This window comes from Macrobrachium rosenbergii, chromosome 43 (assembly GCF_040412425.1).
Source record: "Macrobrachium rosenbergii isolate ZJJX-2024 chromosome 43, ASM4041242v1, whole genome shotgun sequence".
Classification (NCBI taxonomy): Eukaryota; Metazoa; Arthropoda; class Malacostraca; order Decapoda; family Palaemonidae; genus Macrobrachium; species Macrobrachium rosenbergii.
This window is the reverse complement of record NC_089783.1, coordinates 44,487,155-44,539,124: the sequence shown is the minus strand read 5'-3', so window position 1 is coordinate 44,539,124 and position 51,970 is coordinate 44,487,155. Positions and strand designations below refer to the sequence as shown.

At 36.5% G+C, this 51,970-nt stretch overlaps 1 long non-coding RNA gene across 1 annotated transcript; it reads left to right on the top strand.

Moving 5' to 3' along the window:
- The first annotated feature begins 6,614 nt into the window (after positions 1-6,614).
- LOC136828843 (uncharacterized) lies at positions 6,615-45,353 on the top strand. Its single transcript, XR_010850239.1, has 4 exons — positions 6,615-6,745; positions 12,529-12,724; positions 28,838-28,956; positions 43,462-45,353. It is a non-coding gene; the product is annotated as an uncharacterized lncRNA (long non-coding RNA).
- Positions 45,354-51,970: the final 6,617 nt, after the last annotated feature.

Sequence of the window (51,970 nt, the reverse complement as noted above, 5' to 3'; positions counted from 1 at the left end):
ATATATATGTATATTATATAAAACCGGTTCTATGTACTGAACATATATATGTATATTGTTATTAACTGTTTTATTCTTGATAGTGTAAACAGCATGAAACCAAATCCGTTTCCTATATCCTGGATGAACTGTGGGTCTGTTCTTTCATCTACTCCCTCCCCACCCCCCCCTCCCTTATTCATTAACGATCCTCTCAGCCATTGTCTGTTATTCACTCCCGGATGCCTCTTTATAATAGTTCATTTTATCACATCTGTGGCACGGCTTCTACCTATTTTTTCCTGTGTAGTGTCATAATTTTTTTTTCAGGGATTGAAATCATACATATTCTTGTTTGGTATGCTGTAGTATATTTTACGTATTTGGTGGGTATCTTCTTTCTCCTTTTCATATAACTGTGGGTATGTTTGAGGTGATCTCGCCATCTTGAGGTATATATTAATTTTGTTGCAGTTCTTTTGGACTGAAAGAATTCCTATTCTTCCCAGGCAACCACATGTCACCAAGTCCACCTGCACATCTGTACATGAAAACTGGCAGTTTATTTAAACCCTTATAACTCGAAAACGAATTATGGTAAAGTATCGCAATTTTGACGTGATAGCGAAACAACTACTGTTGGGTTGCGAGAAAAAATCACTAGACCCTTATTTTACTTTTTCATGATCATTAATTATCATTTCACGGCTTAAGTTATGAAGTTCTCTCCTTGTTTTAGCTCCCCTTCATTCTTTGGTATTTCCTCCAGTCCAGAGACGAGTCTGTCACACCATTCAGTGACTATTTTTCCCTTGTCTTTTCTCCCCATCTTATATTTTTGACCAGTGGGAACGATCTAAACGAAAATAGTATTGCTTTTTCCGTGATCTCAAGGTTTAAGCGCCACAGTATTTCCTTGCACTATGAGAATATCCCATTATTTTCTCTCGAGGGAACCAAGTTGTGAGAACTCGGAGTGGGAAGATCATTCATAGATCTTGGTCACTTTCTGTCAGTTTTTCAAACTTGCGAAAAAATGCTTTAGAACTAAGTATGAAAACAAAAACATGTATGCGTAAATGTAAATAAGTACTAGAGTACCGTAATGTTTTATTGTCAAATGGCGAGTGATTTATGAAGTGATTTAGCATTATACCCATTATAGGCAAGAACCCCGCTGATAATAGTACTAAGTTCCGGAAGACAGTGTGAAATATTGGCTGTGAGTAATGAGCTTTTGAAGTCTAAAGCATGTTTATAGCCGAGGTTTAATCTCCTCTTATTTCAGACCTTTTTATTTTACTTGGTTTATATCCACAATTATCTCACATATGAATCGGGCATAAATGTAAGGAAGAGAGACAAATGTACGATAACTTGCGCTTTTTTGTGTGATAAGGCATACCTCAAAACAGATACGTCGAACAGATTTCATTCTAATTTAAGGTATGGACGTTACAAATAATAATTTAATGGACCATATTCTACTGAACTTGGTGAAAATGTTTATTGTAAAATGCTGAATGGCGCTAGAATCATCAAGCGACCAGGTGCCTTAGGAAAGAAAAAAAAAAAGAGGTAAAAATACGAAAAGCTGAAAGCGCGGAAAGAATTCAAGATGCCAAAACCGTAACCGAAGAGGACGTAGCTCCTCAAGTATGTAAGTATTTGAGGTGAGGGAATCCGCTTATGCAACAACATCACGGGCATTGGGAGGAAAAGAAAAGATGCTCTCTGTTATACCAGACAGTTGATGTTCACTTTTTCTATAAGTGGACCGAGTGAAGTCTGTTATGATTTTGACTCCAAGGAGCAAAAATGTTTGGTCGCACCGTTAAAGAAGTCAGTTGTTAGGAAGATTGTTGTCGTGACGGCTTGTGAAACGAGCACCTGGAGTCATTTATCTAAAGAGAGAGAGAGAGAGAGAGAGAGAGAGAGAGAGAGAAATTTAACAGAAAAAACGAAAGTAATTCCTAAAGAAATGAACGTGAGGAAGATAGCAAGAAAACTGCTTCAGCATACTACCATACAACAAAGAAGAAGCATTCACCCAAATTAGTAAAGCAATGCTTATGTTAAAATCAGAGATCAGTGCTTGTGCGCCTTCCTTCTTACTTTATGGTTTTTATTTCCACTATATAGGCCTAAGTGGCATCACAGAGGGAAAAATATGGAGGCCTTGAATACGGAAAAAATCTTACTTTCATTCACACCCATATAATTAGAAAGGAGCTATAGTCAATTGTTTATCTTAAAAGAATAGATGACAGTAGAATTCTTAAGAAAATATTGCGTGAGGAACACAAAGAGGCAAAATAAAATTTGAGGACCTCTGGCGCTACCCCAACTTTGGAGGTACATAGAGGAGAGACGTGTTTCACGGCGTGAGGGTGCGCGTGCGCAAACACATGCCATCAACAATTAGGGAACATGGTAGTAGAATCCCTTAAGAAAAAAAAAAAGATTGAGAAATTTGAAAACGTATCGGACACAGAAACCGGAAGTTAATTTACGTCAGTAATCAAGTTGGGGGATGGGAATGTTAATCAAAGTCTGAGATATCTGAATGAAAAGAAAAAATCGAAGAAAATAAGACGGTGTTCCTAAGGAGAGCTGATGAAAATCCCGCCGGATTCATTTCGCCAAGAGAGAACAGGGAAAAGAGCAGCGTGAATATACGCATATTTGTGGAAAAGGAGATGATAACCTGGAATTGCCTGCATTTGAAATTATATGCGTTTTGCTTTGCATTTACCGAGGAATGAATGCAATCCGGAGAATTTCTTGTATATAAAATGAGTTACAAAAAATGTATAAGGAATGTCACAAAACTTTATTTTCTTTTCTTCGGTAGACTTAAATTTTGTTTTGTTGTTGATGCATTCTTGTTAAACTAGTGATATTTATCCGATTTCGATGTACAGAAATGTAGCATTAGCATAATCATAAACGCACGTACATTTTTACATACATACAGGATATTGAGGGTCCCTTCTCGCATTATATTGTTCTTGCTGTTTATCCAGCCTTCTGTAGGTTTTTCCTCTCACCAACGTATCTTTCTCCATTCTTCCCACATGTCTAAAGCATTTCAAAATACCCTGGTCTTTCCTTTCACCTATACTAACTTTTTCACCCCTTCGGCGTATCACCTCATTTCTCATCTTTCAGTACTCCTTATACCCCATATATTACTCAAACAGGTCATCTTTAACGTTTCAACGCTTCTTTTGTTTTTTCTTACATATGTATTCATCAACTAAACTTCACTTCCGTAAAGGAGAGTTAGTTCAGCCATCCCTTTATACATACCTAGACACCCCAAGCTCTGTACAATCTTTTGTACTCATCCTGATACTTCCCTTGCTTACCAATTCCACCTCTTTTCTTTCCACCATTATATTTACTAAAACATTCAATATAGTGCTTCATCTTCCACCATTCCTACAAACATTTATTTAAATTTACTTTATTTACCTTCATAACCTTAAGCATATTAACATTTATTTTCAACACTTCCAAACTTTTTCACTAGTCTCCATAGTTTCCCTTCACAATCCTCAGTCGACGCTGTGTCATCTGCAAACATCAGCCATTCCACACTTTTTTATCCCACATTTTTGCACCTTTGCCAATTTCCCTGATTTCTCTGACTTCTCCCATCACTCCATCTATAAAAAATATTTAAAAGCTGTATAGATGCATAACACATCCATGTTTCAGCCCGATTTTTATGCCAAAAAAGCCCCCCTCCTCCCCCAAAATTCTAACATTTTAAAAGCTCTTCGATGCTCTCAACAACATAAACTGTCTACCATACTGTATATCCCAACATTCACGTTCTCCACGTTCATTCTCTCTGCTTTCTTTTTCTGCCACATACAGTTTTTTCCCTCTGCTTCAAACTTCTCATAGAACTGTTTCAAAACAAAATTTTGAGTCCCTTTCCTTTTTCATACTATAAACCAAGACTGATCTACCCCTATCAGATCTTTTGTTATCTGTTTACAGTGTGTGTGTGTGTGTGTGTGTGTGTGTGTGTGTGTGTGTCAATCAGAGCCAAATATAAGCCAGGATCAAATTTATCAGTCTCCTAATTTCCAACCTTGTGTGTGTGTGTGTGTGTGTGAGGACACACACACACAAGGTTGGAAATTAGGAGACTGATAAATTTTGATCCTGACTTATATTTGGCTTTGATTGATTGTTAACTACTTTTGAGTTTATCTTATATTACAGGTACATCCAGGTCACCCTTGGGCTAGGAGTATAGCCAGTAAGCCTCTGCTACTACGAAGCAGCTCCACTGTCTTGTGGAAGACTGTTTAGTCAAAGCCTGAGATACTTCACCTTGAAAGAAAATGAGCAGCAGTAAATGTGTTAGAAAGGCAAAAGAGACAAGATTTGTCCTTGCAGGAGCAAAATTTTACCTATCCTTCTGTTGTTTAGACTCATTCTGCCACTTAAGAAAATGTTTGCACCCAACGGACGACTGGATAGCCATGGGTCCATGTCATCTGGTCTCCATACACACACACACACACACACATATATATATATGTGTGTGTATATGTGTATATGTATACATTTATTTATTTATTTATTTATTTATTTATTTATTTATTTATTTTATTTATTTATTTATTTAGAGAGAGAGAGAGTTGAAGTGTAGTGAAGCCATTCGCATTTAACGTCTTACATAATAGTCATGCACCTACTCTCTCAAGGAAAAACTCAAAGCGAAAGGGGTAAACATCAAAGCTCGGTTTTATGCACGTATTCTTTGAGAGATGATTCCAAGGTAAAGGAATGGTGGGGCCATCCGAATAAGAGGGCGGAACATTTGTGACTTGATCTATTCCTCCTGGTCAACCTGAATAAAATGAGATAAATTATGCAGAGGTCCTGATTTATATTCTGTGCATGACGTCATGTCTTACCCATCTACTCATCTTGCAAGCTGGTATCTTCAATCTTGCAGGCAGCAAGTGCTTTGACAAGTTTTCAGGATTCATTACGTGATAGCCATGGAGATATAATGCAATTTATGGTTGATTTAACTTGAGACAATGCTGGTTGGAAAAAAATTAATTCCCACCATTTCCTTAATTATGTCGGAAGTGGGTGCACACAAGCTGAAGAAGTTATATCAACTTCAAAAGCGCAAGAGTGTGTTTGGATAATTTCTAACCCACCAATTCTACAAGAAACCTCTGGCCGAGTTACTTGACTACTGCCCTACAAACACAAGGAAGCTGCAAGAAGATGCCGTACTGAACCGAGAGCTACAGTCACTGCAAAAAACTCTGAACACCCCCTTTAAACGAATACAAACCAGAGCAATTTTATAAAGACGGAAAACAGTAGGCAGAGTTTTTATTTTATTACCTTTTATTCAATATTTTGACATTTCTCCTTTATTTTTAAGGATTATCGTGCACAAAAGTCCGTTCCCCTAGCCATCCAGAGAGTGAACACGAATCCGGTGACTATGAGACGCTGAAGCAGTTGAACAAGTAACTAATGGATGACCCAGCAGATGTCACACCGTAAGGACATACGGGAACAGGAAGGAGGAGTGGGAAGCAGGTATTTTTCTTGCACAGAGTAAAGTTCCTATGTTCTAAGATTGTTAAAAAGTGATCGTAAAGTTTTTGTTGTCGACGATACGGGGTTTTTTCTTGCACAGAAGTCAGTAAAGTTGCTATTTCTAGATTATATCTTTCAACCATAAACACTAACGCTGAAATGCTTTTATTGACCTTGTGGACTGTCATGTCTGTTGTCGTCAACATGCTAATTCAAAACTGACTAACGATCACATATTTTTCTTAACGATACAAGAATCACTTTCTTAACGATATTAGAATAGGGAGACTTTACTCTGTGCTCAAGAAAAATAATACCTGCATCCCATTCCTTCTTGTTCCCATATGCCCTTGCGGTGCAACATCTGTTGGTTCTTCCATTAGTTACTTGTTCAACTGCTTCGGTGTTTCAGTCACTGAATTCGCGTTCACTCTCTGGGTGGCTAAGGGAATGGACTTTTGTCCATTCCCTTTTGTGCACGATAGTACTTAAAAATAAAGGAGAAATGTAACGATATTGAATAAAATTTAATCAAACAAAAACTGTGCCTATTATTTTTCGTTACTATTTTTTCATTTAAAGGGGGTGTTCGGAGTTTTTGCGGTGACTGTACATCCGTATGATAGTGCTAATGTTTGTTCAGGTATCTGCAACATTTTCTCTCTTTAGTTGGATTTACCTGTTGCATATAGCATTTGGAAAAGGTAAATGAATCTTAGGATTGTAAGGATACTTATCAATATTAAAGAGCATAAGTGAAATCTCATTCATTCGACTCCCAATACAAGAAAACCCTGTGCGACGCGAGAGAGAAGGAAATTTACTTGAAAGATATTTCAAGTATATGACAGTGTCCATTGTATTTGCTTATAATAAAGAAAGGGAAAATGACAGGCACCATATGAGGAAGAGTTTTTTTGGCCAATGTAGGCCTAATGGTTCACCTAAATATTGTAAAGCCAAGTAAGACAGTCTGTTTTCTAAGTTACTTTAATTGTGGCTTCCATTTCCAATATTGTATTTGTATTTTGCTGGTAACTGCATGGTGAAATCAACGTAAAAGTAATTACTACAATGCGCAGTGGTACGAACTGAAAAGGCTTAGGCGACAACTCGCCTCCTTGTATTCCATCATGGTTCGCCATCTCAGCCTGTAGTGTCTGGTGCGTTCATTACTGTGAGTATTTTTTATCCAATCCATGATGTAGGGTTAAGTTGAGGATTGTATGCATTATTGAAAGATTTATGTATGGACAACTTAGAATCAATTAGATTATTGTTTCCTTTCAGAACAAGCTGAGGCTAATTTTGTTAATAAACATGGGCAAGCTATACTTAACCAAATTCATTTCTAATAAGCATGAATCATCCACGTTACCTCCGAAGCTTTAAAACGTGCTGACATTAAGCCAGCTCAGGCTTTTAATATCAAGTTGTGATATTAATATGAAATAACACAACGATAGGTTTATGATGATGTCATTGTCTTATTATTATGATGAATATAAATATTTTGTGAAATATGAGTTTTGTTATTGTTTTGTTTGTGATGTTGAAAAAATTTGAGGGGGCAAGATTGTCTTTTAAAGTTGCATATTTTCTCTGGTAGTCATTTGATATGATTCAAATGAATTCACTGCATCTCCATTGCAAAAGCCTAATTAGGTACCCCTACCCACTCTTACCAAACTATAGCCTAATGATTGATCTGAATGGTTTTGTTTAGGCAGCAAGTACAGAAAGGATTAAACACATCATCCTAACCTAACCGTATTAGATGTTTACAATTTACCTGTTCACTCAGCATTGGGTGAAATGTGGTTATGCCATAGTTTTTTATATGATTTTGAGGAATTTTATATTAATTTCAGCTGTAATGCTAGTTTAACCCACTGCATCCACCCCCATGTCTAATGATTTTGGGGAACTGCAGTGGAAAACTAGGAATTTTTGGCTGTGGGAAAAAGAAAACAGGAGTAAAAACCTGCAATATATAATAGAAACTTTCCAAACCTAACCCAACTTGAGAATCTGGGCCTTACCCGGCTGCTGAATACTCCCTTCCCCCCCTTTAACCTGACCTAAAGATATGGTATGTCACTGGGATTTCCCGTCTTGACTAAATGTGGGGGTTGCAATCATTTGACAAATCATTTAGAGTTCTGGTCGGTTGCAAAATCGTGTTTGTACCAGCCCCAATCATGAAATTAATGGTAAATACCATAAACATAACGGTAAATATTAAATTACATTGTTTTGGAGAATTGACAAAACTGATCATTTACAAAAAGTAAATATTATTCCTCAGAATTACAAAAACTTACAAAAGTTACGTAAGTTGTTTCCACAGGATTACAAACCATGGTCTTTCGGACAGGCATATTCCTCACCGTAAGCTGGAAACATCATTTAAGCTTGATAATAAAGTGATAATTGGTGGTAAGCAGGCAGCTGGAGAGTCCCCATCTACTCACCCGTTGTAAGCCAGCACCTTTTTTTTTTTTTCATTCTTTTGGCCTTTGTTGAGTGAAGACATTTTGTCAACTGCCAAGGTGAAGCTTCTTACGTGTTTTTCTGTATATGTCTGATGTCATGATTTGTTTATGTATGGATGTAAACAAAACAATGAACAATAAGGTGTGCAAGACAGGTGCAAATGTGTGGCCCCTTTATGCCCTCCTTGTTTGAGGATCCTCAGTAGTTTGTTCTTCCCCTGAGTAGTACTCTGTCTGGTCTTTGCAGTTAAAAGGTTTGGAAAAAGTAGAGGAAGGCCAAAGGTTCTTCGCTGGTACCTTTTGTGGGGTGAGGGGAATATGCTGCTCTTGACACCTGTGAACCTTCTAGACTGCTCCCTCTTCCTACCTCTGTACCCCGGGCATGATCCAAGGGCTACACAGGTGGAAGTAGTTGACCAGTATGTGGACTTTGACAATGATAATGCATGTGTTCTTAGCTCTCCCTAGGTTAGACCTTGGTGTGCTTTGTGGCTTGTCACTACCTAACCCTGCCTTTCAGTCACTCTAGGTATGGATGACTTGGAGTACTTGAAGAAAATGTGGCTTTCCCTTGGTATCCCTGGAAAACATTCTTTCCATTAGTATGAGTAACACAAGAAGGAGGTTTCCAGGAACACCATTTCTCTCAGGATTCCCAAGGTGATCAACTGGGCCTATTACTCCTGTAAGTTGAAAGCCAGACTCCCTTCTTGCTCTCAAGCTCTTGAAGTCAGGGATGGGTCCATCTCTCATTTTTAGTAAGAAGTTTTTGGTTTGTTCTTATGTTAAAACAAACCTTCACCCTTTATGTAGCAGTACAGTATCTGGAAGCTTGAACTCAAAATCAATATAGCTCAGATGTGCAGCTCTTGACTCTCTCTACTTTGGTTGAGAAACTTAGATGTGTTTTGTTCTTCCTTTTTATTTTCTTGATAGTTTTTTACCTGATGGAGAAAAAACATGAGCAATGCTGTTGCAAGCATGGTCATTCATGTCAGCAGTTCACATCATTTGTAACGGTAGACCCACATAATAACTGTGCTTCTTGTAGAGGGAATACCAGCACTAAGGTTTCTCCTTGTAGGGATTGTTCAGTATGGGATGCTCCTCACTGGATTAGGCTTAGCAAGAGAAGGCAGAAGGACATGAAGCATTTGCCTGCACAGTCAGGAGGGAATATACCCTTGAACCCTTCAAGTTCCTTTCTACCACTGTCTTTGACTCCTATTCCACTGTCAAGTAGTACTACCCCTTCTAGGAGGGATAGTATTAAGTCTATTAGACCTGCCCACATCTCTGTTGTTTGAGGATGAGGCAACTGCTGAAGGAGGTGCTCCTTCAGCTGACTTACCCTCCATTTAGTTGTTTAAAATATTCATAAAAATTAAAGGAGAATTTACACTGGTGGATCAAAATCACAAGATGGAGTGGGTATTGTAGTACTGTAGTATGTGAGGAAGAGTCATATATTGCTAAACAACAGGCTCGTCCTCAATTTTACCTACTTTAGCAACTGTCATAGTCAATGCTTTGTAAGTAGTGGCCAAGAAAAAATCTAAATCCCCTGGTATTTGAAGTGCTTTGAGAAATGTTGTGGAAATATTGAAATGCTTGACCCTTGTAACTAAGTTCAATGACTGCTTAAACTTACACTGAGAATACTCAAATATCAAAGGCTCTGGTATACCTATGAAAAATATAAATTACTTTAAAGAATTTTGTTTCCTAGATATACAAACCATAATCACACTTTGTCTCTGATTATCATCATCATCATCTCAGATTAATTCCTATTGGGGTCACTGTTTTTAATAAGTTTTCTGCTCCTGTTTCCATCTGGAATGGCTCATTTCATAATTGGTTTTGGCAGAAGTTATACAGACACATCTCCCTTCCTGACAACAACCCATTTATCCAGACTTGGGATTGGCACTGGGTTGTGCTGGCTTGGCAACCCTTTTCCCAGTGGCTAGGTTTCCAGTTAACTACCTAGTTATCAAGTTTCAGCAACCAATTCCAGCTCACGTTGAGGAACACTCGTACATAAAAGGCTTTGGTTCATAAACCTAGAAAAAACACAAATGACTAAAAAATTTTTGGTTTGCATTAAGTCAGAAATGTGTGCATTTATGAATGTACAGTGTGTTAGCAAAATTAATCATTTATAGTTAACAATATGGTACTGCAGGTATTGCAGTTTTTCACAGCAACTGAAGAGCTGTGATAGTCTTAAAAAAATGAAAAAGAAAACTCTTATTGTATGAAAACTTTATTGAATTTCCCTTAAACTAGAAATACTATCAAGCTACAATACATTCTGCATTAAATCACTGCATAGCTCTGACAGCTTTAGCTATCAGTATCATTCAAGTAGGGTAACATTTATTCAGGTATGATGCTCCTACATGCAAGATATGTGATTCTGAAAATACTTTACTGAAAGAAAATAAAAATATAACTAGTCAGTATCCATAGTCAACCTCCATTTTTTACTTTCTTTGCACACCAGATATTTTGGCTTTAACTCATCAGTGTTTTGTGTAATATACATAAAAAGTATCTGCATTAAGTGCAGTACATAGCAGTATTTTTAATCAAGTTATTTTAGAGTAATTAAATAGGAAACAATGAGAGTCAAGGATGAAATATTACATAACTGATGGCAACTCATAGATGTACAGTACATTTATATATACGTAGTCCAACATAAACCTTTTTATATACCCGAAGTGAAATTTGAGTCTTGACCTCTGAGTGATATGCCTGCTCTTCTAGCTGTCTTATTACCACAGCCATAAAAAAAAGTCTTGTATTTATTATCATACCCAAGGCATGTTAAGTATACTCTATTAATAATTGTACTGTACTGTAACAGTGTAGCAAGCCAAGAAGTATGTGTACATGAGTTATTTTAAACACTGTAGAAGATATTTTAAAAGAAAATTATTACAAGGAGTACATATTACAGGAAAGTAGCAAATGTAAATCCAGGGTAAAGTGTTAAAATATATATATATATATATATATATATATATATATATATATATATATATATATATATATATATATATATATATATATATATATATATATATATATATATTTATATATATATTTATATATATATTTATATATATATATATATATATATATATATATATATATATATATATATATATATATATATATATATATATATATATATATATATATATATATATATATATATATATATATATATATATATATATTGGGGCATTACCTTGCACATTTCATCATATCTTTCTCATAAATTTTCACAATACAATATGTTTAAAATATTTACATCTTCAGAATATCCACTTACACTGTTACCAGAATATTTTAGTGATCAAAGACATGCAACTTATGCCTTAAGTGAGGTATAACATTCAAGCACATCTGTTCATAGTGGGCTTGGAATACACTGGTCAGAGGAAAGGTCCATTATGGGCTGAGAAGTTTCAATGCTGGATTTTGAGGAATTCAAGGGTGCAGTTTATGGTATTGTGTAATTTATCTTTATACTTGGGCGTCACACAGTATTATATAACAAGCCTCTGATGCACTTGCTACTTTATAGAATTTGAAGTGCATTCATCCCTTGAATGTACAAGCTATATTTTATAGATTAAGTATTTTATGAGGTCATGGTAAACAATTTGGAGTAACTAAAAAAAAGCGTAATTGCACAGTACAAAGTATAAGTTAGTATAGTGGGTAGCTAACCAGCAGATTATAGACTATTCTAAATATTTTATTTCATCATGGGAAACACCAAACACTTAGGATTTGTAACTTTCACCTGTAACTTGGTTTAATATTTCTACAAAGCGCATGACAGTTTTATCTTTAAATGCAAAATAAAAAGAACCAAGGTGTCTCATACAGGTACAGAGCAGAGTTGGTACCTGCTGAGATCTATGGTTCGCATTCTTGAGTTCGACTTTCATATTAATATATGATTTATGATTCAGAAAAAAGTTATGTATTTCATTTTTTACATTAAGTAAATTGAAATCTCAAAAGTAATAAATACAACCACACTTACAGCACTATTCACATGGAAAGCAAGATGATGATGTAAATTTAGTTCATAATTCACTCTCAACTGGCCATTAAAAGTGTAAATGCAGTACTGTATTGAGGTAAAGAACTCAAAGTTTTTAAATCCTGTATTTTACTTTTAACACAAAATATATTACATGTACTTGGGAACCTGAACTGTACATGAATAGATATTTCTAGATTTTACTTTTAGACTTTACACTGAGATGCATATACACACCACACATCAAATGACCATATTGACAATACAATTAATGCATACACTATATGATAAATGTCTGTTTTTCATAATGTACCAAACATTCAAATTTTTAATGTGATTTTCATGATGTTACAGCATACAACCCTGTATTTTACATATTATATTTATATGCCACAGTTTGGAAGGATAGAGAGCCACTCAGAATGACATGAGCTGTCAGTTGGATTGGATACCAGTAGCAGTCACCAAGAAAGAGTGAATCAGTGCAGAGAGAATGCAAAGCCTTGAGCACATACGTGATTCCTCATCGTTCTACTATAAGAGGGAGGAAGTCATATTGGCGGGTGGTCTATATGCAGGATTAATTTATAAGGTGAGAAACTGTTTTTAAACTTGTAAATTTTGTGTTATCTAGGCTGAAAAATGCTTTCTAGAGACGAAAAAAATGTTTGGGTGTCCTTCACAAAGCTAGCAACAGTGGCTCCAAATAGATATTCTTTGGATTGTAGCCTGGAGCAATGATAAATAGCCCAATCTAGCAAATAGTAAGTCCTAAGTTGAACCGTAGGTACAAGGTATAAACTGTACCAGATATAAGTAAGGCAATGAAAGGTGGAACATATGCTTGATCTATTCAGGGTATTGCTATTGCTTATGTAAGTAGGAATGTGTACACTGTCAACATGTGAACATGTTTAACAATAATACTCATGACATGGAGTTGGCTAGGTAACTTTCTTGGCTAAAGGTATAACAACAGTATAACTTACATTGTACAGTGAACTGTACAGTATTTTGGGTGAAAGATGTGACCATAGCAATTAAGGTGACACCTTAGTAGTAATTGCTTAAGTTCCCTCTCATATTTTGTTAGGAATGAAAACCTTGGCAACCCCTCTTTAGTAAGAGGCAGCATGAGAAGATATAGGCACTTCCAATAGATATCATAAACCTAGTGCTGCATGAATGTAAGTTAATAAAAGGAAACAAAAACAGTAACGCTAGCTGTCTGACTCATCATTACTCACCTCAGTAAAGAAGATGCTATATCCAGTACTGAGGGTTCAAAAAGCACCTCCCTCAGCTAGAGTTACAGGGTGTCCTTGAACAGTAGCTTAATGAGGGCACATTTTGAGGAGAATACGTGATCTCGGAACAATCACTTTCAGATGTTCTTTGATAGGCTAAACATTTTTGTCGGCCAGTCTTTCATACAAGGTATGAAAACAAATCAAAATGGTCCTAATACTGGCAATGCATTATATTCTAGCAAGGAAACTGAGAATGAAGTTGAGGAATTTATTTTTATTGCCTGACAGAAGGGGACTAGAAGAAAAGGGTGAGGTTCTTTTAAAACAAAAGAATTTTTTGTAAGGAATGATCTAACAACTTGCTTATGGCTTCAGGGGTCAGAGGTTAAAATTATGCTACAGGTCAACCTATCAAAGGAAACTCTTGAAGAATTTCTTCTTGTAAAATAAAAGAAGCTATTAGCAAATGGAAAGCTTCCTACCTTCAATACTAATCAAAGAAGAAGACCGGCTATGAATGTTAAATAACATTTAGAATGTTTGTCTGAAATGGGTAATCCGTGGTGTGAAGGTTGTCTGAATGCCTCACTGCCTGAGGCCTCAATAACCTCAGCCTCGGGACAGATGAAATAATAGGACTGCAGATGAATAAAGTACAATTATGGAAGAAAGTCAAGAGGATTGCAAGAAAAGCAACAGAAGTACACATTATCATGTAGCACCAAAGGAATATATATGACTGTCACTAAACCATCAAGGTGCTCTTTGTACGTTGAATGAAACGCTTTTATGCATAGTTATTTCATAGCTTATAAACTAGAAGTGGTAAACTGTGTATTTCTAGTCCTTGTGCTGACCTTGCCATGAAGAATAACCATTAGTTTGGTCCATATCTCATGGATGGTAAAATATCTCTTTTTTCGTGGAGTCAGGTCTCCAAGTTGTAACTTTCATAGCACAGACATCAGGCATATACTGTATGTGATTATTATGGTTGTGATTAAACAAACCTAAGGATACAAATTTCATTGCTGAATGACCTCATAGGTCCCAGTGCTTGGCCTTTGGCCTAAATTCTATACTCAATTCAAGAACCATTTTGAAGAATTTACAGTCAGAACAATAGATAAAGGCTAACAATGAAGACCATTTTTTTTAAATTTTTTTGTGAAACAACAAACGATGGGAATTTCGTGGTTTCCATCATAACAGAGCCTGCATTGCCGGAAAAAACCTAGCCAGTTGCAGTTGCTATGCATATTGAAGAAAAGCAACATACCTTTGAAGATGCAGATGTACCTTTGAACATAAACATTTAAAATTACTGTAAAGGCTTTTGGGCTAGCATTTCAAACCTAAACCTCTACAGTGTTACAAGTATTTTGAATTTGGCCACCTATCAAGTGTATGTAAATATGCAAAACTGTGTAGCTGTTGTTCATCTCTAGAACATGATCAGTGCACAAAAATGACAAATGGTATAAATTGTAAAAAAAATCATAGGCCTAGTGACAAGAGCTGTCAGGTATGCACAAATGAAGAAACTTCAATGTGCAAATCAAATACAGAACATATCAGCAAGGGATATACCAAAAGTTGTTACCGGTAGTTTGTTGTCCCCAATATGACAGTTGGATGACTTACATTCTGCATATTTTGGCATATGTGCTTCATAGCAGCAGGCCTTTTGGATCATGAAAAATCCTGTTTGCTTTGGACATACTGTACATTATCTATAAATTCAAGCCTCCCTCAGTCTTTTCCTGTCATGCTTTACTTAGTTCATGCAACCATACCAGAGGGTCTCAGTAATATTGACTGCTTCTGGTTAAACCATCTGAGGATGATTATTTCAGTGATTTCAAGTATTTTTGTACACAGAAAAGGACCCATATCTGACTTTAAGGATAAGGCAGTTCTTCCTTCCAATAACAAAAGTACTTCCTCCTTGGGTTATGCACAAGGTACAAACTTGTACATGCTTAAAATTATCTAGACTTACACATATACCCCAAAACATCATGAATATACAACAATAGAACATGTACAACATACAACATATACCAGTAAGGCCAGGTTGCACTGTCTTCTACATGCCAGACTACTGATGAATCTCAAAAGAGTTATTCTGGATTACATTGTATAGCTTCATCTCAGAACAAAATGTATGCCCAAGCTCTCTTATGAAGATACCATGGCTCTCATAAAGGAGAGAGAGAAGGCAACTACAGTAATTGTTATTAATCATAGGTGAGTGAATGTGACTGTAATAAAGGAGGGCATTAGGGGAACTGACTGACTGAATCATAAAGTAGGTGAATGTGATCTAATTGCAGGGTTTGGTTGTCAGTTAATTGACTTTCAGGTAACGCAAAATAAAAAAAAATAGCGATCAAGGGCTAGTAAGAGATCAACCCAAAGACAGCTAATACTACTGTCTGCCAGAATTGGTTAGATATTTTTTATGTCATACTTGAAAATTTTATTGTGTCTCCAAATAGATTCTTATATTATTTATGGCACTGACCATTGTGGTTAGTTCTGAAACCTGTCAGTAAAATTCAAAGTATCCTTGGTACCATTGAAGTAACTCCTGAATGCATAATTAAATCGCAGTCTGCAGTTGACAAATCCATCCCAAAGCTGGGCTAACCTACTTCTAAAACCTGTATCAACAACATTTATTGTCAGCATATGGCCACCATCCAGTTATCCCTGTAGGGGGGGCAGTAGGGTCAGTGCACCTCACATGGTGCACTGTAGCCATTACTAATGGTGGTTGCAGTGTCCCTTCGGTCCCACTTTTTATCGTTTTACTTTACCTCCATTCATGCTACCTTCAGTTTTGCTGTCCAGTCTCTCTAACCATTGTTTCTTAATGCAGCTGTGGGGTTTTCTGTGGATTCCACCGTTAGATACTTGTACTTCATCTTTATTTTCTGGATCTCTCTGTCTTGTAAAATCCAGCCACTCCAACTTCCTCTTTTTACCATTTTAGGTGCTGAATGGCAGGAAGTGCCCCAGTGCTTGGCTTGACAGCCTAATTTTCATAGGATTTTGTTACATACTTTTTCTAGGTGTTTAAATGAATTAATGTATAAAATATTTTAAAAGATCACTTATTTTTCAACAGCAGTTCTCAGTGGCTGGACTGCAGATTGTTAAGTTTACTTACGTACGCATATTTTAAGGATTTTTGGCAAGTGAACAAATAAAGTATTGTAAAGTGTTGTGAGTACTGTAATATGAATGAATTTATGAGTGAATAGTACTGTAGTTTTTATTTGATATTTTTTTCATTTTTAACATTACGCTTTTATGGCACTGAATGATCACTCTAGGTTACAGTGTCTGGTCTGTATGGTTAAAGATGCACCATTAAATAAGCAAAGAGCTATGGTTTCTTCTTGGGAAACCATGTTCTTGGCAGACATTGTCATTTGTTGATTTTCTCTGGTTCTAATAGTGCTTGATATGTGCCTCTGGATGCTTTAGAGACAAGGACATTATTAATAAAGTGTAACCAACTCCTTAAGAACCCAGCTACAGCAAAACTAAAAATGATTTTAAAAATATTTTTATGAAGGCTAAAGTAAAATTGTTCTTATAGCATGACAGTTATTTTATTAAAAAGCAAAATTTATAATCATTTTCCTCATCTCTGTTACTTTTCTTTTGCTTATACTATTCAGAAATGCAAAGTACAGATATTTCTCAATTTATGTGCATCCAAATTGCATGAATTTGGAAAAACACCAAGTCAGAAATGCAGTCAGAATTTTACTTTACATGGCTTTACATCGATGCCAATTCAAATTGCTTGCACATCTAGTTTACCTCAGTGCTGTGGCTGCCAAATATCCCACCTTACCCTTTCACTTTTACTACCATCTTTGAGTAGTCAACATCTCTCCCACACCATACTACCTCACTGCAGTCTTATTGTACATGAGTGTACAATGCTCCCAGGTGCCTTTAACATCAGGTACTGATAATGCAAGAAGTATAGGAAGACTTGGAGCCAGGAACAAAAGCTAGGAGTCCTTGATAGGGTTGATAAGGGAGGCTTTGAAACTTGAGAGCACCATTTGGAGTACTAATGTCGAATGTCGAGAGAAATTCAACTGTTTCCTGCGCAGTGTAACATGGCTTGTTACCAGTTCATATTAAAAGAAAAAGAAAAAAATAAAAATCCATAAGCCTATAACATCACTCTTTCAAAGAAAACATGCAGAAACAGACTCAGAAGATATGCAAACTGATATGGAGCAAACTCAGAGCATGATGTGGAGATGACAGATTTGGAACCAAACTCAGAGCGAGCGGCACAGTTGACAGACAGAACCACACTCAAGAGTGAGATGGGTAGTTTGTGGTGGAGCCAGAGCCAAGGGTGGAAGAGGAAGAGGTATGGTAAGAGTAATATAGTATGGTGGTTCCTGAACTCCACTGTATAATAATGAGTTTTGTGAAAAAATGTTAGTTTCACGTCCCAGAAAAATATCCACCGTAACTTTACTGTTTTCTTTTTGGCAGTTAATGGTTACGCTATGTTTATTATAATTGATCACTTCAGGAACATATCTCATACACAAACCAAGAAGTACCTGTGTCAGGGTTTGTATTTTTCTTGGAAATTTCTTCAAATTTGTGAATCACTGGGTTGTTTCCTAACATTTAAACCCACACTTTAAATGGATGTGCCTGCAACCCCACGGGCTGGATTCAAGTGAAATGATAAGAAATATTACCAGTGAGTGAAGTAATGGGTTCATGTTACTTCCTGGGTAGCTGACTGTTACCTGGTAAGCATTACTGAGACTCCATTGAAAGAGAATGGCAATTTGGAATAGACTACCTTTTCTGGCCAAAGCAGATATGTAAAATACAAGAGTGCATGTCAAGAAACATTAACATTGTTTTAAACAATACACAAGTTTCATTATTTTTTTGGGTAACTGCTGTAATAAAAGAAGGAAACATTACCATTGATATTGCTTACACTAACTTCATACAAAAGTTTCTTGTTGGAAAGAGGTTGCATTAATTTTGCATTTGTTTCACTCTAAATATATCTAAACAGCACATAATCACTTGATTACTGCATTCAGAGGTAGAAAGCTACATCAATGTGTATGAGAAAGGCTTTCTTTGTACTCCCCTAATTGTGAAAAGGAACCGAGGCTCAGCCATTAGCAAAGTATGTTGTCAATAAATTTTCTAACTAAAGAACAGATAAATGAACAATATGAAAATTATTCTTGGTTACCCTGACTCTTCCTGATGGTTCCATTAGAGTTGTAACTACACTTGAAAAAAGTAAAACCTTTGATAAGATTTAAAGCAAAACAATATATAATCATGCCAGGCAGTTCATACATTTTTACTACTTAATACATAGTGGTGTTTTGAGCAATAAATGAAGTAAAGAAATATTAAAAGAAATATTTAACTAAAAACCACATGAATCATTCATACATATCTTACAATAAACAGTAACGGAATATTTAGTAGTAAGTTTTTCTAATGACCTTTATTCTACTTGTGATCCAGAAGTCTTTGTGCACCTCAGTCATTATCTCTGTCATATTATTTACTGTATGACTCACTGCACTGCACTGCATAGTTTCCATTACGTCACGTAATACTTTGCTCAGTCACTATTCTGTACTGCAGATACAAGCATTTAATATCAGTTTTAACCCTGAAGGAATAATTCTTGAACACTCAGGTATGGGAAGATTTCTCTATAAAAACTACTGTTGTTCACATAAATAAACCAAAAACAATTCTAATAATGTTAAAAATGCATAGATCTTTCATGCAAGCACACAAACATTTATAAATTATGTTGTTATTAGAGGTAGAGACTACAGGCTTCCCTAAACATTAATGAATTACAACAGTGACATGTTTGAGTAATTTACTTTCTGAAGAGCTTTAAGCATCACGATCAATTTGTCTTTTAAGTGATATTAGATCTACCAAAGGGACCGACCACATTGTAAACATTAATTTATTCCCAGTCTTAGGCATTCATATAGTTTGGGAAGTTTCTGAAAAAATTGGAGAAAGTTATATAAAATTAAAAAATATTTGGAGGCAGAAAAAAGTAAAGGATCAATGTAGAAGTAATTTAGAAAATGTTGAAATACCATATGTATGTGGGACAGCAATGTTGAGGACGTAAATAAAAGTATAACATTACGATTGGCCATTTTCATGTTGCCACTCCAACAGTTGGAGCGTGCTCTAAACTTATGAAACAAGAAACTCCTGACCTTATCCTTGCATGTCACTTGCTATAGTGAAGTCAAAGAGACGTAAAAATATTAGTGTTGTATCCTCAAGTCAAGGTCATAAATGTGTCATCTGTCATAAATTTAATTCATACATCAGTTGCTAAATTGGAATAAATGACCTATATTAAACTCATTTAGTCAGTAAAAAGGAATGTCAAAACAAACATTGTCTCATGATAAATAAATAATACTTCGTAGAAAAGAAGCGTGTGCAGATTCAAGTAATATGATCTTGGTGTATGCTCTAAATGCCTGGTCATCTTAAAACTGATTTTGTAGTATATAATGATAAGCTATAACTGTTTATATTTCACGTAGTTTGAAGGTCCCTTTCTAGTGTATTTCCACAGTAATTTAAAACTTCAGGTATAATACATATCTATACCCTCTACACTCTTTGTAATAAATTTGTAGGACTTACAAACCCATCATTTATATATCCTGATTCGTGGTCTTCCCAAATCCTAGACAATACATTCAAGAGTGTCAAGAAGATTGTCTGTTGGCTGGCTAGCAGTGGCTCTAAATAGGTAAGAACCTCGCCTTTCGTGTATCTACCTTGCTGTTAGAAGACTGTTTCCGAGACTTAATGTTTTTGCTTTGTGTTTTATTCCTATCCCGTTAATTTTTGCAGATAGTTTTTCTTATTGTGTTTTAGAGATTTTATGGATAATTTAGCAGTTTTTAGTAAATTAGAAAATAAGAATATTTCTGTGTCTAGTCACAGTAAGTAGTGTAATATTTTTGTGTTTAGTCACAGTAAGTAGTGTTTTTATGGTAAGTAGCGCCTTGTTCAACCATGTCTAGTTGTTTGGATTTTATTAACTATAAATTCTTCTGTCGTACAGTGATGTTTTATACCTTTCAGGTACCATAGTTTTTATGGATCTAGGAAAGTTTGTATTCTCCCTAATAAGGTAGTGGGTGCTAGTTTGGTGCTGTGCTGTTAGCCCAGTTTGCATTGCACTATTACTACAGGTATTGCATTTGTGTATTTTATGTTGATTAGGTAGTTCTTCATTGGAGGGGTGGGTAGAGCTCTCAGCTAGCACGCTGTTGGCCAAGCGTTCGACTCTCCGACCGGCCAGTGAAGAATTAGAGGAATTTATTTCTGGTGATAGAAATTAATTTCTTGTCATAATGTGGTTTGGATTCCACAGTGAGCTGTAGGTCCCGTTGCTAGGCAACCAGTTGGTTCTTAGCCACGTAAAATAAATCTGATCCTTCGGGGCAGTCCTAGGAGAGCTGTTAATCAGCTCAGTGGCATGGTTAAACTAAGATATACTTATGTTGATTAGGTGATACAGGGTATTCAGCTCTGAACAATAAGTTTGTTTCTACCCCTACTATCCTTTCAGTGGTGCTTTGGAAGCGTTTCACTATTTAACTACAAGCAGTTAGCTATAATTTTGTTAGTTTGTCTTTTTATTGACTAATCAGTCCTTTGTGAATCTTTGAATATAATATATTTCTAATATATCATTAGTTGTTATTTCTGACATGTACAGACATCAGTAGAGAATTTTAATACTGACTCAGTTCCCTTTTCATTCCCTCTATTGCTCAAGGATCCTCTGTAGAAACACAGGACTTCACAGTTGCCCATAGTTATCCGAGATGAATTTCAGGGTGAAGAGCCCAGAATCAATTACATAAGTTTTCTCTGAGGTCATCCACAATTGAGCTTCTGGATCAATTGTTTGAGTTCCTCAGTGAACACAGTCTTTTCTTGCCAGGATCCTGAGCCCCAGTGGAAATCAATATGACTCGCTACAGTGGACACAACCACGTTCCTGTGGCCGGTTACCCAGTCTGGTTTCCTTGAACTTTTGAAATGAGGGACTTTGAATCTAAGCATACCTTAAGGACCCTACTGGGTACTTGTAGCTAACAGAAAACATGGACAGAGGTGATGACAGGCAGGCATTTGCAACTGGCCACTTCCTGACTCAGTGGATATATCCAGTGGAGGTGTCAATCACAGACTTGATTTAAGGACATGACAGGAGTCCTGCAACTGATGTTATTGTGAAATAGGTCAGATTACTGTGACAGATGGGAGTGACCAATATTATATGAATACCTGTATACACAAGGGATGTCATGCCTGTCAGGATCCCCCAAGTGAGGTAGTCATAGCCATTACTGAATAGCAGGTGGAATACTGACAGGAGATGCAGACAGGATTGGATTTTTACTCTCAACTCTGATTTTTTCAGCTACCAACAACTGCTCTTCTATCAATATGGTAGTATAATTGCCAGTGACAGAAGATGCATTCCTTAAGACTGCCTTCGTTATGCTGTTGAGACGCTCTTCAGTGATGTTGTAGGATCAGTTTGACTAGATGATGAGAGTAGATCAAATTTACTCTTGTTTGGAAAGATTCTGTTCCCCATTGTCCTTTTCAGCCAGCATCATTCAAGTCCTGCAGGCTCTGTGACAATCGTGGACATCTCATATGGATAATAGCTCTATTAATCTTCATTGCAGTTGCAGTAGTATTGTAATTGTAGGGGAGATGGCACGGCCACCTGGGAACATTAGGTAGAAGGGGTAACAGTCATGGTTTGGCTACTGCTTCAGTGTGTCTGTTGTTGTTGCAACCCTTATGATTGCATCAGCCATTGCATTAGCCACTAGGAGTTCAACATGGTTGAGTCTTCCTCCCAGGGACTATTGCTCCTCGTCAGGGAGGAAGCTAGACCCAAGTGAGGAGGGTAAGCTGTGCCCTTACATGATCTCCCCCTCAGCTTTGAGCTCTCCTTCTCCACCTCTTCTCCCCTTCCTCTTTAGGGAGGAGGAATTGAAGGGAAAAGCTTAAGCCTTTCACATGAAGTCCTTCGAGTTTCTTGCAAGTGCTCTTCCTTTTCGAAGGGATACATTGGCTCTGAGTCTCCTACAGGTGATTGTTGTAGCCTCTGGCAGGGCAGGTATAGGCCCTCTATACCTACCCACCGAAATAGGGCCCTCTCTTGTGTAATTCTTAGGGATTACCATACAGGAGTCATCTTGTCCTGCTTGCTCTGTTCTCTGTCTTTGGAATAGTTTTGTTACAATTTAAAACAGCATAATTTAGTTCTTTAAGTTTTCTTTTATAATGTATATCATCTGTTTTAAAATTACTGGGTTTGTTTGTTTTTTTACAAAAAAATGTCTATCAGTGGTTGCTGCTGCTTGTTGGCAATTCTCCTAGTACAGCATGTTGATTATTGTAGTTGTTCAGTTCATTTATTTTATAAGTACTTTATGTTTTTCAGATTCATTGATTTTAACTTTAAATAAGGTTTTCTGAAAATGACATACCAGCAAACTGAACACTTAAGATTACAAAGTAATGTATGGTATGAGCTGCCCAACCATGTTGCGTCAAAAATTTTCTTGGATGTAAGCTTACAAAGCAGTTTTTTCATTCTCAGGTAAAGGAAAAACTGAACATTGCAATAGGAAATATTAGAAGTATGGAATAACATTGTATTGCACAGTTACTCATTGTTAAAACACATGACAAACATGACATCCTAAATAGAACAAAATAAAAACAGAATGAAAATTAAAATCGTCACAATACAGATCCTACAAATAAGAAAAACATCAGTCTTCAAAACCTAAAAATATTTCATACTTTATGATTTATAAAAAATTCAGAGTTGATTTCTGAAGAAACTATCATAAAAAACACAGTGTATTAGAAAATTTCCACTTTAATTACAATATTCTTACTATACTGTCATTTACTAGTAAACCCTTATGACATGACAGTTTTACTTTTGTCAATTAATGTTCTCTTAAAGTCAGGGACGTTGGAGAAGAAACTTGTCTACCATAATTTGCCAACACAGAATGGATCTTTGTGATTACTGTATATATAATTTTTTATGCTTTTGTTTATTTGCTATTTTAACTAGGAGTAATTTATACACTTCATTCAGAGGTCATATACAGGAGTTCTGATTACTGTCTAGCAAAGATAACCTTCCCCTAGGTTTAGGCTATACCAATGAAATTTTCAACTTATTTTACGTAAAAAAGAAAAATAGCATCTTTAATGCCAGGGAATGTGGTAGGTACATTGTACAGATCTTGTAATTTTACAAAATTCTTAGGATTTCATCTCTCCTGCTATGACTGTTTTTCAGAGCACTGGATCCTGTTCTTAAGAGCAAATTTAAGTCCAGGAGTTCACACATGAAGCCTTTGTTGTAGTCAGTAAGTGAAGTTCTTTAAGTGAAACAAACTAAATTATTGTATAAAACAAAATCAGGTTCTTCACTACAAACCCATGACATGCAGTTGTGGCCCTGCCTCTAGACTACATAAGAAATAAGGTTCTTACCTACTGGGAACCTAGTCTATAGATGCATGATGCTGTCAACCAGCCAGTAGATGGTGATCTTTTGACTCCAAAGTGGGGTGTCAAGGATTTGTGAAGACTCAAATTGTGCTATGTAATTAATTGGTTTGTACTGTATTAAAAAAAAAAAAAACTTTACAGACAATATTTTGAAATAGTTTTATTGGCCACAAAAATCCAGATTTAGTGACATCATAATTGTAATCATGTACAAAATATTCTGTAAATTAGTTTAGAGCTAGTCTATGCAGACAAAACCAAGACATCTATAAAAACTGGAAAGTTGCCTTGTAGTTGAGGTAGAGTAATGGCAATCAGTACCAAAGAAAAATTGTAAAAAAAGAGATATTTATAAATAATAGTAGTTGTTGCTTTTGTTAATAGTCAAGATTCATTAAAGTATTTAAATTATAAATTTGCAACCTGAAATAATAAATCACACACACTGTGATATTGATTTACCATTTTTTGAAGAATTCCTAAACTATTTCCACATTGGCTACAAAGTAATCGGTCTACAGATTTTAAATGCTTTTCACTTTTGTTAATGATTTGTGCAGTATATGATTTTGAACTGGATTCACCATGTTAGTAAACCACTTTCCTAACTGAGGAGAGACTGGCAGCAGAAAGTATATTTTACAAGGTTATGTATTACAAAACTTGGCATAGAGCTGCATATTTATGACACTCATGCAGAGTGACCAGGAAATGCTTGAGGAAGTTATGTCATATTGCATACATTTTGTCATCTTGTGTGCATCCAGTTCACCTTTACATTAACCATGAATATTGCCTGACAAAAGACCCTGACTTCTGTGTTGTAGATGTTTGAGAAGAGTTTAGTGGGCAACAAGTTTTAACAGTTTTCTTTCCAAGTACAGTATAAAGAAATGCACTTGAACTTTGAAGGACAGAGTTTCATATGGACATTCAAGTTATAGGGACTGTTTACCAACCTACACATCTAAACTTCCATATGGTTCAATATTGTGCAATTCCTAGAACGTCTTTTTTCATATACAGCATCTCAGACATTGTTCTGAAACATTTATCAGGTAATATATAAATATTCAATAGTTTACAAAATATGTTTAACATTATATCATAACTATTGTAATGGCTACTAAAAGTTCTGTGCTTTTTCCCAAAGCCCGATGAATGCAACTGACATTGTGAAACAGATCGAAAAAGGTATCTTTCCAACAGGAATATTTGGTTTATGAAAGGAACATACATATTCACAAAGATTATTTCTAATGGAAAAGGATGCAGGTATACACAGACAATGAATGTGTAGTCTTAAGTGTTTCGCATATATACACTAATTTATCTAACAAGAAAAAATAAACTACGAGTTAGGCATGCACATTCTGTTTCACAAGGGCAGCTACATAAGGATATCTACATGTTACAAACTTGGACCGAGCAACAGTTCTTAATATGTCAGATGACTAAAACAATGCTCTTGTATTAGGAACACAACCTGATATATTTTATAATGGACTGCCTGTCAGATTTTTTTAAAAACGTTCTTACTGAATTTTGATTATTAATGTATTAGTATGTGGTAAAAATAAGATTCAGATTAATTTCATTTAGACATTCTCAGAATGATAGCTTAGTAATGACACACTGTCTTTCTAATAACATGCAACTTTGCAATACTGTAGTTCTTAAACATGCTAAAAGAAAAAAAGGTAGTGGAGAAAATTTGGATTAACCCAAATTTAAGGTGAGAGCAAATTGGGACTACATGACATAGAAATCCTTATATTTACTAGAAAATACAGTATATGGATTTTCTAGAAAATATATGGCAGTACAGAACTGCCCAAAACTTGCGTAGTAATGTTTAGATAATTAAAAGCACGTGTAGAATAAATTCAGGGCATGAAATTCCAGAGTTTGGAAAAAGACATTCATCTCCTTACACTGTAATGCCCCCTCTCTCTCTCTCTCTCTCTCTCTCTCTCTCTCTCTCTCTCTCTCTCTCTCTCTCTCTCTCTCTCTCTCTCTCTCTCTCTCAAGGTTAGAGCATCTAAACTTGCTGTGTCACCCATGTTATCACTGATGCTAATTGTTTATTGTGGCTATTGCATTGATTTGAGGTTTAGGGCATTGTACAATTATCTAATTTCTTTTTAAAATTTATTTTTGGTCATACTTGTTATTCATTTAATTCAGAGCAGCAGATTAATCAAATTTCTTGTCATCCCTCCTTTTTATATTTAAATAATAGATGACCTTTCTCTGTATCTTTAATTGCTCAATATGCTTAACTAGAAAATCAGTATGTCTATTATTTGTCTGTGATATTTGAGGTTTTTATATTTTTCACTCATTTTTTTCTTGACAGGTTTGTAGTGTATCATATGTCTTGCCGTTCACTTTTTAAAATGCTCATTTCCAGCGCTTTTTGTCTTTTCCTGAAGAAGTCTCTAGTACCTTTACATTCTCTTGTCTCCATACCTTTACATTCTCATGTCTTAGTGGGGTACAACCTGTGCACACCTTGGTGTTCTTACATTTGGGCAGTTATATGGGTACAAGCATCATTTAACTTCATGGCTTTGTTTCATACAACAGAAGTAGCTGTCACTGTCATTTTCAAATGTTCAACTAATATAACTCAACATGACTGTACTAGAAATTATACTACGTATTCATGTTTATCAAGCCAACCATAGAATGTGTAATTCCTGAGGAATGGTTACAGCTATTAATTTCAGTATTTAATAAATGTACTATTCAACATAAAGTTTCCTGTATTTATTTACATAAATTTTGTATTTTTATGTAAAGTTCTCCTGCCCTTTATATACTGTATACAGTCAAACCTTGGTTTTCGGATGCCCAAATTTTCCTACATTTTGGTTTTCATCAAATTTTTTCATGAAAATTTTGTCCCAATTTTTTTGTACGTCCACTCAGTTATTGTACATTTGAAAATACTCCGTCCCAAACCTGTCGGCTTGACCGCATGCCTCACAAAGCATCCCAAGCGTTCATGACCCAGTCTGCGTTTGTTTGTCATTGAGTGAGCATCACCTGTCGTGTTCATCCAAAAAATTTCGTAATAATCCATTTTTTTTTTTGTGCTTTTTGAGTGCGACTGCTAAATAAGCCACCATGGGGCCAAGGAAAGTTCCGAGTGCCAGCCCTTCAATAAAGAAGACGAGAAACACGATTGAATTCAAGAAGGAACTCGTAGCAAAGTTCAAGAGTGGCATACATGTGGCTGATCTCGCCAGGATGTACGGGAAGTCCGTATAAATGATCAGTTCCATCCTGGCAAAGAAAAAAGATATCAAGAAAGCTGATGTTGCAAAAGGGGTAAAAGTGCAAATGAAACAGAGATCACAAATAATCAAAGGTGAGAAGTTGTTGTTGGTGTGGATCAACGAAAAAGTTAGCATGAGATAGTGTTTCGGAGGCACTGATCTGCGAAGAGGAGGAAGAGAGAGATGAGGAGATAATGTGCTTTCTTCAATGATTAAAGATGTGTGCAAAGTGGAGTGAGCTGCAAAGTTTCGTGGAGAAATATTACCTTAACAAAGATGTTGCAAGCTGTGTCTGCAACATGTTCAATGACAATGCCTTCTTGCCATTTTAATCTTAAAGAGATGCCAAAAACAGGTGTCTCTGGATAGACATTTTGTGCGACAGGGGTCCAGTGACTCTCAAGCTGGTCCTAGTGCTAGTAAAAATCAAGGAAGGGAAGTTACCCCAGATAAGGCCTTGATACCTGAAGTCTTTATGGAGGGGGATTGCCCGTCCAAACAATAACCTCTCCTCCTCCTCCCTCTCCCCTCACCATCTTCAATACTCCAACCGGAGTCTTCAATAAAGGTAAAAGTGATGTTAAATGTTCATTTATCCATTTCAATAGCAATTTATATTTATTTCTCATTGTCTTCCGTATGTAAAACTGTAGGTATTCTATATAAAATGTATTTTTTGTTAATATTTTTGGGGGTCTGGAACAGAAATGGGATTTGCATTGTTCCTTATTGGGCTTATTGCTTCAGTTTTCGTACGATTTGGTTTGCGTCAGATTTCCGGAATGGATTACATACGAAAACCTAGGTTGCACTGTATATAAGTCGAACCCCAGCATTCGCGGGCGATGCAAACCACAACCCCCCCACAAATAGCTAAAATCCACGAATACTTGACACCTCTCTAAAAACGCTTATAATTGCCTATTTTGATAGTTCAATCACCAAAAAAACCCTCTAAAAATACTTATACCCGAGTAATTTAATAGTTTTATCACAAAAAGTGCATTTAGTCACAAAAATATGAAAATACAGTGCTGTAATTAGTGAATATTTCTCAATGAAAAACACTGCAAATAGGTGAATTTTCTGCAAATAATGTATATATACATTCCACAGAAAAATCCGCGAACAGGTAAAGCCACGAATCCTGAACCACGAATAGGCTTTGGCATTCTATACTGTACATTGCAAATATTGTTATGGGTGTGAAACTCCCTAAACTAATCTGTGTTTTGTTTTGTTTCGTATAATAAATTTCTTTATCACTCCTCATTCCAAGAATTTATTTCATAATTGTATGGTTTATTGTAAAAAAAAAAAAAAAGCATAATTTGTCATTAGGGTTCCAATCTGATGCTTCTGTTTATTGTACATCTGTGCTGACCATTATTTCTCATATTTATAAAATGTGTCATAAATAGCACTTTATTGTTAATTTTTACCATGTTTTTGCAATATGCCATAAGGGATCTGTTTTGTATATAGAATTCTTACTCACCATTGCTTGCATTACAGGTTATGGGGTTGGTTTCACTATCATTCATCTTGCCCCTTGGATGTCATGGCTAGTCAAATCAGTTTTGTTTGATGGAAAGAAAAAATTGGTTTGCAAATGCTACTGTGGAAGCCCAAAGGTAAAAGAATCTAGGTTTTGTTTAGCATATTGTTAACTGTTTTCACCTCTTCAAATACCATTCACTATACCTGTGTCTTTATAGTTGATATTACTGAGGCATATGGAACCAATTTGGCATAAAGTGACAGATATTTAAACTTTGTTACTAAAGTTGGCATTAATATGCTTTACGAAAAATCTCAGTTTTAGCACCTGATGAAAATAATTACAGTACTGTACTGTAATGCACAGGTGTTCATATTACTATTGTTAAGTATTAAACCCTTTTATAAATTAGCATAGCATTGCATTTCTATTTAACTAATTTTAAGGCCCATCATCTACAACCCAGTAAGGTTCTTTTAACAGAATTCAGAGGTAGCTCTTTGCCATATGTACAATCCATCGGGAAGTAAAAGCAGTTGCAAAGAGTACATGGTGGAAATTAGTAATAATAGTGAATTGTTTTGGTTTACCACACCTGAAGCTTATTTAAGAAATATACATAAACTAGATGGTAATAAATAAAACAATGTTGGTGAAAGAATTTAAGTCAGTTAAATGTAAATGTTATCAAGTAATGTATAATAATTGTTGTTTTAATTATGTAAGTAGTTTAACAGCACCACTTGAGTAACCTCTCCATTTAATTAGACTAAATTACTAAAAGGCATATAATTTTGAAGTAATTTATTTTCCCTACAAACCTGAATTGTTTGTCATGTTGAAAAATATATACTGTATATAGAGCAAAAAATCATACACCAGTACTTTTGCTTAATATTCATTCATTCATATACAATAAGACCAAATTTGTACTTAATCATCCATATATATTTGGACCAAAATAAATTAGTTTCCCCACAAACTCATCACATTACATGTAGCCCACTTACATGGTCTTTTGAATTCCATAAACACTCGGGTCTTTGTCTGACATACAGTAAAAGAGTAATAGCAGGGCTGCACATGGTCCTCTTGGATACATAGGTTCACAGGATACTTAGGTTCATAGCAACTAACACCCTTACTACTTTTGTCCGCAATGTTGTCATCTACTTAGCAGAATTCCCCAGTCAGACTCCCTCTTTTTCTCTGTTTAATCTTTATGTATAAATGACAGGGATGTAATCCAAGTGAGCTGATGATGATGATACTGTAATCCAGAACTGTGGGGTACACCCCAGCATTGCAGAAAAAAAGTAACAGAATCATCATCGTTTCTCAAGTTTTATCATCCATTTACCTTCCTGATCCAGTAGGTGTTAGATTCAATAACCCTAAACAGATAGATCATCTGTGCATGTTACCATAAGATTATCTTTTGAGTAATTATCTTTTCCATTTTGAAAGAATATCACTAACTTTACTTGAATTGGCACTAATTCCTTCTTCTTTTTTTTTTTTTTTTTTTACTTTCAGGCATTTTGGTACTTTTTTATGTGGTAATGTAGATTTTATTAGCTAAGTTAGGTAATGAGAGGTTTGCTATTTAATTGATTTTCTGAAGCTAGTTCTTCCAGTTTTGTAACTTTCAGGCTTTGTATACACAGTGTATTTATCTAGGATTAGCTTCTAGGTAAAGTGTACATAGATTAAGTTTGTTTTTCACTTTTTTTTCATTTGTGTACTGTATTCTAAAAACTGTTTTCCCTTGGTGAGATATTAATGAGCACTTGTTTATAATTACTGACCACTTGTTTTTAACCTGCAGTATTTATTAACATTTACATTATTCATACCCAATATCACAATGTATATATAAGATACCATAGCAACATTGTAAGGGAATTCCAGGTAACCATGCCTTGTATGCATTTCTAATCAGGACGTAGACCCTCAATTGCATTACAGGTGTTGTGGACGTGTGCTTTTATGACCTTTCTAACTCTTGTACTGTGATTGGACTTCTTCACAGTGGATGCATTAACTAAGCAGAGCTTACAAAATGGAACATAGCAGGACTGCTGCCAAAGATGTATCCTATTCTTCTGCCACCAAGTTTTCAGTTTTGACCTCTCAATTGAAGGGGGAATGACCTCCAGGATCTCCTTTATCTGTGGCTGTTAGGGGCTATCCCTCTTTGGATTACAGTATATTGTGAAAGGATGACTGGGTGCATGCCCTGAATTTCTGTGTCTTCAGCTCGACCTATAAATAATGTGGTCATAGGCATTGCCTTTTTGTCTGGCGATGACTACATGAAACAGTTAAAGCAGCATTTGTCATCTCCTTACATAAACACATGCAGCAGCATTTGCAACAATTGATTGATGGGACTCTTGTTGCACTGTCTACAACACTCCAACCCAGGTTTGGCAACTCTCCTTCAATCTTTTGTTGCTTACAGTCACTTTTCCCATACAGTCTAAACAATATGATGCATCTGAAGGTTCATGTTGTGGAACCAAGTGTGGTAACTACCTGTCAATACTGTACAGAGTTTTAAAGGAGTCCGTGGTCTGTTGGGACTTTCAGCAGGACAAGAATACTACCAGTGAACACACTTACCATTGCATTATGGAATCATGTCAGAAGTGTGACTGCAGAAGAACCAGGTCTCAGGTTCACAGGAGGAGCAGTACTTAGGCTGGTAAGCCAAACAAACACAGGACTTAACTGTCGTTATGAACCGCAGCCCATTTTTTTTGGCCATGTTATAAGGTCAGATGGTGGTAACTGTATCTCCAAAATAAGTTGACAATTCATTGTCAAGAGACCATTCATCAAACTTCGGAGAATTACCTTTGATGTATTTGGACAGGAAAGGCTTCTCAGTTCTTGGGTCTCTGACCTAGCACTTGTAGTAGCATGGGCACATGACTGGTTAAGAAAGAGGAAATAACTAGATGACTGGTTCTTCATGGCATCTTTATCAACTGAAAAGTGTCAATATTTCCACCATCCTATCTATTGCAGTCATGATTAGAGCCAGCACTTTAGCTGAAGAGGTCAGACCTAAAACCAGTAACGAGGGCTATATAGGTGTGGGTGCAGTGGAAGCCATAGTTTGCCTGATAAACAGAATCTAGAGCTTGTCACCACTGATGCAGAAGTTTTTTTGTAGGCAGATCATCCTATTAAATGTGCCATCTCTGATCAGCCAGCTCATTCTCTTTAAAAACTTGTTCTCCAGTTATTAGAGTATGTGGTCTCTGCAGCTACAACTAAACATCCTGGTCAGTGGCTTTCCAATCAGACAGTATCCAGTCATAGGCTTGAGATGGGATTTGGGAAGGCCTGCCATTGTGGCAGGATTCCTGGAATCTCAGAGTAGGAGTACCCTTGATTCCTCATTTTCCAAAAATCTTACTTTTTGCAGATGCCTTGAACCAAGGATGGAAGCACATCTACTGAACTGTCAAGCTATAGGAATTTGGTCTCAGAAGGAAAAAGTTCATCACATCAACTTTTAGGTGTAGAAAGCCAAGTCAGGTCTCCAAGCTTTCTCTCAACTGGTAAATAGCATAATATTAGGTCAGATGACTGATAACATATTTGGGAAATCAAGGGGGCACAAAGTCAGAAAAAACATTGTTTCCTATTAATAAAACTTTCTCATTTGGCAGTGGCTATTCAAGTAAACAGGCTCAAGGTTCATACCAAAAAGACACAATATAGTCATACACTAAACTGTGTCTTACTTTAGCAGCAGAAAGCAAATCCTCCCATCAGAATAGTTGCTACATCAGGAGGTTTGCAAGGCCCTTATAGAAATTGAGGGACAGATTTAGTGCTTGAGAGAAGTGCCAAATGAGTCAGTTGTAATGTACCAGACTGCTGCTCTGCCCAATTAGACCAAGTCATCTGAAAGATAGGTGCCCTGATGTTTTTCCAGACAACCTCAAAGTATATGCCTTACCCCATTTGTGCTGATCAGGGAAGTTGTGGACAAACTAAAGTCCTCCAGATCCTGACAATGACTTAGTGGCTCCTCTGTGATCGTGTCAGGGTTGGTTTCTGATCTTTTTTCTACTAATACTGTAGACACCTCTGTAAGCTTGCAAAGTGTGAGAAGCCTCTTCATCCTTCTCACTTAATTTGCAGATGGTAGATTTTCACATGTGGGAGCTATCCAGAAAGAGCCTCATGGGCAGAGTATTTTCAGCAGATGCAGCCAAAGCTATCTGCAGGTCTTGTAGACCTTCAGCTTTCAACCTCTTGCTAAGCAAAGTTGATTCAGTTTTACAATTGGTGTGGTGGTAAGGGTGTAAACCCAGTTGACGCCTCTGTTCCCTCGATAGCCAATTTTTTTCTCTTCATAAGGGCTCAGAAATTGTCAACCTTAGCTATCAGTGGCTACAGGCATGCTTGCAAGTCTGAACTTGTGGATTAAATGTGGGGAGTTTAGTGGAGCTCCAGAGGTTATACATGTACCAGTATTTCATGATGGAAGTACTACCTCTCAGGTCATCCAAACTAGGATCTCTGGCTAGTTTTGAAGAACCTCATTAAGTCACTTAAAAAACATTCATTGATTGATCTCACAGTGAAGACAAATCTTTCATCTGGATTTTGAGATGGATCAGCAAGAGTTTCCGATAAGGGCTATAACTCAGTAAAATTCCTTGTGCAGTTAATGTGGCAGCTTCAAACTGTTGTGAACTCATGGGTCCAGGGGATGCATGCGAAGGTCTGTTACTACTCTCCTCCTGTCATTTAGACAAAAGACTGTAGTACTTGGGACATTCAAAGACCATGAATGGGGGCTTTATATGAGTGATGGAGTTAAATGGAAAAATTAAATTTTGTTTCATAAAATATTACATAATTTTTTACAATATTTCTATCTACCCATAATGGATAGAAATGCTGGTTTTCTTTGAAAATTGTATTACTTTGCTCTCAGTGTAATAGCTTGCAAAACCCAGGTAATCAAAGTAAATAAAAGGCCTACCAAGTATAAAAATAAGCTGTGAAATGTATTTAACAGTAAAATTGTATGCTGGAGCTAAACAGTTTATCTTACCCTGCACTGTATTTAAGATATTTTGAACCATAGATCATAGAACCTGCAGAGAGCTCACCTTCTTTAAGGCAACATGCATCCATACCAGAATTAGTTGTTAAATGAGTTCTTTAGGAATTAGTTGCCCATCCATAGTACAGTATATGTACTCTTAACCTTCCATCTCTTTGAAACATACTACCTTCATAAAAAAAAAAAAATCACCCAAAACTCAACAGACCACTGTCCTATTTTCAGTTTCATTTATCACTTGTTATAATCTACTTTTTCTTACTACTTTTAAGACATGTACATTGATTTACATTAACAGCATGGTTTCTGCAAGGCATAATCTGTCCCTATATGATACAGTGGGCTCTTCCCACTTTTTATTTTACCTGTATTCCTGCTTCCTTTCATCTATCTTGGTATCCAACATCTTTAACCTCTTAGTACAAAAGTGGGGTTCTTTCTCAGTTTCACTTTAGATCACAGGACTTCATATCATGAGTGGGTTTGAATCCCTATATTTTGCTGTCCAACAACTACAACTACTTGCTTCTTCTATTGACTTTCCTAAGATCATAGGACTTCATATCATGAGTGTCTTGAATCCCTACATTTTGCTGTCCAACAACTGCAACTACTTGCTTCTTCTTTTGACTTTCCTAAGTGCTAAATGGTTGAAAATACCCATGTGCTTGGCATTATTGACTAATTTTTCAGAAATCAGTAACTTGAGACATGATCTGCTGATGACCTTTTCCCATTTTCCATGTGTTTGTATGTCTGTGTGATTTCAGAGAATCTTTGGCTATCGCTGTGATATCGTGATTTCTTGGCTTAGCTCTAACTTCTATCATTAAATTAATTTTTAGTTGTGATTATTTATATATGCTATTGACAGCAACATTGGATTTCTTCCTCTTTTTTTACTGGTGTTCTCAAGAGTTCTTTTTTATTAACACTTAGCTTATTCCATATTACCATCTTCTCTACCCTCTGTAATTTATCTTTTGCTCAATCTCTGTTTGTTATCATTTGCTCAATTTGTTTTTATGAGTTGTACCTATTCATTTCCATTATTTCATTCACACACCTTCCATCAGTCAACAAAACACCATTTGCATGGCTTCAGAGCAATGTTTTGCAAACAAGTCTAAGGATAAAACAAAAAACTACTACCTCCCCCACATGGGAAATGTGTATTTTACAAAGCAGACAAAAAATAATCTGCAGAAAAGCTTTTTATGTAAAATATAAGAAAATACAAATATACATTTTCAACTAAGTATTGTGTGTGTCTTGCTAAGACAATATAATGAGAATGCCTCAAAATGTTCAAGATGGACACATCCCTAACACTACAAATAAATCTAAAACTACTGTTCCAGTGCAATAGTGTCTAAAAATTACCTGGCATAGAATTGTGCATATTTCTTATTCTAAAGACAGGAAACACAGGTGTTTTGGAGATGAGTCCATTGCTTTGGCAATAACACTAAAAAGTACTTTTATACCTGTTTCAAGATATAATTTTTGATGTTTTGGTTAACCATTATTCACAACGGTAACATTTGGTGATGAATCTTACATCATACTTATCTGTGCTGTTATGTGGTGTAGCAATTGGCACATCATTGACTTCAGACGGTAAAAAAATATTTACTGTCAAAGAAACATTTCATTGTTACAGTAATGCAATGTACATGAGGAAATCAACATTGGAAGATCCATTGCAAATGGTACGGTATACAAACATTTTACATTATGAGGTCCAAAGCCATGACCTGGTATGAGGGAAAATAGGGCAAGCCCCTACATTATACATATAGACAACTACAGAAGGCCTCAGCTATAGTATACCTAGGATTCCAGGGAACTCCAAGAAGACACAAAGTACAACTCCATGAGGGATATTTAGCTCTACATATTTTACCTTAAGGAGTATAACTGTGCCTCAAATTGTGTTTAAAATCAATTCCTTATTGAAAAAGGTTCTTTAATAGCAAATGCAGTCTTCTCTAATTTTGCACCAATACAGTGAAATGAATTTTTAGAAAAACATATTTCATCATCAATCCACACTCCTAATTTCATGAATTCCCTACATTTTTAGGATGTAAAAAAAAAAAATTAAGAAAATATTTTGAAGTTGCTAAAATACATACTTATATATTGTATATGCTTCATGTGCCACGAAAAGAATTAAACCATTTCATTGTTGTAAACTACTGGAGTGGAGAAGTAGTTGTCCATTATTCCACTAAAAACTAAATTTAACTGTCGGTTTCTGAACAGAAATTAGCAACAGACAAATGTATTGTACACAGTTACTATGCTCATACAAAATCTTGGATGTATAGTTTATTGTATATGTCCCTGTAAAATGCTCATATATGTTTCCATGTATTTTTGTTAGTATACAAGTAATATTGTGCTAGTGCAGTGAAGTGTGCTTATACTGTACATCATCATCATCAGTGATTTCCAGTGAGATTTTTCCCTGTGTGGGTTATTCATGAAGTGGGATCTCTATACACACTACTACCTTGTGTATTTTCTGCCTCAATACCCACCACATCTAGGTCTTCATCTGTACCGTTTCCTTAGTTTTTTTGGGCCTTACTGCTTGCTAATACTGTATACAGTACATGTAGTGCAATATTGTAGAAAACTTATTCATATAGTTCTTTGGATGTAGAGTACAGTATGGTGTGGTGTTGATGCAATGAAGGGAGAAGGAAAAGGTTTGCTAATATATATAATATATATATTGCATGTATAAAATGGCATATATTGCACATACATATTTTAAATGTAAATAACTTTTGCGCACAAACAGTTTGAATAGAGGTTGATGACTTATTGGTAATTCTAACCAATGCTTCACACAATTATCCTATATTAGCCAAAGGTTTGTTCTCCGCATAAAGTTGTTGAATAATTTTCAACCCGTGGGACAAGCCAGTCCAACTCAGTGCTGGTCCCAAGCCCGGATAAATGGGGAGGGTAGGCATCAGGAAGGGCATCCGGCCATAAAATCCAGCCAAAACCAAATATGACAGTTGACTTTCATCAGAAACTGGATAGTGCTAGGGTGTTCCCCGAAGGCGACACGCAGGGGCCTCGCCTACCCTGTGATAAATGGGCAATGGTTACTGGGTAGTGGGCGCCCCCATTAAAGAAGCGAGTCCAAAAATTGAGAAGAAGAGTGAGGAGAAGGAAGATGGTGGTAGCTTTGAGAGTTGGAACTTTGAACGTGGGGAAGATGAATGGAAAAGGAAGAGAGGTTAGCAGATCTGATGGAGAGAAGAAGGATAAGTATTTTGTGTGTGCAGGAGACTAGATGGAGGGGAAATAAAGCGAGAGAGCTGAGGTGTGGATATAAATTGCTATATAGTGGAACAAATAAGGAAGGTACAAATGGAGTGGGGATAATTCTATCAAAAAGCTTAAAAGACAGCATAATAAGCATGAAGAGGACAAGTGACAGAGCAATGGCTGTGAAACTGTGCCTAGATGGAAAAATAGTCAATGTCGTGAGTGCTTAAGCCCCTCATGCAGGATGTGGTGAAGTTTAGAAAATGGGATTTTGGGAGGAAATGGACCAACAGTTTAGTGAAATACCAGCAGAAGAGAGATTAATTATTGATGGTGACATGAGTGGACATGTAGGAAGGACCAGAGAGGGTATTAAGAGGGTGCATGGTGGAGAGAGAAATAACGAGGGAGAGATCGAGTTGTGGACTGTGGTGTCATTTGATTTGGCTATTGTCAACACCTGGTTTGAAAAGAAAGAAAATCAGTACATCACATACAAGACTGGAGCAAGAGAAAGTCAAACTGACTTCATGTGCAGAAAATCACATCTGAGAGAAATGAGAAATTGTAAAATTTTAAATGGAGAGTGTGTGTGGCAGCACAGCACATGGTGGTGGTAATGGACTTGGAAATAAAGAACAGTAAAAGGTAGGCCTGCACATGTCCCATCAACAATCAAGTGGTGGAAGCTGACACAAGAGGAGGAAGCGAGGCAGGAATTTAAGGAGAGATTATTGCTAGAGGGAGTGCAAGAATGGTGGAATCACAACAGTTTGATGATAAAGAGAGTGGGTGGAGAGGTGTTGGGAAAGACATCTGGAAAGAAACCTCCTGACGATAAGGAAACCTGGTGGTGGAATGATGAAGTGAAAAAGGTGGTGAAAGCCAAAAAAAAGATTCAAAAAAAGATCTGGGAAAAGTATGGATAGCAAGAGGATAAGGAGAGGTACCAAAGACACATGAAACAAGTAAAGAAGGCAATTGCACAAGAAACGGCAAGAGCATTAGATGACATGTATGAAGAGCTGGAAACACCTGAGGGGGGAAAGAAAAATTCACAGCAATTGCAAAGCTGAGAGACAAAAACACCAAAGACTACTCCCATATAAAACAGGTTAAAGATGGGAATGGAGTGGTTTTATGCAATGAGGACAAAATAAAGAAGAGGTGGAAAGAATATTATGAACACTGTTAAATGAAGAAAACCCTAGAAAATTCTTTGAAGATGGATTCCAGAACCTTGGTATGACACATACTGTTTGCAGGAAAGAAGTAAAGAAGGCACTAAAGAAGATGAAAAATGGTAAAGCAATAGGACCAGATGGAATTCCTGCAGAGGTTTGGAAGAGCCTGGGAGAAGGAATAGACATGCTGTGGGACCTAGAAAATATACAGTCAGGAAAAGATGCCAAAAGAATGGAGAGAAAGCTTTATTGTGTCTATCTATAAAGAGAAGGGTGACATCCAGGATTGTGCAAACTATAGAGGAATAAAGTTAATGTCTCACACCATGAAAATCTGGGAAAGAATAACAGATCAAAGAATTAGAGAAGAAACACCTGTTGGTGAAGAACAGTGTGGTTTCCTGCCAGGAAGAGCAGAAAGGACTGCATGTAGTATTCATAGATCTGGAAAAAGCGTATGATAGAGTACCACGCCAAGAGGTTTGGAGGTGCATGTGAGTAAAGGGAACACCGGAGAAGTATGTGAGGTTGGTCCATATGTATGAAGGAGCAAAAATACAGTTTAGAAGCAATGTTGGGTTAACTGAATGGATACCAGTAAGAGTTGGCTTACATCAGGGATCTGCTTTAAGTCCAAATCTTTTTGACCTGATAATGGATGTGCTATCTCAAGGAATAAGAGATCAATCCCCCTGGTGCATGTTGTTTGCTGATGACATTGTGTTATGCAGCACCAACAGTGGGGTAGTGGAGTCAAAAATAGAGCAATGGAAGAAGGTACTGGAAGACAGAGGTTTAAAGGTCAGTAGGAAGAAGACTGAGTACATAAGTTTTAATGAAGGTCAAGACTCTGAGATTAGTATGGAAGGGACAAGGTTGAACCGAGTAGAAAATTTAAGTATCTTGGTTCAACAGTGGCTGATGATGGAAATTTGGATGTAGAAGTAACACACACACAGTGCAGGCTGGATGGAAAAATTGGAGAAAGATGTCAGGTGTCTTGTGTGACCACAGAATCAATATAATGGTTAAATGAAGAGTGTATAAGACAGTAGTGAGACCAGCGTTGATGTATGGAGCAGAAACATGGCTGGTAAAGAGACAGCAAGAGAAGAAATAGGATGCCGTAGAGATGAAAATGTTCAGATGGATGTGTGGAGTAACAAAAATGGACAGGATCAAAAATGAAAGACTAAGAGGAACTGCTAAAGTCGTAGAACTATCAAAGAAGGCCCAGGAAAGAAGGCTGCAGTGGTATGGCTATGTGATGAGAAGGGAAGAGAGTGATGCAGATGGAGGTGCCTGGTGGGATAGCAAGAGGAAGACCAAAGCAAAGGTGGATGGATGTAGTTAGAGAAGATCTGAGAGACAAACAATTGTCTGAGGATGATGTGTTTGATCGAGCCAGATGGAGGAAAGCTGTCGGAAACATCGATCCCACATAGAAGTGGGAAAAGATGCAGAGAAAGAACACGAAGTGATATGTAAGAGATAAGTTGCTGCTGTGTATTTATGACATGTACTGTATGTTGCAAGCACCTTGTAATTGAAGTATGATTGTAGTATAACTAGCATACTAATAGCAAGGCATTGTTAGTGTGCCCATGGCTACTACTTTCTCAGGTAACTCTTTCTCACTAGGACCATTACTTGTACCATGCTGAAAGTTTACATCAAATTGAAATGGCCTACATTCTCTGCTTGCATCAGATAAAGCATGTATAAATCATTAGAGTTTGCATTCATTGTTTAAGACATCTTTGTGTATACAAAATGATGCTAAAGAAATTGCTTATAAACTTTTCACTATCTGAGAAGACATTATTCAAAGAAGGCATAATTTCCAATATTCTTTGAAATATAATCCACATTTTAAACAGGACATGAAACATTGACAAATTTTGCAATTTCCCTCACAAAGAACATATTTGTACTTAGCTACCTTGGTATGATAACACAGACATTAGTAGTAATATTACCAATCATTTATAATACATGCAGTCAATGTTATTATCCTATCATTTTGCTCAATTATGTTGGAAATTTGTCAATGAAGGCAATCAACATTCATGTATTTATTATAATAATCCAATAAATACACCCTGTACTAGAAATATGTTATTACCCCACCACATAAAACATTACCTTCATCTACAACCTTAACATCTAGGCATTAAATAACTTAAAACAGCAGGCAACAGTGTTACCACTCACATTAAAGGCTTGGTGACATCTTTTGTCATATGCCCTCCAAAAAAAAAAAGAACCACGAGATATGATTTGAAATTCAGCATTTCTTTTGGTAGCCTACAATAATACAGAGGTTAGTTTTGATTCTCTTTTTCACTCTTTACTGAAATAACTATGTTGAGACTTAATCTTAAATCATTAGAGATATAACCAAACAGTATTGAAGTAATGTATAGATGCCTATAGTTAGACAGGATATACCATAGGCAATGTTTAAGGAAATATTAATCTTCACCTGTATATTTGTCCAAGACATGATTTTGATATTTTTTTCAGTGGTTTCTTCAAAATTCTGTTATGCCTATTTATTTTTTTCCCATCATTTCATTTTACCTCATAAACTTTTTCTCAAGTATCAAACCCAAGTTAATTACATTGCTGGAAAACTCATGTTTACAGACTTGCTACAAGGTCTGAGGTAGTTTTTTTTTTTTCTTCAACTATATATAATTTTGTAATGACCTATTTATTCAAACACACTCCAAGTATAACACCATTTTGTGTGAATTCTTCACACAGTTGTCCACAGAGCAATAATTTCTTGAAAGCTACTTTTTTCCTTTTGATTCATGATATACTAAACCTTAAAATTAACCATATTAGAAATGAATATTTTTAAAATATAGAAAATAAACTATGAAATACATTGTTATTTGGTTTTGAACCAGACCAGTGAATCAAAAAATTATAAAATGCAGTAGTGGGTAAATTTGTATTGTGGATTAAAGTAATGTAATGCAAGATCTGACCTGTTTTTATACTCTTTCTTTCTACTTATTAAAAATAAAGTGAATATGTATTGCCAAATTAGAAATTTGGCAATTTACTGAAACAAGTCCACATTCATATACAAGAGAAACACAGAAAGTAGGTTTTTAGGCTGCATTTTCCAAGTACCTGTGATAATCTCATCAAAGAAGGATATTTTCAAATTTCCCTTTGCCTCACTTCTCGTACAATCAGATCATAAACAAACTTTCTATAATTTTTGGACATATATATCCATCTAACTGACAACCAAACCTAATCAGAATTAATGATAGTAATGAACAGAGATTAATTCTCAAATCAGAATACTTTTGATCCAGATAATACAGTATCACATGCCTCTACTATTAAGGCCATCTGATATTTGCCTCTGTAAAATAAACCTGAAAAAATGGCCACTTTGTTACATCTTTGATAGACTACACTTGTTTTTTATTAGATAATTTAGATTTTATAGCTATTTTACTCATTACTCAAGCTATATACTGGTACTGATTTTATCCATCCATGTTTACAATAATACTCATATTTGAGGTTCTGTACCTTTTATTTCCTTTCGTAGCAGGATTGAATCAATAGCAGTTTGTCTAATCAGGACCTTACCTCTTCTCCAGATCCTCTTTCCCTGAGTTGCAAGATGGTTTGGCAATGTTTTACATGGGCATATTATGTTTATAAATTAAGAGTAACAAGACCACTTTATAACATTACTAGACTCCCATAGTCCAGTTGAAGTCAGACAGCTGTGCTATGCAAGAGGAAAAAAAAAACAAAGAAAAGTAAAGGGCACAAAGCAATGCAGCTGGGGTCAGAAGGCACTGTTAAGAACCTTTAGTTCCATCAGTAGTTAGCATGGCACACTTAGAGTAGTAACTCCCTATTGGATTACATAGGCACATTTAGACCATTAATGTGTAGAGGTTAAAAAACTCACATTCATTCTAGTAACCTCATAACACCTTTCAGGCTGAGTGTCCACTTTCATCATCAGATATTTCTATGCTAACTTTTCCCTTCATGGTATTAGACATAACTTATATTGGTAATCATCAATGATAATTTGGTCTGGTAGTTGTTGCTTTCCCTGTGCCGTCAAACTTTAGAATCTACAATAATTTGGTTTGGTAGAACTTCTAGTGGATGATTGTTAAACCCTATGGTTTTGAGTTCGGAAAAGTAAAAAAGTTCCAGAAATAACAAATGAAAAGAAGTTGACAGTTTGAGGAAATGAAAAGGAAATGACAAGCAAAGGCAAGACAAGAGTAGCAAAGTTTCAGAACAACAGCTGGTGTATAACTTTTTCAGGCAAGGACAGGCTGTTCTGTAGATGCTTCCAGTTAAGTTCAAAATGCATTTTCATTATAATGTTAAATTTTATGGTGTCTTTATAATGTTCAATTTTAGTGAAACTCTCATTTTAGGAATTACAGTACAGTAGTAGGTTTTCCCTATGGCTTCAGATTACTTTTATTCTTGGTTATGATGACACAAAATAGTCAAATAGTTTTGAGCTGCCATGAGCTTCTTTTCTTCTTTTCCCATGAGGCAACCAAGAGCTTCTTTTACAAATTTATTACGAAAGTGGTTAAAAATTTATAAAATACTGGATGTAACAGTACTGAAAAGTTTACAGTAGGGTATTTTTCCTTTTAAACATGTTACTTGTATAGACTTGTTCATATTTAATCATGTAAAAGCAGATAGTTAATCTCATTAGTGTCATTACCTATTGTCAATTGTTAATGTGAATTGATCTTTCCATAAACTAAATATTTTTGTCATCAGATATTGATTATAACATACGTAAATTATTTTCAGAGTTCTTATTGTTTCTGAAGCATTACCACATTTTTCTTCCATTATAGTGATTGTGTTTATGTAATCCTTGAGCAGGAGATTCCACACATCAAGCAGAGCAATATTTTTCTCTCGGCAACAAATGTTCATTAAGAAATGATACCGTATATGTAGAATTTCCCTCCAAGAATAATCATTTTCAATTATTGTTTTTAATTAGTCATTTATAAAATCTTGACATTCTTCATTTCAGATACTGCCTTCTCTCTCCAATTTATGTGAAATGCATGACAAAACTTTTAAGAAAACTGCTTGTTAAGACCAACAGGCAAAACTGAATTTCTTGCATGATGGCAATGTTTATATTTTAAGTTAAGGGTATTCAACATTCAGTATTTTTCATAGTTTTATTTATTGGTAATTTGGTTACCAACACTCCAATTTGTGGACTGGGTAATAGTCAATTTACGTATAAAAATAACCTGCAAGGTGTTTGTGCACCATGAAATGGTAAAATGCCCTGCTTCAATTTTTACTTTGTGTTTTATGTACTTGGAAAATTTACCATTTGCTTTAGATTACATTACTGTGCAAACCACAAGAAACCATAAGTGACAGAGATGAAAAAAGAAAGAGAGCAAACGCTGTTTTTATAAATTCAGTTGAGCATAAAAATTCTTAAAATTCAAGAGCGGCTTTTTCTAATGAAGTTACATATTAACAACTTTACCTATATTTTTAATGTTTTCTTATGAATTTTCTAAATTTCATTATTAGTGATTTCAGTTAGGACCAATGGAAAACTGTGTCTTACAGCAACAACTTAAAACATCAAAGAATAATTGTAGGTAAAATAAGAATGTATTATAACAGTCCACCCACGTCAAATATGAATGTGGTTGAATATAAGGCTGTTGATGTGTATGACAATTCCTGCAGTTCGTTTCAGCGTGCTGCAGGTTGGCTTACTCGATGTAGAATACAAATAGGAATATGAGTAAACCTGTGCCATGACAAACTAGTAGATTTTTTTAACAGATGAAGTTAAATATAAAAAAAAAATGCAGATGTATTAAAGTACAGTCATAATGAAGAAAGTTTTTCTTTGGTCTCAAAATAAAACAGTTAATACTGATTCTTTGTAGTCACTAGCAGTTTAATGACACTGAGGTTTGGGAGTGTAAATGTTTTTTGCTCATACAAAGCAAACAAACATCATCTATACAATGGTTCCCAGCCACACCAACTTGTCTTGATCATAAAGTCCACTGCAAATGCCCAGACCTGAAAGGACCCCAGCTGTTGCTCATTCTTGTGTGTGGCTTGGTGGTATCATCACCTGTGATTCTCAGGATGTAGCCTTTTAGATTTATAAATTCAATTCTTTAATTTACCACTGAATCATTATCACTGGTTTGTAGTGCATTGCATGTTTACAGCATATTTCTTAGTGTTTACCTTAAGGAGAAAATGACGTCTGTTGCCACCAGTGCTTACTCTATTTTAAATAGTGTCCTTATCTTCATTGTGTGTTTGCTTATGATCAAATATTATTAGTATTTTTCATTTCATTTTATTCTGATGATTGCTTGGTCTTTATTTTTTTAAGTACCTTTGTATTACGGGAATAATTATTTGTAAATTATTATGTAGTTAAGTTCTTGTTTATTGTGCATGATTGCCTTGATTGCAGTTACAGCATTATATTTTGCTAATTTACTGTAGCTCATTACTATATTTGCTCGTATCATAAGACTTAAAGACCTAATTTTGAAGCTAATTTTAAGGGAGTTGCATCATACATGAGATATAAAATTAATGTATGTAATATTCACGTTAGTATATCCTAATACAAAATACAAACATAACGAATACAGTATGCATCTTTTCCGTGGATCTTTTAAAAACTTATGCTTTACTTAACTTTATGTGTATCCAATAATATTGTATGTACAGTAATCTCTTATAAAATACAAACAATTTAGCAATCACGGGCCATTTGCACTATTTAGGCTTTTGAGAAACAAAGATACCATTCAGGAATTTTTGTACATGCTATCAATTTCCATTTAAAGATAACCATGGGGGAAAATTTTGTCCCATCTGCCTTACATGTTAAAACAACAGTAAAATGTGTTCTTTCATGCCCAGTGGTTTTGATTAAAATACTTCTCTCCAATCTTATTTACAGTTGAGTTTGATGGCATATCGAAGTTTAGGGGAGTTTCATCCATGTTGTCGATGCACAATAATTTCTAGTCATTAGTAGCTTGAACATTATTTTCTCAGCTTACGCTACAACTTGCAGCTTAAATTTAGCAGTATATTTCCTTGCCAATATTTTCTCCATAGTGAATAAGGTGATACTGTTTTGATCATTTCTTTTATATAGCTTTATATTTACCCATACGATATGCCACCCATGAAATCAGATGATGCTGCTAGAGGTAAGAAGTGCAAACATAAATCTTTATCTGTGCTAGAAAATGTTTCTCCCTTTAGTGAATGTTCAGTGTTCACTTTCCTCAATAGATGGCAGTGCTTTGTTTATGTTTTGACAGCGAAGTGTCAAAATGCACTGAGTGATCGCCAAAATTCATTGTTTATTTTTGTCATTTCATTACCCTCTACAGTACAATCAAAATAAATGATGAAGAAACTAATAGCGATAATTATGTAGATAGTAAATTTAGGAGATGAAAGTCACTGATATTCTGCAGATTCTGAGAAAAGTTAAGTACAGTAGTTGACTCACGGTTAGGCTAACTCAGGAATGTAGACTAAATGTCTTAAACTGATCAAAAATGGTGTCAGAACTTAGCTAAGTGCAGTAGTAGGCTAAGTCGGCAACTAGGCTATTTGTATGTGGAATTAGCTTGCATGACTATGTTTACATAGGGGCTTCATTTTTCTAAGGTGTATTCTAAATTCAGGATTTTCTGTGGTCCAGCAGTGGCCTGGTCCCAAGGTTCCAGGATTTAAGAGGTTGTACGATATGTTCTACTTAACGTCATTTGTAATATAAATACGGTAATTATTTACTATTGCACAATGGTTGAAATGCAAGCAAAAACGGTTGTTATCCAATTCAATTGTTCATAGCAAGACAGATGTTTCTTGTTCTGCTGCTTATAGCTGTATGCGTTTACACAACACTTATAGCATTACTATCGATCCTTTTATCATTCTCTTTTCCTTTTCTTAACTTACTTAGCCAGACGATGGGATAAAGAGATGGAGGAAAAGGGGTTGGTCTATTTAATTTGGTGTCTCAAAACAGGACCTTGCATGATACACGAGATACATTATAAAAACATTTTTTTATGGGTGAAAATTTGGGAGTCGCATGTTACGCAAAATCGCACATTACACAAGTTTATACGGTAATTTGCTTGATTAATTTACCATGGCTCAGTAAACAAATTAATTTATGGTATGCATTATCTTGCTTTTGTTAAGTATTGTTGCTTATTTATGTGTTTTATCTCTTTATCCTAGTTCAATAACTGAATTCATTTATCACTGTGGTTTTCTTTTTTGATATTATGATTTATTCATTGTTATTACTTAGTTTATTCATCTCTAGTTTGTGTGCTGTTATAATTTTGTTAGTTTTTTACACTTCATTGTAATTCATTAAGAGAATTAATTTTACTTTGTGGTTTACTTATGAAATGATTACAGTATATCTTTTTCCCCACTTAACGTGTTAATTTGCCTGTGTGGTTTACTTATGAAATGATCACAGTATACCTTTTTCCACACTTAACGTGTTAATTTGCCTGGTGTTAATTATGCTTCATCATACCTGTATTGGTTAGGGGAGCAGGGCTAGCAACACTTACATACCCTCTTGCCAAGGATCTACATTTTGTGTCTGTCTTGCAGAGGTAAATGGTGGTCTCAGTCATTGTACAAGGACTAATGGAGAGCATACAAATATCCTGTCAGGTATTCATATGATACCTCCTCGGATACTGTGTGCGGGCTATGCTGGGAGTGTTGTGTGACAAGTTTATTTGGATGAGACTGGCTGCCATTATTCCTAGGCCTCCTGCTACTTACTCTTTAGATAAAAAGCATAAGGCTTGTCAGATTCCTCCACTCCTCAGTTGTATTCCTGACTAGGAATCACTTCCAAGCATGTCTCCATCTCCAGACGACCTTCCTTCTAATGCAGAGAGATCCGTCTGCCTCTTGCATCTCTACCTTTATTATGACTGTGGATTCATGTGTGCACCTTGTGCTGCATCTCATCCTGTAGACTCATCTCATTCACAGCTGCCTTAGGGTCATTGTTCTGACTGAGGTTTATTCAATTAATTCCTAAGGAAATCTTGACGACTTGCCATTCAGTGAAGTTCTAAGGTGATACACCTCGATGGCCCACGACAGCTCTTGCTCTTGAAGTCAGTGATAGCATACTGCACAGGACCCTTCTCTTTATGCCTCATGCCCGAGTGGCCCTATAGCCAGTTTATTGCTGGCTTGTGGTTTGCTTCATTGGCTCTTGGTTTCTTCTGCTGCCTCTTCTAATGCCTCTTCTAATGGAGCTTCTCCTCCCTGCCCAAAATGATTCCCTTCACCTCAAGTTTGTTCTCCTGGAGCTCTGGCTATGCTTTCTTCATGAAACATTTCAGTGAAGACATTGCCACTGGTCCCTTAGTTGGGAAGTTTCCCAAGAACTCTAGCACCCTTCAGCCTCTGAAGAGGGGACAATTTGACTTGAACCAGAATGAAGTCTTCCTGCTGGAGGAGGATGACTCATGAGCAAATTTCCATCCTACAGGGCAATTCCTGCTTCAAAAGGTCCTCAACTGAGTTTGCACTCTTTTTCACTCCAACTACAAAGATCATCTAAGAGGGTTAAGGTCAGTCCTACACTCTATGTGTATTCTCAAAGAGCTTCAGAGGTGATGTCCTCCTCAGTGGAGTCATAACTTATCAGGTAGCTCACAAAGCCAGAGGAGGATGTTGCTGGGCACCTTCCCCTATGTAGCCTACGACAAAGGAAAGGGGCTGCTACTCCAGTAACAGTAAGAGCCCAGGTCCCTCATGAAGTATCTTACAGCTCACACTGGTGCAAGAAGCATCTCATCCAGAACCACCAATTGAAGTCTCTGTGGGAGAGGTTGCAGGAAAAAATAAAAAAAAAATAAATCTCCCATCAAGAGCTGACTAGTCTTGAGACTGTGCTCCACACTTAAGACATGAGGAGAGAGAGAGAGACCCCATTTCTCCAAGACTAGACAGGATGCAAGGAAAAACACTGTTCTTTGCTGAGACCAACCGGTTGTTTTGAGAGAGAACTCTCAAACAAGACTTTGCCCAAGGGCTACTAAGGTGCAAAGATTGGTTCATCTCTATTCAGAAAATCAAGTCCTAAATGACCTGTCAAGTAAAAATAACACCAAGTGGGAAAATCCAAGATCTTTGGACTGGAGACTGACTTATGGCTGAGCACAAGCCATAAAGCCTAACCTGACAGGAGATGGTCTCAGCAAGGGTGAGTCCATAACCCTGAACCAGCACTGACCATAGGGAGACCTCTGTTCACAAGAGTCAGCAGCACTGGATAATACTTGAGTAATGACCTTGAGGAGTAGCCAAGGTCAACACTTGATCACCCAACAAGGAGAAAGAGAAGTGAATTAGTGGAAAGCATAAAATCCAGACCATAACCAAAATAATGGAAAATAACTTATAGGGATTGGGATGGGGGAACACAATACTGTACACCTCTGCTTTGAGATCAAGCATAGGGAAAAATAAACCCCATCTTGAACTAGGAAAGCTAGTCATTTGAGGGAGTAAGAACTTCTCCATTCAACAGTGGCCCCAATAACTGTTCTAGCCTTCCAACTCAATCCTCACAGACAGACAGGCCAAAAGTGCCCATACGGCTGTGCTGTAACAAACAGCACTACACCTAACCTATCAACTATCCTTGGAAACCTCCAGTGCAACAACAGTTTGTACACTCCCAAAATGTTGACCTGCAGATAGATAAAAGTTCTCCAGCCAGAAGAACCCCCCAAAAACAATCTGAAAAATTTTCTAACCCTCCCGCACTGCATCCATAAACTAATGGATTTCAAGAGGGAGAGTTCATAGAATGCCCCTTAAAGGGTTCTAGTCATCTTAGAATGACAAATTAACAAATTTTTTATTAATTTGTATTTTTCCTAACATACAAACCTGAGGTCTTTACATATGGATAACTTTCGGCGAAGCTGGAAAGTCCGGCCGTTAAACTTTTGCAAGGCGGTTATGGTAACAGTTACCTAAGACAGAGGGTAAGTTACCTCAGACAGAGGCAGGAGTACCGCCCACCCAACCAGTATGCATTCAATCTCTTCAGTTTACCTTTTGGCCCAGGTAAAAGAATGAGGGGTGGTAAGAGGCAGGCCTTTTATGTAAAGACCTCAGGTTTGTATGTTAGGAAAAACATAATTTAATTAAAAATTTGTCATTTGTTCCTACACAAATGCAAACCCTCGGTCTTTACATATGGAGACCTACTACTGGTAATTCTCTGAACTGACTGGTAGTTCAGCTCACCTGGTATTCTCTTCCTGGTCATGAATGAACAAAGGCAGATACCATACCTCTGATCTGTTGAACATGTGTGATGTTCAGCTGCCAGACTTCTGGGCATTTTGAGTAAAAGGAAAGTATGAAAACCCTTGATTCGAAAGGTAAGGACGAACCCACAATGTCAAAGACTATGTAGCTAAAACCAACCAGTTGGCTTGTCAATAGTCAATCCTTCTCTCTCCTTGCTAGAGAGAAGGTAGGAAATGTATCTATTAATCCAAGCAAAACTGGATTATAGACAGGAAACTCAGTCATGCAGATCACCTGCATGCAAGCTACTCCAGCTTGTGTACTCCAGCTTGTGACGGCTTGTTCACTCCTCCTCTGTCCACTGGAAGAGGATGGAAAACAGGAGGAAGGTAGGAAGCCAGTCCCACCAACACCTTCTCCCTGTAGCCGCACACCTTAGATGAGATGCAACCAGTCCTTAAGAGCTGGGTAAACTACATGACTTATTGAGCATCCACCAAGGGTCCAAGGACCCATGGGCAATAACCCAAGGTAAAAGGATAAGAATGTGAACTGCACAATTACATTCTATCCAAGTACCAGATCGACAATTGCTTCCTGAATGCCATAAATCAATGGATGACTGTGGCCCCTAGAGATTGCAGGGTACGTTCGTAAGGCCATTCCCATAGGCAGAGAAATGATCCCTATGCCTATGGTCAACACTCCAGTCCATCTAAGATTGGTACCCCTGAATAAACATGTAAAGTGCACATCTGAGCCTGGAAAAGAAGAACAAAACAGAGTTGCCCCCACCGACCCTGGAGGGGACAATCCCTAGAAGTCACCACGCAGATGGGGCTCCCAGGCTCTGAAGGAACACACTTCCATCAGATCTGGCTTCATTCCAAATTACCACCACAGAACTAATGAGTTGGACAAGGTACAACATACATGAAGTGGCAACACTGGGAGAGCCAAGCGAATGTAGTGGGGCTCCCAAAGCTCTGAGCTGAAGATGCCGCCGTTCTGAACTGTAGGGCTTGAAAAGAAACAATATGCATCCCTTCTCAGGAGGGAAAGAAAAGAAATATATCTATATCTAAGGAAGGAGTGAGCCATAGAACTCACCCCTCCCCCAAATGGGAGAGACAACATGGTAAATTCTGACTGGTCCTGAGCATGTAGTTGGGACCAACACAACCGTAGAACTTGCGCCATTAACATTCGTGTTGAGGGAGTGGGGGAAAACTTGCTGTGTTAAGTAAGATGAGTCCTCACACAAAACCCTCTGCTGCAACACGAACCCGCAACATCTCGACCGTCTCAATCTACACATGTGAAAGACTAAATCATTACCAAGTTCCCAGAAATTGTGTACTGTAGTTTGAATTGTGTCTAATGAATCAAAATATTGTGTCTAAAAAAGAAAAGAATTAAACACACACTTTGCACGAAAGTTTCAATATATCCAAGTCAGTATTTCAAATTACAAACATAAAATATACAATGAGGAAAAAGGCTGAACAGCAGGACAGAGAAGAAAAGCACATCTCATCGAGAGTGCGGCCAAAAGTAAACTTAAGAGATTGAATGCTTACTGGTTGAGCGGGCTGTACCCCTGCCTCTCTACCTTAAGTAACTGTTACCATAACCGCCTTGCAAAAGTTTAACGGCCGGACTTTCCAGCTTCGCCAAAAGTTATCCATATGTACAGACAGAGGGTTTGTATTCATGCAGGAACAAACTTTGTTATTACTTCTGTGACTTACACCACGAGAGAAAGGCAGTAGTGGAGAACCGAAGAAAAGGCAACAGGTGGCTGAGGATAACCCGCTGAAGCCAGGACAAATTTCCATTATACCTTTCCGAATATGCCGTCTTGCGAGCATACCCAGGTACTTGTCTGTTACCTGGGTGCGAGATCCAACTTTTGTCTCTTTGCCTGCCTGTTCCAAGAAAGTTGGAGGACTCCCCCAGAGCAGAAGCTTAGGAGAAACCCATTGACCAGGCAACACTTGCAGTGCAGTGTATACATAGCAAAAATCTAAAATATTCATGTGGAAACCTAATAACCACCTGGAGAGCAGTCATCAGTTCAAAAGTCCCTCAAAAGTGACTGCCTTGTAGCAGAAAAGTGTGTGAAAACCTGAGTTCTGATAGACAGGTACTAACATGTACAGTTTCTCAGAAATGTCTAAGCATGAACACATTTT